At 40.0% G+C, this 72,089-nt stretch overlaps 3 protein-coding genes across 7 annotated transcripts; 2 read left to right on the forward strand and 1 right to left on the reverse strand.

Moving 5' to 3' along the window:
• The first annotated feature begins 7,062 nt into the window (after window positions 1-7,062).
• TRIM40 (tripartite motif containing 40) lies at window positions 7,063-14,317 on the forward strand. Its single transcript, XM_072638021.1, is given in 5 exon segments — window positions 7,063-7,462; window positions 8,959-9,051; window positions 10,532-10,744; window positions 11,512-11,534; window positions 14,110-14,317. Coding segments are annotated over 5 exon segments (891 nt in total). The 5' UTR covers window positions 7,063-7,108.
• A 15,478-nt stretch (window positions 14,318-29,795) lies between these two features.
• Window positions 29,796-44,489, reverse strand: LOC140525831 (tripartite motif-containing protein 10-like). Of its 5 annotated transcripts, none has more exons than XM_072641531.1 (9): window positions 44,271-44,489; window positions 43,426-43,919; window positions 39,806-39,901; window positions 39,239-39,469; window positions 36,455-36,477; window positions 34,850-34,965; window positions 33,654-33,686; window positions 32,725-32,769; window positions 29,796-31,744 (listed from the first exon to the last, which is right to left on the reverse strand). In XM_072641531.1, the coding sequence occupies exons 2-9, from the start codon at window positions 43,861-43,863 to the stop codon at window positions 31,227-31,229; spliced, it is 1,500 nt and encodes a 499-aa protein (XP_072497632.1). In that variant the 5' UTR covers window positions 43,864-43,919; window positions 44,271-44,489; the 3' UTR covers window positions 29,796-31,226. The 5 variants fall into 5 exon arrangements, with proteins under 5 accessions (XP_072497632.1, XP_072497635.1, XP_072497634.1 ...); XM_072641534.1 differs by lacking the exon at window positions 44,271-44,489 and adding an exon at window positions 44,112-44,264; XM_072641533.1 differs by lacking the exon at window positions 44,271-44,489 and adding an exon at window positions 44,079-44,264.
• Window positions 44,490-53,499: 9,010 nt separating this feature from the next.
• On the forward strand, window positions 53,500-68,951 carry LOC140525833 (E3 ubiquitin-protein ligase TRIM15-like). The gene is made up of 7 exons (XM_072641536.1): window positions 53,500-54,255; window positions 55,024-55,119; window positions 57,657-57,887; window positions 59,016-59,038; window positions 64,802-64,917; window positions 65,346-65,378; window positions 67,099-68,951. Exons 1-7 carry the CDS (start codon window positions 53,863-53,865, stop codon window positions 67,614-67,616), a joined length of 1,410 nt encoding a protein of 469 aa, XP_072497637.1. The 5' UTR covers window positions 53,500-53,862; the 3' UTR covers window positions 67,617-68,951.
• The last annotated feature ends 3,138 nt before the right edge of the window (window positions 68,952-72,089 follow it).

The raw sequence follows: 72,089 nt of genomic DNA on the forward strand, positions 1-72,089 counted from the left end.
CTCAATCTTTGTGGGAATAAAGGAGAAATGGGGAAATTGGGCTCACAACTTATCTCAGTTCCTACATACCATTGGTTCCATCAAGTTCAAGTCCACAACTGGCAATTCAACTTTCTGTTGGCCTGGCTGTTTCCAGCCTATTCTATTTGCTTCTGTCATTCTATAATTCCACCCAAAGATTCTATCCTATCTGGCAGCTAAGAGGAGGAGCCCTAGAGCTTTCTCTTCTCCAAAAATAAACACTGCCACACCCCTTGCCAGTCAAAGTCCATTTTTCCTTGCCCTTAAGAAAAAAAGAAAACCAGTGATAACAGGCTTCATGAGGAGTTTTACTTTCTTGTTGACTCAAAGTTTCCCCAAAAGGGTAGACATCATCTATGATGATGTTTATGATGTTCCCTTACTTCCCTTACTTATGGAACAAGAGTTCCATAGGCTTTTGAGCCTCTCTGTGAAGAGTCACTCTTTCAAGAGAGCTTGTCACCTAGGCACCAACTTCCTGAGACCTGGAGCCAAAGAAAATCACCTGAATTTGTAGCAGGAGAGTTCAAGGTAGGATGATAGTAGGTACTTCTAGAAGAGAAAAGGCTGGGTGATGCTACAATGGATAAATAAGCAAGGCTGGTAAATTTTGAAGTCAAGGAAGGAACCCCCTTCCTTATCAAATGAGATAATATTTGCAAAGTGCTTAGCACAGTACTTGGCACATAGTAGGTTCTTTAAAAATGGTTATTCCATTCCTCCCTTTCCCCATCTCTCATTAGTCCTTTGTAATCAAGGAATTGTGAAAGTTGACTTTGTAGGGTGATTCTAAGCTGTGAAGAGGTAGTGACCTCTTGCTTTCTCTGCTTTGGGCTCTGTATCTTTTCCTCTCTCTCACAAAATGAGCCAAGTAGTTTATCAGAAAGATAGCTTCTTTCTTTGTCCTTTTAACTCTGGAAATCTACTCACGAAATAGGCTGAAAGGCTGAAGAGGGAGTAAAGTTATGTGGGACAACAGTCAATTCTCACACCACCTGCTAATGGAAGAGACCCACAGCTTTGGTTATCTTCAAATAGTTGGTGATCCCAAGCTACAGAGAATCTAAACAAAGAGATAATAAAACCATTTCTAATTGACTTTAAAATTCAGTTTCAAATTATTATTTGAGGTAGCATCTTAAATGACTGAAAAAGCACTCAAGTGCCTACTATGTGTCATATAATGTGCTAAGTGCTGGTGATACAAATACAGAAAAAAACAAGATCGGTCCTTACTCTCAAGAAACTCACATTCTAAGAGGAGTGGGGATGTGGTTGGGGTCAGGAAGAGATGTAGAGGAATGAACACATAACAGAAAGTTTAGCTGCAGAGCAGATGACAAGTTCTGGAAATCCAAATGGTGTAGCTGTGGCAAAGTCCAGGTACCTTGGGTTGCATCAGAAGGTCAGATTACAGCACCAGGGTTCTTTGGTTTTGGCTAATGGTTCTAGGAAGTATATATATATATATATATTATATATATTTTATATAGGAGGTATATGTTTTATATATACATAGGAGGTGTACATTTTATATATACATAGGAAGTATATATTTTATATATACATAGGAAGTATATATTTATATATACATATATACACATATGCACACATATGTAAATGTATGCATGTATATATAATCCATTCTCTCTCAAAGTGACTGAAGTGGTATCCTCCTCAATACGAGGGAAGTGCAAAAGAGGAGTGAGTTTAGGGGCAAAGGGAGGATAATTATTTCAATTTTGGACATGTTGCTTGTGGAACATCCTAGTTAAAAATGTGTGGGGACAAAAATCACTTCTAACCACCAAAAGAGAAATTGAGACAAAGCTCTGAGCCAAAGCACTTTATTAAAGGGACCTGATCCCCTCCAATGAAGTGCACCTCAGACCTTCCTCACAATATGAGATGCTTCCTCCTTCCAGAGCCCTATTTTTATAGGGTTTGATACCTAGACATTTTAAAATGCTTATACAAAGAACATTGCTGATTGACATCTGACTCATAAGCTAAAATAAACAAACATGGTGTGCCAGCAGAGTTACCAACTGGGTGAAGCAAGAAATATTGCCAGTGACTCAAATCACTGTCACAAGATAGATGGGCTTTTTCTTAGGTTAGGCAGGTGCTATACATACATTTAAAAAACATATGGGGGGGTAACTTTCTATACCATGCTACCCCCCATGCTTGGTTTGGTCATGGCATTTAAGTAAAACAGGATGTCAGCATTCTTGTGGTTGTGCAAGTAAGCTCCATAGCTGGTAAACATTATGTTAATATTAGAGTTTGAGGCCTATTACAGGTCCCTCCTACTAGAATCCATATTCCTATGTAACTTATACAAAATATGGGATTAATACACTGCTTATTCTTATACCTATTATTAGATGGTTGACTAAATATGTATTTCTAGATGTATATATTAAAATAATTACTAATAATTATTACCCTTTATAGAGTTATAATGGACTAGAATTTGAGTAGGGATGCCCAATGAATCAAATTTCTCATTCCCCCTTTCAATCCACAAAAAGACCCCAGTCTTTCTTGGGATTGTTACATTCTAAATGCATGGAGGGCAGTGGATGACTCAAGACCAATAGGGGACCAATGACTACATGGATGACTCAAGACCAATAGGGGACAGTCCCCTCAATGATGTGCAAGGTTGACATTAGTAAAGAAGGAAATGAGCACAACTTATAACATACTGATTATGTTTCATCTGATTAGGCAATAACTCATAATATACTAAATGTAATAGCGAAGGTCTGAGGTGATTCTCTCACTATCCAGGAATCATGAGGGACAGTTACATTTTAGTAAAACATGCCCTACAAGATATGTAAATCAGAGAGTCATAGGGCATTTGTCAAAGGGCAGCAGTGCAAGCATTGTTTGCCCTATACACAGGTTCTAGAAATCTCTTGATTTTATGAAAATAATTCAAACAAATTTTGACAAACTCCATGATGGTGATAAGAGGCAACATTCCTACAGATACCATAAAGTCTTAGAGGGCTGTAACATAGAGAGAGGAGGAAAATAAGGAATAGGTTGAAGTCCATAAACAAAAGGAAGTATCAGTCACTACTGTTGGTGGTGGAGCAAAAGTCAGAGTAGGAGAATGAAAAGGAGGGTTCAAAGTTCCAGCCACTGCAGGTTCAGGAACAGGTAGATTCGAAGTCATTTGTGGAGAGGATGATGATAATGAAAGTGGCATGCTTACTTGAACAGACAAAAGAGTATGAGAGGGTGTTGATGGTAGATGATTAGAATCAAACACATATTTGTACTAGGTTTTGTTTTTATTACTTTCTCATTTGCAGGGAGAGGAGAAGAAAGAGGTGAAAAAGAAAGAATTTAGACCTGGAACTAAAATAAAAGTGAATTTAAAAATCCTAAGGACTCCAAGGTACATGCCCTCAAAGTGGCACTTTTTTTAAGTGACATGTAGCAAACTGAGGCAGTTAGAAAAAGTTATTGAACAATTATTGTTAAAGAGGTTCAACAGTTATTGTTAAAGTAGGCTTCCTTGAAGCAATCTTTAAAACGTGCCTGCCAACTATCACAATATAGGGTCCGATAGCAATGTCCCACAGTAAATCCACTACAAATTGCACAAAGAAAAAGCAATTTGTTGTGGAATCACTCACCTTGTCCCAGATGCAGATAAGGGAGGTAATAATGACTAATGAACATGAAATGAATCAGGGAGAATAGTGTGTTCATCCTTCATTGCTGAAGAAGACCATGCCATCAGAGAAATGATGACATGACTTGCACTTGACTTTGTTTTGAGTGAGGGAAGGCTGTGCAGATCACCAGCCCCATTTCTCCTCCATAGCCATCTGAATTCAGTGACCAATTATTCATCAGGATGACTTGAGATGACCCGGGATGAGGCCATTGGGGTTAAGTGACTTGCCCAAGGTCACACAGCTAGTGAGTGTCAAGTGTCTGAGGTGAGATTTGAACTCAGGTCCTCTTGACTCCTACACTGGTACTCTATCCACTGCACCACCTACCTGCCCCTTAAGAAGACAGTGGGTTCTCTTCAAAAGCAGGGACCAAATGTTTCTGATTTATCTAAAGCAACTGCTGAAAAGCAGTAAGATCGATTACATTAAAGTGAAAAGTTTTTGCAACCAAGATTAGGAGAGAAGCAGAAAAGTGGGAAAAATTTTTGAAACTACTGTCTGTGATAAAGGTCTCATTTCTAAAATATATAGAGAACTGAGTCAAATGTACAAGAATATAAGTCATTCCCCAATTGATAAATGGTCAAAGGATACGAACAGGCAGTTTTCAGAGAAACAGTCATATGAAAAAATGCTCTAAATCACTATTTATTAGAGAGATGCAAGTCAAAACAACTCAGAGGTACCACATCACACCTATCAGATTGGCTAACATGACAAAACAGGATGACGATAAATGTTGGAGAAGATGTGGGAGAGTTGGAACACTAATTCATTGTTGGTGGAGCTGTGAGCTGATCCAATCATTCTGGAGAGCAATTTGGAACTATGTCCAAAGGGCTACAAAAATGTGCATACTCACTGACCCAGCAATATTGCTTGAAGGACTGCATCCCCAAGAGATCATAAAAATGGGAAAGGGTCCCACATGTACAAAAATATTTATAACAGCACTCCTTGTGGTGGCCAAAAACTGGAAATCAAAGGGATGCCCATCAATTGGGGAATGACTGAATAAATTATGGTATATGAATGTAATGGAATACTATTGTGTTATAAGAAATGATAAACAGGAAGACTTCAGAGAGGGCTGGAAAGACTTATATGATCTGATGCTGAATGAAAGGAGCAGAACCAGGAGAATTTTGTACATAGCAACAACCACAGTGTGCAAGGATTTTTTCTGGTAGACTTAGAACTCTATTGCAATGCAAGGACTTAAAACATTCCCAATGGTCTCTTAAGGCAAAATGCCTTCCACATCCAGAGAAAGAACTATGGAATTCAATCGCAGAATGTAGCAGATCATTTTATCTTGTATTACGTTTTGGTTTGTTATATGATTTCTCCGATATATTTCAATTCTTGTATACTATATGACTATGGTGAAAATGTATTAAATAGGAATGTATGTGTAGAACATATATAAAATTGTATGCCATCTTGGGGAAGGAGGGGGGGATGGAGGGGGAAAGGAAAGGGAGGGAGGAGAAAAAATCTAAGTTATATGGAAGTGATTGTAGAGCACTGAAAATAAATTAAAGAATTAAAATTAAAAAAAAATAAAAGGGAGCTAGACTAGGGGGGGAACAAAAAAAGAAACACTATTCCCTATCTCTCCCCTACAGCTTCAAGCACAGAAAACTTCCTGTTGTTCATACCCTGTGACATTTTGTTCCTAGACTCCTCTGTGCCCATAATCACCTCAACTTGATTTAAAGGCTTGGAGCTCCTTTAAGGCTATGTTCCTTGGAGGAACATAATCTCGCCTCTAAGGCCAGTTAGGGTCTGGAAGGCCAGGTTAGGGTTGGAAGGATCAAATTAGGGTTGGGGGCGGGGGCAGAGTTGAGGATGAAGAAGATATGGCTATTTTATTTTTTCAGGTAGTAGGAAAGAAACCAGTAGATAGGGAGAAACTGAATATTAGGAAGAGAGTGGGAATGACAGTGGTAGAAATTTGCTACAGAAGACAGGAGGGGATAGGAATGAAAGTATACATAGAAAGATCAACCTGATCAAGGAGAAAGCCCACCTTTTCAGCAAGGAATGGAGTGAAGGAGGAAATGGAGGGAATTGTTGCCAGAGGAATGTGAAATGAGCAGAGAAGAGAGAGCTCTTGGAGAACGGCCTCAAATTTTTCAGTAAAGCCTATATGATGAGAAGTCCTTAGCTGGGAGGATGAGGGAGACTTGAAGAGAGAAAAAAAGAGCTGGAATAGTGCTTAGCACAGTGTCTAGAACACAGTAGGTACGTCACACAAATGTTTTTGTTACTTAGTTGTTTCAGTCCTGTCCAACTTTGTGACCTCATTTAGAGTTTTCTTGGCAAAGATACTGGAGTGGTTTGCTATTTCCTCCAGCTCACTTTACAGATGAGGAAACTGAGGCAAATAGGATTAAGTGACTTGTTGGGAGGGGGGGGTGCAGACAGATAGAAAGTATGTGAGGCTGGATTTGAACTCACAAAGAGGAGTCTTCCTGACTCCATGCCTGACATTCTATCCACTGCACCACGTAGCTACTCCTCATGTAATGCTTGTTGACTGAATAATCACTATGGTGAGAGAGACAGAGAATCTATTAGGGTGAAGTAATAACAACAGAGAAGTATTGTCTTGCAGCAGTGAGAAAACAAGTGAAATTATACAACAAATTTGGGGAGGAGCCAGTCAGCATTTTTTCATTACTCTCTCCTGCTCTGTTTCGTAGCACATGAACAAGAGCAAGGGCTAATCCAGAGGTGGGATTTGGCAAGGCACGATCATCAAAAAGACAATGGGGGAATGGATTTAAAAGAAGGAGATATTCACAAGTTGAACTGATTCACCAAGGAGTCAAGACTGGGAAGGGAAGAGAGGGATGGCATCATGTGGGCCTGGCCTCCAAGCTCTGTGGTAGCCATAAGCTGACCTCTCCCCTCCCTACCTGCAACACTAACAAACTCAGCACCATTTAGAAGATGGATAAAGAATGAATCCCAAAGCCAAGGAGGCATTTTTTAAATTATCTACTATTTTTAGATTATCTTTCCCACTATTTCTTCCTATCTATAGAGTTCTTATTGGCTGATATGGAAGAAAGAATGGTATGATGTGGTATCAGGGAAGGAGCCCTAGACCACAATTAAAAGACCTGGGTTTGGACATGAGCTCCATGTGTCTACTAACAGTTTGAGGCTGGGTTTTCAAAACCTCAATTTCCTTTACCACTTCTTACCACATGGGGTTATTCTAAGGAATGCATTTTGGATACCCAAAAACTTTCTACAAATGTTGTTTTAAAGCTCTATCTATATGTATACCAACATTATCCTTGTTAATTGAGCTTGCAGAGCTGGATTCTCGAGGAAACAGAGTAGACTAAGGGCAGAGAGACCACAACAGAATGACAGCCATGGATCCCCAGCTGGCAAGCAGTCCTGAGAAAGGATTCTGTCCCATCTGCCAAGAGCATCTGAGGGGGCCAGTGAGCACTGAGTGTGGGCATTTCTTCTGTCGAGATTGCCTCATCCAACAAGTTAAAAAGGCCTCAGATGGGGGCATTCTGAACTGTTCTGTTTGTCGGAAACCATGGTCTCCAAGCATTCTAGGGGCTGACTACTCCTGTAAGGACCACCAAAAATTGGTGGACTGGTTCTGCGAAGAAAAACAACTCTTCCTGTGTTCTCACTGCTGCATTTCTCCTGAACACCGAACCCACCATGAACTACACGTTACTACAGCCATCAACTACTATAAGGTAAAACCATAAGAGCCAATCATCTGACCCTCTGGGTCATTACTCTCCCCGGCACCATTTTTAGACCTTGAGGTATTCTTGGTTACCCAAGTCACTCTTACTTCTATCATATCTGTTATTAACTGGGATATTTTTCCTTGAGTCTAACTTAATCCCTTTATGCTGCACTGTCCACAAAGGAGAGAGAGGATGCTTGTTTCCCTCCTTCCCTTGAGTTCTGGTCCATTTTCACCTACATGTAAAGAGCTGGGAGATAATAATAGTTCAAATTTATATAGTGTCTTTCAGTTTTCACAAAGCCATTTCCTCATTAAGAGCTTCAGAGGTTTCCATCACTTCCCAATATATGATAATCATTCATTTATTCGTTCAGTTAGCATTTTCCCAGTACCTACCATGGGCCAGACTCATATTTCTAAAGCACCTTAAGATCTGAAAGATGCTTTCTCCATTAAAAAACCCCTGTGAGGGAAGTAGCAAAATAAATATATTGTACCCATTTGACAGATGAAGAAACAGCCCCAGGGAGGTTATGTGATTTGCCCATCCTCACACCACCAAGTAGAGACAAGAATGTAACCTAGGTTCCTAAGATAATAAGTTTAGAGCTAGAACTGATCACTAATCCAAGTTCCTCATTTTCAGATGTTGAAACTGAGACCCGGAAACATTAAATGTCTTGCCCAAGCTCACACAGGCAATAAGGAAGAGAACTGAGGTTAGAGTAAAGGATCTGTAACTCCCAATCCTATAATCTTTCCCCTCAACCACACTATTCCCAAGGAGCTCATGACCCGAGTGGGTCACAAGACAGGCACACAAATAACTATACTACAAGACAGAATGTGTTAAATAAAACATACATACAGTCCTTTTAAGGATTCAGAAGAGAGATCACTTCCAAGCGAGGCAATTAGGGAAGCCTTCCTGGAAGATATGGCATTTGAGCTAGGCCAAGGAGGATGGAGAAGATTTCAACAGCAGAGATTAGATTGAAGGAATGGGAACTGCAGTCAGAGAAAATAGGGATGTACTTGCCAAAGGAAGCATATTGTCTTGTCTCTTATCCCAGTGAGAGATAACCTGGAAAAAGTCGAATAGAGCCAGATCACAAAGGGATCTGGGTTTGGAGTCAGAGCAGTGTATTTGGAATCAGAAAGTCTAGGTTGAAACATCAATTTGATATTTATTATCTATGTGACCTTGGTCAAATCACTCTCTCCCTCTCTTCTAGGGATCATGTTTCCTCCTCTTAAAATGAAAGGACTGGATTAGATGACCTCAAGGTTTCTTCTAGGTCTAACATTCCATAATACAATGAGATAATTCCATGAGTAAAAAGCTAAAAGTGTTTTCTTCTTCTTGAATGGATGTCCAAGAGGTGACAGAGACTAAAAAACTGAGAGGTCAGGATTCAGAAGGTTGACACCAAACTCTCTCTTTTGAGTAGATGTACCATTCCCCTAATAATTACAAAGAAGTGTCTGTCTCCTCAGGGACGGATCCGTAAAAAACGGCAAAAGCTCCAGAAGTTATTAGGGAAACCTGGGCACCTTCCTGAGGAAAAGCAAAAACTCCACACTCTGCTGGTAGGTCCTTAAAGCTTTAACAAGAATCATCTCTTATATAAATGATTTTCCTTCTTAGGGCATGACTTTGAATGCAAATGTATTTCTTTGAACATGAGAGTATATGTTTTTGTGTAGGGATAGAGGAAATCTGTGCCTGTGTTCATTTGTGATTTCCATGCGTCTATCTCCCATCAGCCAATAACCACTTATGAGGCATCTACTATATGCCAGAAGGCAAAAGATAGTCTCTGCTTTGAGGACCTCATAAGAAAATAAGAAACAACACACATAATCAGGAGCTGAAAAGCAGGAAGGGGGTACCTTGTGAGGGAGTAAGTACAACCAGGTAGGAAATGATGATGGGAAAGAGAAGGATATATAGTACTTGCATAGGGGTAATATCCTGTTTTACAGATAAAGAACTTGAGACCCAGAGAATTAAGCTACTTGCTAATATTTTTAGAAAGGAAATCAAAGAGAGGTGGCATGGGTTCAGTCCATGGGTTCCATGTCTCTTGGCAACAAATATAAGGTAATTAGAGTCAACATTATATATGGAATAGGGATTAGACCTGGGATTTCATTGATATTGGAAACTTTCAAATAGGGAAAACCTCCACTAATGCAGATGAGCACCTTTTCTCAAATGAACACGCACTTATAAAGTGCCTACTCTGTGCCAAACACTATGCCAAGCACTAAAGACGCAAAAGAAAAAGAAAAAAGATAGTTATTGTCCTCAAGCAGCTCATAGTTTAAAGGAAGAGACAACATGCAAACTATGTTCAAATGAGACATGTACAGGACAAACTAGAGACAAAGGAAAGCACTAACATTAAGGGGGATGGGAAAAGTGTTTCCTGTAGAAGACAAGAATGTAGTTGGTACTTAAAGGACCCAGGGCATCGTTCCAGGCATGGGGACAGCCAGTGAAAATGCTAAGAACTGGGAGACAGAGTGCCTTGTGCAAAAAAGAGGAAGGAAGTCAGCGTTGCTGGATTGTAATGTATATGGTGGGAAGTAATATATAAAAGATGGGAAAGGTTGGTGGAGGCAGACCTGCTAAGAGTTGCCAGTCAGGATTTGGTGTCAGACCAGGAGTGGGACCCAAGTCTCCTTTTGTTCTTCAAACACAATGACATACTGCATCACTAACGTTTATGTAGCATTCTATTCAAGTTGTCTTATTTGATTCTCAGAGTAACCCTGTGAGACCAGCAGGGCTGGTTCCCCCATTTCATACAAATGAGGAAGATGCAAGTCAGAGATAGAAGTGACCACACAAGGACACTTCACTGATTCCAAACCCATTGTTTTTGGCAGTGAACAACTGCCTGATGCAACTGTCCCAGAAGAGTAATGGTGAGGCTGGGGGAGCTATCCTCTTCCATGGTTCTCCATTACCAATTCAGATTCTTCATAGTCATTTTGTCTCCTCCCCTCCAAGTGTGAAAGATGAGCTTATTTTGCTCTTCTTAGAAATTTTCTTTTTCTGCAGAAACAGATAGACTCAGAAAAGGATAGACTGAAGGCTATATTGGAGAAACAACAAACTGGGGGACAGGTGGACTCTCTCCTTCATCAGTGGCTAGACAAGCTGAATCACATCTCAAAAGAGGTGAAAGAACTCCATGACAAAATCTCTGAGGCAGAGACTCATCTGAATGAATTGGAGGAGGCATCTAAGGCACTGGACATCTCCATGCTAAAGGTCAATAGCTTGCCCTGAAATTGGAAACCTCCAAAGCACTATGTCCATCTCCTTTGTGTTTCTAAGAAGTGGGTGATTCTCCCCAGTTACACAGAGTGAAACTGGAACTCGGAAGTGGCTCTGTGACTTGCCCAAGATCACACAACTTACCTGTGGTATAAGAGTAGAATGGAACAAGAAGGAAGAAAGAAAACAGGGAAAAGGCATTTAGCAAGCACCTGCTGTGTACCAGGTTCTGTGCTAAGGAAGAGAAAGGAAGCCAGTGTCACTGGATTGAAAAGTATATGACATAAAGTAGAATACAAGAGATGGGAAAGGTTAGTGGGGGCAGAACTAGCAAGAGTTACACAGCCAGGACTTTATAAATATTGGCTCTTTTGATCCTCTCAACAAGCTGGGAAGTAGTTATCACTGTCCTCATTATACAGTTGAAGAAACTGAGGCAGTTAGAGGTTACATGATTTCCCAAAAGCATGTAGCTAGTAGCTGTCTGAGGTCCAATTTCAGCTCAGGTCTTCCTGATTCTAGACCTATCACTCTCCCCACAGTGCCACTTACCTTCCTCTACTCCTCATAGTCCAATGAGGAGCCTGACCATGTCCTGAATACCTCAGCTTGTAGAGGTAACCCCTGAGCCAGACAGCATGGAGATAGAAATGACCACATCCTGCGTTCCTAAGGGTGTAGAGGTAACCCTTGGGTGGGATGGTAGAATGGATGTAATTTCTGCAACTGACTTCCTGTTTGGTTTCTCTTTTGTCTCCTAGAGTGTCAGAGATTTATTGAGCAGGTATGCAACTTCATCTTCTCTATATCCTCCCTTTTCCTTTGGACATATGCACAATCATTCATTACACACATGCAGAAAAACATACAAATATATGGACAGATACACAAGCATATAATAATACACATACTGACACACAATTCAGACATAATTTGCTTGTGGATCACCAAGACCTCACAAGCACCCACCTCTACTAGTCAGTCAAAGGATGCAGTTTAAAGCAATGACATTTAATGAAACAGCATGGTAAAACAAGTATCAATCAAATATAAACCTGGAGCACATTCTCCTACAAATAAATATATCATCAATGGGAAGACTGGATACACACAAGGGACTTGCCTAGCAGGGTACACAAATACATACTGAACATATTTTACCAAAATGCAAGTATGGAGAGGGATGATTCATGTCTCTTACACATTAAGACCACTGATGTCTTCTGGTGATGCCAATGATTCTCTCTGACAAATCCTCTCTCCCCCTCCCCAAATTTTTCATGTAGCATGCATTATCTTCCAAGTGCGTCATCTCTGCCAGATTTCTAGTTTCCATGGGCATTGCTTCCTCCTGGTCTCATATGGCTACTGATCAGTCCCTTGGCTGTCATTGGTTGCTGCCAGGCACAGCTCCATTGGCATGAATGAGTTGGTGGAGTTCCTCTGCTCCTAGCTTCTAAGTTCAGCTCACTATCTTAGCTGGGATTCTATCTCTTCCTTAACAGGATAGTGACCTCCGCCATTGCTTCTTTAATTTTAAGTCCATAGATTTTGCAAGGAATGGGGAGATGTTAATGCCCTTTCAGAAATGCAAAACTCTTACCTAACCAGTCATTAGACAGGAACAGAGTGATGGGGACGGGAATCTTCCCAGAGTAAGGGGAAATAAACTTTCCCTACTATCTTTTTTTCTGAAGCGGTGATCTGTCTTTCTTAGAGACTTGTCTATAAGAAGCTTTCCTCTCCAGGATTTTCCTTACCCCAGGATCCAAAATCTCTAAAAGATACAGCAGGGCTTTACCCAACTCCCTAGTGATCTCAGACTTAATTCTTTTGGGAAATAAAGCACTATATTTTCTAGCCACTGTGGTTTGAATCTCTGCCATAAATCCTAGCTGAACATAGTTGCATGTGCCTGTAATCCCAGCTACTAGGGAGGTTGAGGCTGGTTAGAACCCTTAAGCTCAGGCATTTTGAATGCAGTCAACTATACTGATCAAGGGTCCACATGAAGTTCACACTGATGTAGTGACTCCCTCTGAGAGGGGGAAGTGGCATGGCACAGGGTTGCCTAAGGAGGGACAAAAACAGAGCAGGTTAACTCTCCTGTGCTGATCACTAATTGGATCAGACCCATGAATACCACCTTCATTTCTACTCTTGTAGAGATGGAGAGATCCAGTCTTTCAAATAAAAAATAAAATGCTCTCTAATTTAGAGCTAGAAAGTCTGTATGATTCCCTGGCTAATTTCTTGTGGTTAAATTAAGCTAGCCAGTATTTATATAAATCTAGATTCTTCTAGTGAACTGCCTAGAGGTCTGGGGTTCAGGGTCACCCCTATTTCTCAATGCTAAAACTTTTTCTAAGCCACAAAAATTAGTAGGAAGGGGGAAAGCATGGAAACAAAGTTAAACTGAGGGGAAAAGATCATTACTTATCCCGTATCTAGCTGCGTTTATGGATGAGCACCAACAGAGCTTTTTCAGACTTTGAGATAGATACTCTTACTCACATTCACGAACAATTTGCTCCCATATGCTTCTCCTCTAACAATGGACTATCATGGTGCATGCAATTTATTCTTTTTTTTTAAGTGGTAAAGATTTTATTCTCCAATCCTAGGAGTTACATCACTTTTGTGGGTTTATTTAAATAGCTACCATTAGAGCTGTTTCCTCAGTTTCAAAATTCAAACTTGATAGAAAAAATTTAACCCTGTTCTGTATTTTTGTTTTTTACCAAAGCTGACCATAAAAGGGAATCAAGACTGCAAAGCTTTGCCTGAATACAACTAGAGCTAACGACTCACTGAGGAAAGGGCTCTCCATCCAGTTCTCCCTCTCCATCTGGGGCCGCTGAAATCCTCTCAGATTCTCCAAGCTGGAGACAAGAGGAAGGAGCTGAAGGGAGTGGCATCTCTGTCAAGAAGCCAAGAGTAGAGACCCCCTCACCAGTCTACAGTGGAGATATGTAGTTTATTCTTTATCCACATTACACTACTAGAGTACTAAAGATGGGGTTTCTTGTTGTAATTCAGTTGTTTCAGCTGTGTCAGACTCTTTGTGACCCCATTTGGGGTTTTCTTGGCAAAGATACTGAAATGCCATTTCCTTCTCCAGCTTATTTTACAGATGAAGAAACTGAGGGTGAAGTGACTTGCCCAGGGTCATAAAGCTAGTGTCTGAGATTGGTTTTTAATTCAGGTCTTCCTGACTCCAGGTTCAGCATTTTATCCACTATCCAAGAAGTAGGGAAGCCATCTATAAATTGTGTAACCCAACACACAGTCACACACACACACACACACACACACAAAACACAACAAAAAAATAAAACAAGAATTTTCTCTCTTTCCAGGAGTGATCTAAAAAAACTACAGTACCTAAAGGCCAACTCTCCTGTGTTAGAGCAGGAAGTACGAAAGCTGCTTCAGCAGACATCTTCCATACAAGCACCCTGCCCATCTGTGAACACCCCTACTTCAGAATTATGTGGCTCTCCTCTCTCTCCTCCATCCTCCCCTGCCAACGAACTTCCAGACTGAACTGATTCTTCTTTACACTAGCCAAAGGGCCTGCCCCTACTTCCCTCCCTGATTCCTGACCCACTTACACTTGACTTATGGCAATAACTTCCTCCTTAGACTCCTTTCTCCTTACTCTGTGGCTCCCACCTACAGAGACCAAAATCACACACATCTTCAAGGTGATCTTAACTATCTCTCCTGCTGCTGAGAAAATAATAGTGGTTTCCAGTTACTCCCACTCCCCCCACCCCACTACCACCTTGGAAATGGGGAGGTCCTGGATGCTTAAGAACATATACAGCAGACAGTGATATTTAATGCAGAGAAAGGAGCACTAAATTTGTAGTTGGGGACCTCAGTTATAACAGAGGTAATCATGAAAACCTTTGATTGATTTGGTTGATCTCACCCTGGTCCCACCAAATAAAATTATGACAGTAGAGCCTTGGTAATTGGACAGAAGCACCCCCCATGGAGCGCAACCTGCATACTTGGCACCTTTCTGGGAAGGCATAATAAATTCCTTATTGGTCCTCAGTGGCTGGAGCTCTCTCCTGAGAATTGACAGAAGCTCAGGAGAATACATATATGTGGAAAGAGCCCTTCTCTGTCTGAGACCTGTGAAAGATCCAAGGAAAAATTGCTCCAATTCATCCTTAAGAAACTCTTTTCTAGCACTTTCTCTACCTTCTAGCAAGGGAGAAAGGGATTTCTCTCCTCTACCTGAATTGGCCTTGGCATCATTCTCCATAAATTCATGACAGTGACTAGTGATCCCCAAAGAGAGACATTTCCAGCCTCGATGGTCACCTTGTGAATTAAGAGCTCTTGATTCATGCATCAGATCATCAGAGAGAGTCTCTATCAGTTCATTGTTCAGGGAAGAACGTCATTTCCAGGATGATCGTGTCCCTGAAGAACTACCAAAAACCATGTCTGACCTGGCCAGAAATCTGAACTTTGACAACCCTCCACAAAAGCTGTTGTAAGTTGCTAGGACAGTGCAGGTTTGTGATTACTGTGAAATATCTGTTCAGCCATCCCACAAAGGGTCTTTCCCTTCCCAAAGTAGTATATGAGCACTATGGACTATTTGTTATGGCTTGGGCTTGTTTGCTGTTTTTGTATTTGTGTGTGCCTGTGAGTTCTTTGAATTTCATGTAACTTCTGTGGTAGAGGAAATAAACCATTGTTCTATACCTGATACCTGCACTGTCTATTGAGTGTTTTTGTGGGAGAGGACCTTGTTACCAGTGATTGGGGAAACCTTATACATGTTTTTGAAATTTCTCTGGACTTTGATTCTCTGTGAGATTCAGCTTTCTCATCTATAAGGGTTTTTACCTTATTTAGCTCACAGAGTTATGAAGATTCAATGAAGGTATATGTGTAAAGTTCTGTCAAGTTCAGAACTTATATTTATACATATATTTATATGAAAATATAAGGTATGCTTATTAATTCATTTCAATTCATCAAAAATGTACAAACCTTATACTTTGTGGGAGGCACTGGGCTGAGCAAGGAAAATACAGACACAGATCCTGCTCTCAGAGAGCTGCCCACATAATTGTGAGAGGGTGGAAGGAGACAGTACAGATCCTGGCAAAGTACAACAAAAAACTAAGGAGAAAGATATCATTTTGAAATAAAAAGGTAAATGATGGAAAATATGGCAACTGAATTAGGTCTTGTTAGAAAGGAAGGAGTTCAGTGGATGGAGATTTGGGGAGTTGGGGTTCCATTCTAAGGCACAGAGATCAATATAAGCAAATGCACAGAGAAGAGAGAAGATAGGGTAAGGAGGGATATAACAGAGAATAATTCAGTTTAGCCAGAACATAGAATATGCAGCATAGTATGAGATAAGACTAGAAAGGTTGACCAGGTTATAGAAGCCCTTGAATTCTAGAATCAAGAGAGGAATGAAATAATGTTATCACAAGAATACTTGAGCAGTAAATCCTGTAAACAATGTGGAAGCAAGGGCAGAGACCAAAGAAAGATCAAGGAGGAGTTTCTTAGAATAAGCTAGGTAAGAAGAAATAATCTAGAACATTTAAAGTTGCAGTAGAGGAAAAGATAGAATAGAAATTCTGTGAAGTAGAATTGCTTATTTGTGTACAAGATATCTTCTCAGAAGGGAAGCTTCTTGAGGGAAGGGATTATTTCATTATTTTTTTCTGGGCATCCCTACCACCTCACTCAGTGCTGGTACGTAGTAGGCATTTAGTAAACACTTATCAATTGATTGATTTTTTAAATCAACAAGTGCCTACTGAACCTTCTATAAGAGCAGTTCACTTTTTCGACTTAAACTTTTGGCCCCTTTACAATGGTAAAAATTCTTAAGGACCTCAGTACCCATATAAACAAAAATTTTTTTATATAGGTTATATCTCTTAATATTTACCATATTAGAAATTAAAACACACATTTTAAAATATGTGCCAATTAATTTTTAAACAATTGTTACATATTGACATAGATAACTATATTTTCCAAAAAAAGGATGAAAAATAGCAGCATTTTGCATGTTTTTGCAAATCTCTTTAATGTATAGCTTAAGAGAATACAGCTGAATTCCCATATCTACTTCTGCAGTCAATCTCTTGTGATATATTGCTTTAGTTGAAGTCATGTAGAAAAGTGGGCCTAGACCCACTGAAAGTAAAAAGATTCTAGGCCCACAAAGAGTTTGATGAAATTGTTTTACAATTTGATGGAGACAGTGGTTTTGGCAATGCCTTGAATAAAAAAATGTTTCATCAGTAAAATTACCTTTTTTGTACTCTACCATTAATTAGAGAAATGAAAATTAAAACAACTCTGAGATACCACCTCCCATCTATCAGATTGGCTAATATGACAGAAACGGAAAATGATAAATGCTGGGGAAGATGTGGGAAAATTGGAACACATATTTTGCTGGTGAAGTTGTGAACTTATTCAACCATTCTGGAGAGAAATCAGGAAATATTAGGATTTGCTCTGTAAAATTTGGATTCAGTCAAAAGTCCTTGAGAATCTAGATAGAAGGTCGCATATAGCCTTGAGACTTCAGGTTCCCCACCCCTGCCCAAAGAGATCATAAAAAAGAGAAAAGGACCTACATGTACAAAAATATTTATAGCAGCTTTCTTTGTGGCGGCAAAGAATTGGAAATTGAGGAGATGTCCATCCATTAGACAATGGCTGAACAAGTTGTGGTATGTGAATTGTAATGGAATACTATTGTGCTATAAGAATTGGTGAGCAGATTTCAGAAAAGTCTGAAAAGACTTACATGAATTAATGCTAAGCGAAGTGAGTAGAACCAGACTAACATTGCATACAGCAAAAGCAACATTGTACAATCATCAGCTATGATAGATTTTGCTTTTCACGGCAGTACAAAGATCTAAGACAATTTCAAAGGACTAGTGATAGAAAATGCCAACCACATCCAGAGAAAGAACTGTGGAGTCTGAATGCAGATCAAAGCACACTATGTTCACTTTTTTTGTTTTTTCCTTCTTATGGTTTTCACCTTTTGTTCTGATTCTTCTTTCACAGCTTGACTAATGTGGAAATAGGGGCAGCTAGGTGGTACAGTGGATAGAGCACCAGTGCAGGAGTCAGGAGGACCTGAGTTCAAATCTCACCTCAGACACTTGACACTCACTAGCTGTGTGACCTTGGGCAAGTCACTTAACCCGAATTGCCTTATCCTGGTCAACCTGATGAATATATCTGATCACTGAATTCAGATGGCTCTGGAGGAGAAGTGAGGCTGGTGACCTGCACAGCCCTCCCTCACTCAAAACAAAGTCAAGTGCAAGTCATGTCATCATTTCTCTTATGGCATGGTCTTCTTCAGCAATGAAGGATGAACACGCTTTAATGTGGAAACATGTTTAACATGATTGTACATGTATAACCTATATCCAATTGATTTCTCTTTTAGGGAGGGGGGAGGAAAGGAAGGGAGGGAGAAAAATTTGGAACTCAAAATTTCACAAAAAATGAATGTTTAAACCTATCTTTACATGTAATTGGGGGGAATAAAATTCTATTAAGAAAAAAATACCTTTTCTGAATCTTCAAGATTCTGATCTGAACTGTCTTGCCCATGACAAGGATTTCTCTTCGTAATAATAGCAGCTGGGTTGTTTACTGTTGATGTTGTGGCTTTTCGTTCATTTGTTCTTGCTGGCCTCCTCATTCTTATCCCAACTTCAAAAATCCCTGTAGAGGAATTAATAACAAGTTTTCATCCACTTGCAGGTCCCTCCAGAGATCTTTGCTTGTTTTCCAGGGATTGATTACACTGTTTTACAGCAATAGTTTGTCAGTTCCTGACATTTTTTTGTTTTCGACCACACTTTCCTTTGCGCTTTAATGCAATTGATCTTTCCTAGTGACGTTGGATTGACGCTATCTTTTATATCACTCAACCTCTCCTCGGTCTTTTTTTTCTGCTTCTTTTTGCTCCACTGGTTTTCTGAGCAATTCTTATGCCATTTCATGTTTATTTTGGTCTGCTCATTTTTGGAATAGTGATTGCAATAGCACTTGTAGGAGTGACAGAGAAATTGATTGTTTTTTCCTTGAAAAATCTTGCATTATCCTTAGAAAGTATGTCTACCAAGCCACTCAGCATTCAAGTGCCTCCCTTCCTCCAAGAACCAAATTTTAAACTTCTCCAGCCAAATGAAAACATTCCAGAGGTTATTGATTGCTCGATAATAGAAGACTTTGGCATAAATTAGTTGTACACAAGAACAACAACAAAAAAGAAACCTCAGGTTTCTTGAGGCTGGATAGAGGTCTACAGAGGTTTTATACATGTTATCTTATAATCTCACTTTTAGAAAGTCTCCATTTCAATTCTATCCAGATATAATTTTTTTTGTTCAATTCCAGTTCCCATTGAGTTTTCTTGTTTTCATCAAATGCATTAAGTAGTATTGTTGAAAGATTTCATGATGTGGTTAAGGACCTGAACTGATCTGAATGGAAAAGAACATGATCAATCTAAATAAAATCATATTTTTATTTTTTCTAATATATCTTCACTTTTTCCAAGAACAAAAGGCCCATCTAGATAGACTATAAATTCCTTTATAATTTCCACTTCTATATCTCTTTGCATCTCCCAGTGCCCAGAAGAGTGTCTTGCACAGATTATGTGTTTAACAAACTTTTAAATAAAAAGAAATAACCTCACTACACCAAGAGCTTCTATAGTATTTCTAACAGTCATTAAAGTGTGCTCTTAAAGAGCTACTATTTTTGCACATTTCCAGTGAGTCACATTTATTCTTAAAAACCACAAAACCCAACATAGCAAAAGATTAACAATCAAGTATGTATGTGGTCAAAAAAAAAAATACAGGATTCAACTGAGAAATGAATAACAGAGCATGAGAAACCTGCTCCAACCAAGTAATTAAACAGTCAGCTTATTGTCAGCTTTTTCTTGTTGAGTCATTTCAGTGGTGTTCGACTCTTCCTGGCCACATTTGGGGTTTCTTGGCAAAGATGCTGGAATGGTTTGCCATTTCCTTCTCCAGCTCATTTTACAGATGAGGAAACGGAGGCAAACAGGGTTATGGGACTTGCCCAGGTTCACAAAGCTAGAAAATGTCTGAGACTGGATTTAAATTCAAGTCCTCCTAACTCTAAGACCAATGCTCTATCCACTGAGCCACCAAGTTGTCCCCTATAGAGAAGTACACATAGGTGATGAATGCTATCACAAGATGAAACCCTATCAAAATTATTGTTTATCTCAATATCAAGTAATTATCTCACATACCACTCTATAGTTTTTACTTATCTTTATTTTATAACATCGAAGTATCCCATTCTATTACAGTATAGTAATTTAATTAGTAATATTATAATCCTTAAATGTGTTTCTGTTTTTGCTATTACAAATAAAATAACTATTAATGTTTACAAGAAAAGGTTCATTTTTCTCTTTTTAAATGATTTTTGAGATAGAATTATAGCAAAAGTTGCTGAGTCCAAAGGTCTGATCATTTTTGTGATTCATTGCACGTTGCTCTTCAGAATGTTTACATCTGCAATCCCAGGAACAATGTGTGGCGAGGGATGGAACAGGGCATTCCCTGAGTTGCCCTGCCAGTTTTTGGCCATCCATATTTGTTAACTCACTACTTGGGTACTTTGGGAATGACAAACTCCCTAGTTACTTCTAACTAGTCATGTGTAACTCAATATTTGGACATTTGGGAATGATGGAACAATGCCTCTATTGAACAGAAAGAGCCAGTGTCTCAATGGACCATTAAAAAGGAAGCTCCACCCTTGGCTCTCTCTTCTTTCCACTCTCCAGGGAGCATCATGGAACTGTGGAAGTTCTTTGGGGATGAGGAAGTTCTGGTCCTTCTTCACTCTATATGCAGGTCAGCTAGTCCTATATGATAGGTAGAGAAGCAAAGTTCAGCCAGTCAAGCTTGAGAATAGACCTTTGATGACCTCTTTAATTTGGGGTTTCTTTTCCTAATCCTGGGTGACTGAAATCAAGCTTTAGCTGTACTTGCCTCCAGACTGGAAGACAGAGATATGAGTTTGAAAAGTCCAGAGATTCTGAATCCCTAATCTGGTTGTACTTCAGAATGAGTCTCCAGCAACTATGCCAGTGGTCTGGGAGAGGATGGATGATTGTCAGCCAACTGATTAACCTAATCCCTGGCCTGACTTGCTAGAGAACAAGGGCCATACGTAGGATAGAGTCAAAATGAAATACACAATGCTTAGTTGGAAGTCCTTCCAAATATTTTATGCCTTGATGGCTTTAAGTCTCAACTTTCTCAGCAGTATTAACAATAGCTATTCCTGTTGCTTACGTAGTTAGCTTAAGTAATCTATCAAAATTTGCTTGAGTTCTGTTTTAAATATTTCTCTTGCATGTAAAATAATTGACTGAAAAGGGGGATTAGGGTTAGGCTGTAAGACACCCACAAGTAGTCTTAAAAAAACACCATGACTGAAAGAATCAACAATTATGAAGAGTAGGGGAAAGTCTGCAGAGATCTGTATTGTATAAAATGCTTACATTTCTAGCAAAGTCTTTTTTCTCTCTTCCAGATGTGAATTGAGGCAGCTAGGTGGTATAGGGATAGGATGCTAGCTCATCTTCCTTAATTCAAATCTGGCCTCAGACACTTCCTGAGCATGTATGAGTATGACCCTGAGCAAGTCACTTAACATTCTTTGCCTCAGTTTCTTCATCTGTAAAATGAGCTGGAAAAGTAAATGGCAGACTACTCTAGGATCTTTGCCAAGAGAATCCCAAATTGGGTCACAAAGACTTAGACATGACTGGAAATGACTGAACAAGAAGATGAAACTTGTTTCATCTGTTAACAGTTTCTATTATCTTCTTCTAAGAGAATGCCTTTCCACACTTCAAGTTTTGAGGGAGAATAAGTCTGAGACTTCAACTGGGGGAGGGGAGGAAAGGGAAAGAGGAGATAAGGAGAGAGAGAAATGAGGTTGAAGAGAGAAGATGATTCTTGCTTGTCAAGGTATCAAGAGTGGAAGAGCATTACACAGAAGAAAAGAAAGGAAGACAATTGTATAGAGATTAAAAAGAATTGAGGCTTCCTGAAGAGGAAGGAAATGGAGGTTCTTCGAAGAAAGAAGTTGCTTGTCCTCCAAAGGGCACAGAAAGTAGAGTAACTGAAACCCTCAAATAAAAGATCATAAAGTAAACATCCAAGAGGAAGAGAAGAATAGTAGTAGTAGATGATTCCCTACTCAGGAACACTGAGGCAGCTATTTGAATACCTTAGAATAGTAATAAAGAAGTCTGCTGTCTTCCCAGAGCATGTATCAAAGTCATAACAGGGAACCACCCAAGACTTATCAAATTTAGATGTTAATTACCCATTTCTGGTGATTTACATGGGCACCAATGACACTTCCAAAAGGAACATAAAAAATATTGCCAACAGCTATGAAGTCTTGGACAAGAAGCTGAAGGCCATAGGGGCATAGGCTGTATTTTCCCCCACTGTTATCCACTGAAGGAAAGGGATTCAGAAGAGAAAAATTCATTTTAAACTGGGAAGTGAATAGCTGGCTAAGTGGTGGCTAAAACTGGATTTGGATTTCTGGACTATAGCTTAAAAAATTGAGATTCCTTACCTGAAACCATGGCTGATAAGAATGTGTTTTCCAAATGCCTCAGAAATCTAAGCAAAAGAATTTTAAACTAAAAGAACTGAGAAAAGGAGAAGACTACATGTGTATATGTTCCAAGTTATATACCATAGAAAGAAGCAACAAAGCAAAAATAGTTGAAATGCTCCAAAATTTACAAGACACAAAATCTAAAAAAGTCAATAACAAAACACATAACCTCAATTGCCTGTACATGCATATCCAAATCTAAGTAATAAACAAAAAGAATTAGAGGTTCTAATGCAAGGAGGAAAATTTAACCCCATAAGTATCACTGAGTCTTGGTGGTCTGTAACACATGACTGGACTAACACTCTAAAGGAGTATACATTATTCAAAATAAAGGATAGGAAAAGGGGGGGAGGGGTAGGAAGATACTATATATGAAGAAGGGTCTAATTATATGAGGAAATATAGGAGCCAGAGAGGAGAATATCAATACAGGAAGAAACTGAAGTAATTTTGTCATTAGAATTGGACAGAAAGAGGGAAAAGATGAGTTACAAGAAGGTATCAGGAGACATGTGGAGCCAAGATGGCAGAGTAAAATCAGGGACTTGCTTGAGCTCTCCCCCAAACCCTTCCACATACCTACAAAAAATGACTCTAAACAAATTCTAGCACAGCAGAACCCTCAAAATGACAAAGTGAAACAAATTTCCAGCCCAAGACAACCTGGAAGGTTGACAAGAAAGGTCTATTGCCCTGGGCTGGGAGAGAAATACAGTCCAGCACTAAATAGGCCAGCAAGACCAGGCCCCAGCAAACCCAGAGCAGGCCTTAGGGGACTGAATCATTGGCAGCTGTGGTGGTTTCCAGACTTTTCAACCTATAAATGCCAAAGACAACTTAGAAGGTCAGAAGAAAAGTCTCTTGGACCTGACTGTGAGAGGAGCATGGTCTGGCCCCAACCTCAGTTCAGCAGCAGCATTGGAAGTGGCTGCTTCCAGAGCTCTCTGCCAACAGACACAGGAGGGATTGAGTGACTGATGAGGGGAGGGGGGGATTGCAGGGATCTCTTTGCTGGTGCTGAGGCAAGATTCTTTTGCTTTGCCTATGCTTTGATCTGGGTCACAGTTGTGGGTGGTGGTCCTGCAGCAATAAAGAACATTGGCATGGCAGAACTTGTAGCAATGGTGGAAAAGGAATAGTCCTCACAGTTCCAAGGCAGAAAAGAGTATTTTTGGTCACTCACAGATCAGAACACAAGCCAGGAGAGGAGTAAACACCTCTCCTTTGATCATACCACCTTGGAAAAACTGAAAATTTATAGGTCCCTAGAAGTATCTCTGAAAATAGCTACACAAAATTCCTGAAGCTTGGGACAGTACACCCTCCACACTGGAAGCAGAGCCTTATCTTAACAAAGAGTTTAAAAGTGAAACAATTGGCTGGGGAAATGAGCCAACTGTGGAAAAAGACCAGAAGAAGACAACAAAGTCAAAGCTCCTACATCCAAAGTCTCTAAGAAAAACATGAATTAGTCTCAGGCCATGGAAGAGCTCAAAAAGGATTTTGAAAATCAGGTAAAAGAAGTAGAGGGAAATGGGAAAAGAAAGGAGAGTGATTCAAGAAAATCATGAAAAACAAGTCAACAACTTGAAAAAGAAGACCCAAAAAATAGTAAAGAAAATAACATATTAAAAATAGACTAACCCAAATGGCAAAAGAGGTCCCAAAAGCCAATAAGGAGAAGAATGCCTAAAAAGAAGAATTGTCCAAATGGAAAAGGAGGCCCAAAGCTCACTGAAGAAAATAATTCCTTAAAAATTAGAATGGAGCAAATGGAAGCTAATGACTCTATGAGAAATCAAGAAATTATAAGACAAAACCAAAAGAATGAAAAAATAGAAGACAATGTGAAATATCTCATTGGAAAAACAACTGACCTGGAAAATAGATGCAGAAGAGATAGTTTTAAAAGTATTGGATTACCTGAAAGCTATGATTAAAAAAAGAGCCTAGACATCATCTTTCAAGAAATTATCAAGGAAAATTGCCCTGATAGTCTAGAACCAGAAGAGAAAATAGAAATTGAAAGAATCCACCAATCACTTCAAGAAAGAGATCCCAAAAGGAAAACTCCTAGGAATATTGTAGTCAAATTCCAGAGTTCCCAGGTCAAGGAGAAAATATTGCCAGGAGCTAGAAAGAAACAATTCAAATACTGTGGAAACACAATCAAGATAACACAAGATTTAGCAGCTTCTACATTAAGGGATCAGAGGACTTGGAATATAATATTCTGGAGATCAAAGGAGCTAGCATTAAAACCAAGAATCACCTACCCAGCAAAACTGAGAATAATACTGGGGGGAATAGTCATTCAGTGAAATAGAGGGCTTTCTAACATTCTTGATGAAAAGAACAGAACTGAATAGAAAATCTGACTTTCAAATACAAGACTTAAGGGAAGCATGAAAAGGTAAACAGAAAAGAGAAATCATAAGGGACTTAATCAAGTGGAACTGTTTACATTCCTATATGGAAACATGATATTTGTAACTCATGAGACCTTTCTCAGTATTGGGATAGTTGGAGGGAATATGCGTATGTACATGTATATATGTATATATGTATGTATGTGTATATATACATATATATGTATATATATGCACACACATATATGTATATATACAGACAGAGAGCACAGTTGAATATGAAGGGAGGATATCTAAAAAATAAAATTAAGGGGTGAGAAAAGAATATACTGGGAGAAGGAGGAAGGGAGATGTAGAATGGAATAAGTCATCTATACAAAAAAGCAAGAGGAGGGGAAGAGGGGGGAGGTGAGAGGGAATGAGTGAACCTTACTCTCATCATATTTGGCTTAAGGAAAGAATAACATACATACTCAGATGGATATGAAAATGCATCTTACCTTACAGGAAAGTAGGGGGAAGGAGACAAAGTGGAGAATGATAGAAGGGAGGGCAGATTGGGAGAGGGGATAATTAGAGTGCACCCTGTCTTGGGGTGGAGGAAGGGGATAGATGGGAAAATTTGGAACTCAAAATCTTTTAGAAGTGAGTGTTGAAAACTAAAAATAAATAATTAATTTTAAAATTACCCAGAAAAGAAGCTACCACAAACCTGACACAGAAACATGATTTAGTGTTAATGTAGGACTTCAATTATCCAGCTAACTTTTGGATTCCCCTCTCCTCCCTTTTACTTTCCCTTTCCCATCCCCTCCTCCCAGTTTTCCTCTCCATTCTCCTCCCATTATCCTCCTTCCCCTTTTCCCTTTCCTTTAGACTGTGTCATATGAGGATCAGTCGGAGAAGAGAAAACCCAGGAGAAATATAATAGCTGTCTTCAAGTATCTAAAAGATTGTCATGTTGAAGGGAAATGAGGCTTGTTCTTTGTGACTCCGGAGGGAAGACCCTAAAGCAATGGGTCACAATTAAAATAAAAGTAGAATGGACTGCCGTGAGATGTGATGGGATCCCTCTCCTGGGAGGCATTCAAGCAGAAGTTGCATAAATGTAGTAACAGGGGTTCCTTGCATGTATGGGTTTTATTGGATGGCCACCGAGGACCCTGTAAACTCTCAGATTGTGGGATTCTGGGATTCACATTGCCCACTGAGTACTTTTCTACCAGCTACTTTAAGTAAATCCTAGATGTCATCCCAAATCTAATCTTTTCATAAATCTTCTCTTAGGCACCAGAATGGAGGTATAAGGAGCCAAGGAGTTTGAGACAAGGAGCATAACTCTTGTTATCAGAGTCCAGGCTTCCCCACAACTGAGCCCGGTCACTGCCACAATCAATAGAAATGTACTAGACTTAGTAGCTATTTCAATCCTTCTTTAGAAGTAATGAGGAGAACTGATGTTCTCCATCTGACAAGGAGATCAAGATCCAAAAAGATCTTGATTTGAGCTGAATCTAACAAGATGAAATTCAGTAGAGACAAATGTAAATTCCTACACTTGAGTATGAAAATCAGCTTCACAAGTACAAGGTGGAGGAAGTACGATTAGACAGCAGTTATTCTAAAAAAGGTTGTGACCTGCAAGCTCAGTGTGAGTCAACTGTGTGACATATCTGCCAAAAAAAAAAAAAAACTAAAGGAATCTTGGATTACATTGAGAGGTGCTGATGTTGCTAATATAAAAATGTTGGGAGCCTAAGGTGGACGTGATCAGTGCATATGAGAATTTATCATGAAGATAAGAAGGAGAGCCTGGAACAGGCTGGTGTGTACCTTAAATTTGGAGGAAGCAGATTTAAAAGGGTTCAGGATAAAAAAGGTAGCTACTCTCCTGAACTTACTGAAGAAACCCATCATCCTGCAAGAGGAAATTAACTCTAATTCTCACCTCCTCAGATCATAGCCCTAAATGTAGCACTTCATCATGCTCCCCACACCAACTGCCCTCTTTATCCCCCCTTTTTAGTTGTTGTTTCCTTCCATTAGATTATAAACATTTGAAGGCAGAAATTGCCTTATACTTTTCTTTGTATCCCTAGTACTTAGCACAGTTCCTGGCACATAATGAGCCCATAATGAATACTTATTGACTCTGACTCTGGATGCCTTGCACTAAAACCCTCTGTTAAAGCAAAATGGCAAAATGGATGGAGGAATGAATTTGGGATCAGAAAGATCTAAGTTCTAATCCTGCCTCTACACTTACTTGCTGTAAAACCATGGGAGAGTCATTTTAAATGGTCTGGGCCTCAGTTTTCATAGTTGCAAGATGGGAATGTTGCTTTTGCTTCAAGTATTTCTTGTCCTTATCAGAGGTCATCTTTGTGATTAGTGTAAATTCATTTGCCACAACTTGATCATGCCTAATTGAACTAATTAGAACAAGAAACTGCACAGCTAAGAATGAAACTATAAATAGCAGTTATTCCTTCATGGTATAGTCCCTTAAAAGGACCAGTCTGAAAGTCTGCCAACTTTATCCCTATTCTTCATAGAAAGATGGAGATTTGAGTCCTAGATTCAGCCCTTACTAGCTATATGACCCTAAGCCAGTCACTTTACCTTCTTTAGGTTTCTGTTTCCTAATCTGTAAAATGATTATAATATTTGTTTCATACCTATATGTGTGTGTGTTGGTTGGTTGTTGCCCATCATTCTCGAAGAGGACCAAAATAATATCACCATGATAAAGTGAAGTTTCAGTGTGTATGACTGTGGCTGATCAGACCAATATGAGCTCGGAATTCTCCACAAGTTGGGCATGGATAGTCTGTGTGAATATTTGGGTGATTACTCCAAATGTGCACATCCTACATTTCCTTTGTGCTGTTTCAATTCTGCTTTGCTCATAGAGTACAATACCTTTTCTGATGTGGGCATGCCATACTGAGCAGTTCTGTGCCAGTGTTTTCCATGTCCCACAATCAAATCCAAAGTTCTTGAGAGAGACCTTGAGAGTGTCCTTGTATTGCTTCTTCTGATCACCATGTGATCAGAAAAAAAGAAAAAAAGTGTGCATATGTTTTATATATATGTATACATATTTATATACATATATATGTAATATAGCCATATATTATCTACTTCACAAGGGTGTTGTCAAGAAAGTGCTTTCCAAACCTCAAAGTGCTACATAAATCTGTTATTTTTTAAATTACTATTATCTCATTCTCTTCTTCAGTGAGAATCCATATAGAATGATAAGTTGCTTTCTATTTTTCTTTTATATTTAATGTTCCAAACACTGGTACAGTTAGATAGTCTTGCATCATCACAGTCATTATTATTATTAAATATTATCATTACACAAAGAAAGCCCCCAAGGGAGAACTGACTCACAAAGAACTGGAAAGTCACCAATTTCTCTACCTCACCCCCCTCTGACTTCACCTCTCTTTAATCTTGCTTGGAATGGACAGCATTCCCTTAGATGGAGTCAAAGTCCCAGCCAGAACACTACTTGCACATTGACAGCTCATTTGTTCCCTGCCTGTTAGAGGAAGAGAGATTGAGGTCTTTTTGTTTAGATCTGGTCTGGAGGAAATAGCATTATACCTGAAAATCATTTACGACTCCACCCTCCTCCCACCTCCACCTCTGTGCTCATTCAATTAGTTTCAAGTCAGGTCAATTCCATCTTCCCCATGTCTCTTCAACACTTGCCCTCTTTTCTATTTCTACCAACACCAACCTTGTTGTTTAGTCTTGTTTCCTCTTTCCTAGACTATAATATGCAGTGTCTGACTGCTCCATCTCTAGCCTTCACCAGGTCCCTCCCATCCCAATCCAGATTGGTTCAATAAATTGAGCACCAGACCTGCAGTCAGGGAGACCTGAGTCTGAATCTGACTTCTGATATTTACTGGGCAAGTCAGCTCAGTTTCTTCATCTGTAAAAGGGTGCTAATAATAGCTTCTACCTTCCAGGGTTATTGGAGAATAAAATGAGAATATTTGTAAAGTAGTTTATAAACCTAAAAGGCCATGCAAATGCTAGCTATTTATTATTCTGCTCCTAAATTAATTTTATTTCTGCACAATTTTGATTACATCACTCCTCCACTCAAAAGACTTCAATGCTTTCCCCCTACCTATTGAACACAGTCCAGACTCCTCAGCCTCACATTCAAGGCCCTCCACAACCTATTCTCAATTTCTTGGGTGTACTTAGTTTCATTGTCTCCTCCCATTAGTCTGCGACTTCCTTGAAGACAGGGACTGTTTTTGGCCTTCTTTGTATCCCCAATGTTTAGCACAGCAGCTAGTTTTTATTTGAATGACTGACTGATTCCAACCTGCTTATCTATTGCCATTCCCTTCACGGATTCCATACTCTAGCAAAATTGCACTATGCATCAGTCCCCAAACATGATCCATATGATCTCTGTGATTTATTAATGACATTAAATATAATTTAATATTAATGTCATTAATTAATATTGGAACTGCATCTGCACCAACTCCAACTGTTGGCATTCTACTGATCCTTTAAGGCCCAATTCAAATTTCTATCTCTTTCATGAAGACTTCCTTGATTTAGATAATCAGTAACAAGCTTTCCTCCCCAATCCTGTGAAAACTTTATATAACAATCTATATCCCTTCAGTGTGTTTAAGTTAACATTCTAATTTGTACTCTAGTTCTTTGAGTACACATGATTGCCCTTACTACCCCCTATGAGGGTAGGGACCAAGCCCTAACTAAATTTGGAACCTCCCTCAAAGACTAGCAATTAGGGTTAAGTGACTTGCCCAAGGTCACACAACTAGTGAGTGTCAAGTGTCTGAAGTGAGATTTGAACACAGGTCCTCCTGACTCCTGCACTGGTGCTCTATCCACTGCACCACCTAGCTGCCCCAACGACAATTCATAAAAGCTTGTGAAATGATTGAATGCTTTAATAAGGAAGGCAGTTAAACAAACAATGTCAATAAGATTTATGACAAGTAAACCACAACTCTGAATAATTGTGAACTGACTGTAAACAGAAAGAAGGAACTGAGGGGACTGGCTATCTGTGGACTCCAGAGAGGCAAGATTAATTAGAATCTATCTTTGCTATCAATAAAGGTGAATTCTGTTATTGGTGAGTCATCTCATCTAAATCCATCTCTAAGTAAGAGCCCAGTGAAATCACTGTAAATGGACATACTTAAAGAGAGATATCACTTTCCTCCTTTAGTCCCCTTCTCCAGTGCCCCATATCCCTTCTCACTGGGAAGTTCTTTATGCCATAGAATGCAAGTCCCTCTTGCAATCAAGATGATGTTCTATTGTTTGCAGAATTTAAGATTTAACAATGGATCAAACAAAGCTAATGTATCATCCTATCTCCTATTCACCCATTCTATTCTATTCAATATACCCGCAGTAAAATGTTAGGTCATATACTAAGTCCCAGGAACAGTGCAGCACATCTCTGGGAATCACTATTACTCAGCACACATCACACATGTAGCTGTAGCCCCCTTTCCAGAATGCCATAGGAAAGACCACCTCTTAAAGACTTCACTTAACACTTCAATTCAACCCCATTCTCACTGCTGATCTTCTTCTAGTTTAAATTTTTCCACCTCCCTTCCTCCCATCCCCTTGGATAACCCTTACTGTCCAGTGCTGGAAGAGAATGTTGAATTAATTTGCCATTCATTGGGCTGGAGATGATAGGTTATGAAACACAAAACCCTTGCCTGCATTCAGGACACCACAAATGGCTTCACTATCTTTATCCTACCATTTGATCATTTTTTGTTCATTCCCTTCTTCTCACTATTTCCCTCCATTAGCATTAGATGGTAAGTAGATTAGAGGTGGGAAGAGAGCCAGAGAGAGACAAATGTCCCACTACAGCATGATCCTGGTACAGAGGCAAAAGAGTAAGATAGACAAGGGCATTTGGTTTCATATTCTCAGTCCATCAGTCTTTGGCAAAGTTCTTTTCTCTTCTTCTCAGGCTGGTAGACAGAGGGGTCTGTAGACTGTCTGGCACAAAGGATGGCACCACTGAACACCTTACTCCCCTTTGCCCAAGGGTAGGCTTGGAGGAATCATTTAAAATTCTCTAGGATGGTTTAGGAAGGATATGACCTGAGCCTCTCTGGGGAGGAGAGGGACAGTGGAAAGTCGCTGGGAGTCACTTGTAGATTTGGAAGGTAGAGAATAGGGGTATGAATTCTTCTTTTGATTCTCACTAATGTGTAACCCTGGACACAATCTCTCCCAGTTTCTCAGGTGACTAGGATCAAGCTTATATGTGACACACCCTTGACCCCTCTCATCCCTACCTCGCCCAGAAGAGGGTCTCTTCTCTCTCAAGAGCTCAAGGAGAAACTGGATCCTCTGCCCCAGAGTCCAAAGAAGGGAAAGATCTTTCCAGTGAAAGATGCAGTGAAGGTATAAATGGGCTCTTGAGTGGCAGCATTGCTAAATGTCACCCAGCCTACTTCATAATCAAGGGAGACACGGATTTGCCTGGGATTCTCTTCCAGAGACAGCCTGGTAGGGAAGGAGCCCAAGGCTGAAACAAAACCCCAGGCCAGTCGCACTGCCCATATCCCTTCCTCTGGCCTAAGCCTGAGTTCTCCTTTCCGTCGGACATCCTGGTTCACCACACCCACAGTGCAGCTGCCCCCATGGGCCAGGTCCACAGTTATCACCCACGTGTGCCTCCCTCCCACAAAGCCATCCTGGGCTAGGACACAGATGGCCCGATCAAAACGTTGTGGACTGTCTGGTGAGGTCTGCCATTTGTAGGAGAACTGGACCCGCTGGTAATCTTCCGATAGGAGGAGTTTGGGGTGAGCTGTCTGGGGGTCTAAGAAGATATGAGCTGGAAGAAAGAGAATAATGCACATAGTTAACATCGATCATAACTGCACAGGGGAAGGTGTAAAAATTGCATTTGGCATCAATTTCTCACTTCAGCTTAGGCTGAAGTCGCTTCCCTCTTATATTACCCTAAATAAATTACTAACTTCCAACCCACTCTGTGGGACCAAGATATCCTCTTCCTTTATTCAAGCAGTCTGCCCCTCTTGGAAAGAAAACTTGATCTGGAAATCACAGACCTGAAGTCTAATCTTAATTTTCCCACTAACTTGCCCTGAGACATTGCACACACCACTTTAGCTCGGACAGAAGGCATCACAGGTCTTAGTCCAATCCTCTTATTTTCCAAAAGAAAATGAATCCCAGCATGGCAAAATGATTTGCCCAAGACACACATATAATAAGCAGCAGAGTTGGAATTCAAACCCAGGTCCTTTGATTCTAAATCCAGTACTCTTCATCTGGGAACAGTAGTGCCATCTCCTCATTTTCCATGTCACTGCACTCGTTTTGGATTTGTTTGACTTCTCCACTATGCCAGGTACTTCCCCATCCCCTTTTCAGCTTTTTTTTATGTGATTTCTCTCATTAGATTGTAAACTCCTTGAAAGGAAGACCTGTATTTTTCATACTTTCGTTCCCAGCACTCTGCACAATGCTTTGTACAGAGTAGGAATTTAATATATATTTATCAACTATTGACAACTGATCCTTAGTTCTTTCTGTAAATTAAGGGTGTTGGACTGGATCAGGAGTGGGGAACCTGTAGCCTCAAGAGACCTGGGATAGATAGTCAACGCATCCTTTCAAACCAGAGGTGAGATATAGTCAGCCTATTCAGCTCTGGAGAATCAATTGTTAGAATTTTCAATACGAGCATTAACACCTTGAGTGGTGTCATGGATAGAGTGTCAGGCCTGCAGTTACAACGACTCCTATTCATAAATTCATAAAATCAAATCCAGCCTTAGACCCACTAACCTTGTGAATCTGGGCAAGTCTCCTTATTTGCCTCAGTTTCCTCATCTGTAAAATGAGTTAGAAAAGGAAATGGTAATCCATTCCAGTATAGAAAGTTATGAAGAGTCAGACATGACTGAAATGACTCAACAACAAAAATTTACACCTTGGAAATTGGCAAACACTACAAATCATGGCTTAATGTATTATCCTGTTGACTGTAGATTTAAGAAAGTGATAAAAGTATGTCATAACTTTTTTTTTTCTCCACAAAGCCAGTTATCAAACACTAACCAACACATCCCCATTTTAAGGTCTGATCTTCTGCAATTCCATGATCTACTTCCATGGACTCTATTCCTAGCAGACTGATGAGGGTATATTCTGAGTCCTAGTATGTGTCTTTTCTAATTTATAGTGCCCTATACCCATCTGCCTACCCAATTAAAGCCAGTCCCATCTTCCAAATTTGGCTTAAAGATCTCCTCTAGGAAGCCATCCCTAAGACACATCCATACCACTTGGATTCACCATTCAGTTCAACCAATGGTGTTGTTCAGTGGTTTCAGACTCTCCATGATCCCATTTGGAGTTTTCTTGGCAAAGATAATTGGAGTAGTATGACTCCAATTTCTTTCTCCAGCTCATTTTACAGTTGAGGAGACTAAGGCAAACAGGGCTTAAGTGACTCACCTAAGGTCACATAGTAAATTTCTGAGGTCAAATTTGAACTCAAGACTTCCTGAATTCAAGCTAAGGACTATATCTACTATTTCATATATGTAGCCCACCAATGAAAGTTCACAATGGCAAATACTGTCTTTTCTTCTTTTGATATATCCTTAAAGTATATCCCATACAGATCTCCTGCACAAGTCTTACTCTTTGTTTGGGGAAACTGGGATATCCCTAAAACACATCCACATTTTTCTCAGCCCCAAGACACTCACCTGGCTCATAGTCCAGTTCAAAGAGCAGTTTTTCTGTGGGAAGAGGAGGGGAAATTTAGCAGATGGGATTTATGTCAGATCTAAGTAAGAACTCAGAAAGAGTTCAACCCCTCTCTTGACAGATGCTGAGAAGCAGAGTAGGGGAAATAGGCTCACAAAGGTCCGTGCAGGGTGTATTGGAGTAACCTCTAACTTTCTAATTTTCAGTGTGAGCATGTACACCTCAGACGTCAGTAACTGCTACAAATGAGGACTGATTTTGTTGACTGTCTAGATTAAGAAAATGATGAAGAAAATGTTAATAACGCAGACTAAACTTAAAAGTGTATATGCCTACATTTCAGGCACCCCTCCTCCCCACTTACCCCCAGAATGCTGTTAAACATTTACCAGCATGTACACACTATAAGCTGATAATAATTATCACTGGTATTTATATGATGCTTTAAGATGTGGAGAGTGTTTTACATTCATAATCTTATTTGAAGCTCCCAATACCCCCAGGCTTATGTCAGGAACTAGGAGAAGACAGGAAGAAATAAAGAAGAGGTAGGTTAACATTACTGGAGGCAGAGAGATATAATCAAAACAGCCCTGGACTAGAAGTCAAGAAACTTACATCCAAGTCTTGGCTCTGTTACTTAAGGGCTGTGCAACCTTGGGAAAACCATTTCCCTTCTCTGACTTCGAGTCACCCCATCTGTAAAATGAGGCAGTTGGACTAGATGTTGTCTAAGGTCTCTTCCAGACCTAGCACTCTTGATTCTTGATTATGAATTACCAATATTTACTATAAATGCTGTTGATTCTTCCTATTATTGAAGATTACTTTTGTTAATAATTTTCATTGTTATTTTGCTATTGATAATCATATCAATCTATTTTTGCTAGCACTTTAAATACATTTTCCCCCTCAGAAATGTTAACTATCATTTCATATTCCCTTCATATCATCCCTGTGAAAGGGAACAGAGATTATCCTCCTAGTCTTATCAAATCTCTAGATAGGAAACTCAGACACGTACTGGCAAAGCAATTTGCCAAAATTCACACAGCAAATCAGCAGTGGACCTAGGAAGCAAATCCAGATGTTGTCTTTAAAGAAAGAACTTTGCATCACTTTAGGACTACAACATCTGGAATCTGGAACAACCTTTCAAACCCCCAGGGATCTGAGCATAGGTGGATCCTCTTACCCAGAAACATTTTCATTTCTCTCTGCAGTTGAAAAGCCTGTTGAGGGAAGTCCCTGATCCTCTCACCCAGGTCGGGAGAAACAGCTTCTGGTTTTCGGCACTTCCTGGTTTCACACCTAGAAACACACATGCACAAAAAGAAAAATGACGAGATCCTAGGGATTATCCTGCTTGAAGGTTCTTTGGGAATTCTGAGCTGGTCACTAGTTTCTTTTAGCTCTGGACTCCAAGTCTCACAGCCCAGGGAGAATTTCTCCTAAAGGTCTTCCATGATTGAGGCCAAACTAATTTTCCCTTTGAGGTGTTTTTAAAGTTGGGGATGCATGTGTGCATACATATACATACAATAAATACAGGGATTGGACTTATGATTTCATAGGTATATGATTTCACTCCCCAGTGAATAAAGGCCATCTATCAAGACAGATCAACACCATTTTTGCAACTTATAGTCTTAGAAAGTTGTCTAAACAGGGAGAGGTTAAGTGACTTGCCCAGGGAGATACAGCCAGTATGTATGTCAGAGGCAGAACATGAATCCAGGTTTTCCTGGCTCCAAGGCCAGATTTCTATCCACTGTATGCTGATTCTCTTCTTATATAGGTATGCAATATTACTAATAACTCAAATTTAAATAGCACTTTAAAAATTACAACATACTTTCCTCACAACAACACCATGCAAGTATTATTATTCACTGAGCCTCAGAGAGGGGAAGTCACTTACCTAAGGTGACATAGCTAATGAGAATCAGAGTTGGAACTCAAACCCCCAGGATTCTTTCCACTACACTTAGCACTGTGTGTGTGTGGGTGTGTGGGAACTTGTATATATCTGTTTATGTATATATAGGTGTGAGCTTACTTGCCTTCTGAGACATCATATAGCCCTTTCCTTATACCCCTCTCATTGTTGTTCAGTCGTTTTCAGTTGTATATGACTTTTTGTGACCCCATTTGGGGTTTTCTTGGCAAAGATATTAGAGTGGTTCTCCATTTCCTTCTCCAGCTCATTTAATGAACCAAGAAACTGAGACAAAAAAGGGTCACAAAGTTAGTAAGTGCCTGAGGCCAGATTTGAACTCATAAAGACTGAGACTTCCTGCCTCCAGGTCCCACACTCTATCCACTGTGCTGCCTCATCCCTCTCTTCTCATATTTTAGTTTATATGTTAGTAACTGTGTAGGTCCTTTATTGCATCCATTAGACTGTAAGCAGCCTGAGGGCAAGAGCCTTCCCATTACTTCCCAAAAGTAGGCATTTACTCTGTTTTGTTTGGTTGGTTGGTTTTTGGTTAGGGCAAGCCCACTTCACCACTCAGTGCCTCCATGCAACTCTCAAAACTCAAAGTTACAGAATAGTTGCATTGGTAGACAGTTTCCTCATTTGGGAAATCCCTACACCAGTGAAATCACAGATCTGAACCAGATGAGGAGGAGGAGGAGGAGGATAATGATAAATTATTACATTAAAATTTCCTGTGCTTATGTACATATGTGTAACACATGTATAACAATGTACACAATTCATTGTGTAACGTGTGCATATTTGTATGTATTTGTGTGAGAGACAGAAAGAAAGGAAGAGTAAGAAGGAATCACTTGCCTGATTAGGGTGCTCCTGATGTCCTAAAAAAAAGAGAAATACCAAGCATTCAGTTCCCATGCTTCCCATCTTTCCTGAAGGTTACTAGAAACTCTTAAGCACTATAGTCATGGGCAACTGCCCTGGGACTCAGTATCATAGGATCCCATCACTGGAAGAGACTCCAGAAGTCACATCGAATTCAGGGTTTCTCTGAAACATAAATCTCATCTACAACATTCCTGGCTGGTGCTCAGCAATTATCCAACCTCTGATTCCCAAGAGACTGGGAACTCATTACAATCCGTTTCACTTTGGACAACTAATTATTAGGAAGTTGTTTTTCTTCATCTTAAGTAGAAATCTGTTTCTCTTTACTAACCTTTTTCCCATTTTCTTTTCTTTTTATTTTGAACTTAAACAACAAATAAAGATAACATTCCACATCCAATGTGGAACAGAAGGAAAGCATCATATGTCAAACGTGAATCTCCGCTATGTTGAGTTTGCTTTTCCTTTTATATAAAAAATTAAATATATAACTTTCTAAGTTGTCTTATGATTCTTTCTGTTCTTTTTTTTGTTATTTTCTCTTCGAGGTAGGGACCAGGGGAAGGGCTGGGATAGGAAGGGGGTGGGGGATTCATATTCCTAATCTCTCTCTGGGTATAAATATCTAACAACCAGTTCTCCAGAAGAAGACAAAAATATATACATAACATACTTTTAAGTTTAATGTGCATTATAAGCATTTTTCCATCTCTTTATTAAATCTGCACAATGAACGAAACAATAAATTAAGCCCTTTTTTTGGTTGTTCTGTCAGTTTTATCTGACTCTTTGTGACCCCATTTGGGGTTTTCTTGGCAAAGATACTGGAGTGGTTTGCCATTTCCTTCTTCAGCCCATTTTACATATAGGAACTGAGGCAAACAGGGTTAAGCGATTTGCCCAGGATCCTCAGAATTTGAATTCGAGTCCTCCAGACTCCACAGTCAGCACCTTATCCACTGCACCACCTAGCAGTCCAAAATTAAGCCCTAATTTGTAGCATTTGTTAATTTTTGAGGCATATAATGCTCACCCTGAAAATTTAGCAGTTGGCTCCTGTGCACAACTAGCTGTCTCCCTCTCACTTCCTTCCTCCATAACTTCCACCTATTATTTTTACTAGGTCTTCCTAGCTCTTGGGGAGGCAGGAATTGACCTCCATGATACTGCCCATGCTCCTGCTGCCTCCTTGCAAGTCCAAAACATCTTCACTGCAGCAAGGAGTGAGGCCCTTTTGAGCTCTGAAATCCTGAATATTTATAAAATGACCACTTCACAAGATGTATACCACTTTGTTATTTCTCTCTAATTGTTACCAGGCAGGTAGGTGGTGCATTGCAAAAAGTACTGGGTCTCATGTTAGGAAGACTCATCTTCCCAAGTTCAAATCTGGTTTCAGACACTACCTACCTGTGTGATCCTAGGCAAGTCACTTCGATGGAGTCCTGATAGATCTGCCCCCAGCCCCAATAGTCTAACTTCATTACTGGCCCATTGTATCTACCTAGCCTCCTCCTCTCCCCCCACCCCATCCCCCATCCCCGCCAATGCCCTAATTTATTCATATATGCCTCACTTATCACTAGAACAACAGGTGTGTCCCTAAAACTCATAGTTATCAAAGAAACAGCAAGCATGAGAACCTAGCCACCACCTCTACCCATTCCTACAGAAACGGATGTGTTCCTGTAGTCAATCACAATTTCATCGCCCATCTAACCTAAAATAGAACTACAATACTTTACTATCTATCTGGACCAGAGAGGACCACAACAGCTAGCCAGTTGGAGGGTAGCACGGCCAGAATTTAGCCACCAAACCATAGATGGGACCTCTCCTCAATTACCTAATCCCTTAACAAACTCCTCCTGCCTTTTTAATATTAATCATATTCCTATATTCTATGAAAATTTCTGTTATGTAATTGCATCTTTACCCTATAAAAATCCATCTGATTTCCTCCAAAGTTGCTAGTTCTTCTTGGAACTTAGCCTGCTTCATGAGAGGCATCAATCTCAATAAATGCAGGTGGTCTGACTGAATTCTTTGAGACAGTTCTTTGAGATATTCCAAAACCTCAACAATCTTTGGCATCCCTGGGTTTCAGCGTCAACAGCTTTACCCTGTTTACTTCAGTTTCCTCAACTATAAAATGAGATAGAGAAGGAAATGGCTAATCACTCTAGGATCTCTGCCAAGAAAATCCCAAATAGGGCCATGAAGAGTCAGACATAACTGAACAGCAAATTGTTACTCAGTTCCTTCATGATACTGAGCTGAAATTTGCCTTTCTGAACTCATTGGTCCTACCTCTGTCCTACAAAAGAGAGAAGGGAAGTACTGGAAGTACTGGAAGGGCAGGGGAAGAAGAGGTAGTAATAACATTTTTAGAGTTCTTTACAAAGCACTTGCCACAGTGCCTGGCACATAGTAGGCATTTAATAAATGTTTATTAATGGATTGACTGTGAGGTAGGTATTTAATAAATGCTTGTTCACTGATTATTTAAAGATTCCCAGAAAAGGGGATTCCATAGACTCTCTCAGTCATCTGTTCCCATTTACCTCAACAAATAATATTGTACCCATCTTACAGAAGAGGAAACTGAGGCTCAAGATTAAGGGACTTGCCCTTGGTCACATAGTAAGTGCTGTAGTCTTGAAATACCAAATATAATGCCTGTTGCAGTGTGCTCCAATGCGTATCCAAATGTCTTAGAAGGAAAAAAAGTGGGTCTGTCTCCATACTGCTCACCTTCAGCAGTTCTCTTGCTGGGCGCTCCAGTTTTTCTTCCAGTTCTGATATCAAAGCATTAAAACGGCAGATCTCACTCTGGACAAGGGACTCAAACTCATTCTTCTGCTTCAAAATATCTCCATCCAACTTTTCAAGCTGAGTCAAAAGTAAGTACTGCTGCCTCTCCAGAAACTGGCACATATGCTCAAATTCTGAGATGACCTTCTCTCTCTTGGAGGCCACCTGAGACTGGGGGAACAGGGAAAAGGAACAAAGAGATGCCCACAAAATGATCCCTACCTCCTCCTTCTCCTCTTGCTCTTCCTTTTCCCCATTTCTCTCCTTTCACTTCCATTTCCTCCATCTCTACCATCCCATCTCCCTCAGCTTAATGACACTGATATTTCCCTGTACCAGACACACTCAGAAGTCCCAGAGAAACCATCTCCATTCTCCCTCATATTCATATGGTCTAGAGGTAGAAAGAAGGCATAAAATGACCTCCCAGGCCCTGTCCAGATTGAGAAGCAATCTGTAGTAGGAGATAACCAGAGGAAAGAAGAGGATGGCACGTGAGTGACTTACCAATAAGACCTGGATCCTCTGATCTTCTCTGGACTGGATTCCTTGAATGTCCTCTCTCTCACTCTTCAGAGATTCTAGACACCTATGGATTTGTTCCTGAGAAGAAGAGGGAAGGAATTCTTAGGATGGAAAATCAGAGGAATCTTTTGAGGGTTAGGGAAGTTATCTTTTTCAACCACTTGCCTCCAGGCAGGCCCCACCAACCAGACACTAGTCTTCATTGATTCTCTCCCTAGGAGTAGCTAGGTGATTCAGTGGCTACAGTATGGAACTGGAGTTCAAATCCTGCCTCAGATACTTACTACTTATGTGACCCTGGACACAAGTCACTTAATCTCTGCCTCAGTTTCCTCATCTGAAAAATGGAGATAATAACAGCACTTACCTTCCAAGGTTGTTATGAAGATCAAAAGGGGCAATATATACAAAGTGCTTAGCAAAACTTAAAGTGCTAGGTAAATGCTAGCTAACTCTATGCCCCATTGAACTACTCTCCCTCAAGCTCCTTTGATGGATATAACATTATTCATAAATGTGGGTATTCTCAAACACTATATTCTGGATCCTCCCTTCTCTACACTCTTACCCTTGGTGATGTCACGAGCTCACATGAGTTTAATTATCATTTCTGTGAGGATGACTCCCCATTCTATAGCCACAAATCTGTTCTGGGAAGTTTGGATTCAGTCAAACAGCAGCACTTGAGGACCTAGAGGGCCACGTGTGGCTCCAAGGCTGCAGGGTTCCTACCCCTGCATGTCTCTCCACTGTGTTCCAGTCCCACTTCACTAACTTCTTACAGGACATTCCAAACAGGATGACCCATAAGCGCCACAAAGTCAACACATCCAAAACAGAACTCATTATCTTTTCCCAAAACTCACTTGTCTTCTGAACTTCTCTATTTCTGTTATAGGCACCACCCTCCTTCCAGTCACCCAGGTGCACAATCTCAGTGTCATCTCTGATTCCTCATTAACACTCACCCCACATATAAAATCAGTTGCCAAATCTCATCGTTTCTATCTCCACAACATCTCTCATGTTTGTCTCCTTCTCTAAATAGTAACTGTTTCTCTTTTACTCAGGAACCTTGAGGGTCTTCCCCTCCCAGTTTGATTTTTTTTCTTTTTTATTAATAGGGGCCATCCACTGTGTAACTACTTAAAGAGGTCTATTCATTGAATGGGTGAATGTCACTCAAAGTGAGAATGTGATAAGACCTTAACCTAAAATGGCCAGGGTCTCCCATTGCATCCTGGACCATCTCCAGTCACCCTGATTGATATCCGGCCACAGGACCCAGATGGTTCAGGAGGAGAAAGTGAGGCTGGTGACGTGCACAACCCTCCCTCACTCAAATCAAAGTCAACTGCAAGTCATGTCATCATCTTGAAATCATGGTCCTCTTTGAGAATAACGTTTGTCCTCTTCTCTCCACACATACACACAGTCACTATGCTGCTTCAGGTTCTTATCACCTCTCACCTAGGCTATTACACTAGATTCCTAGTTGGAAACCCTGTCTTCAATTTCTCTCCACTTCAGTCCAACCTCTGCACAGTCGCCCAAGTGACATTCCTAAACCATAGTTCTCACCATGTTACTCCCATAGTTAATAGATCCTAGTGGCTTCCATTTACATCAGGCTTCAAATAGAAACTCTTCTGTATGCCATCTAAAGCCCTTGACAGAATAGGCATATTACCCCTTGAGTGTCTACTGCAGTCCAGTCAAACTGACCTTTTCACTGTTCTTCTTACATAGACGCCCCTCTCTGGTCTTAGCACTGACTGTTCGCCATGCATAGAATGCTCTTCTCTTTGCCTCAATCTCATAGAATGCTTAGTTTCCTACAAGACTCCACTTGGGCATCACTTTCACATGAGGTTTTTCCTGATGTCCCCAGTGGCTAGTGCCCTCCCTTTAAAATGATTTTGTGTCTGTTTTGTATATAATTCTCTCTCTCTCTCTCTCTCTCTCTCTCTCTCTCTCTCTCTCTCTCTCTCTCTCTCTCTCTCTCTCCACACATGCACAACTATATCTTACATATAACATATTATATATAAAATTACATGTGTGATACATGACTATATGTAGTCATATATAAAATATGTATATATGCACTATCTCTCTCAGCTAGGTTGTAAGTTCCTTGAGGACAAGGACTTTTTTTTTATGTTTGTATTCCCAGGTCCTAGAACATGTTGTTGTTCAGTCATTCTATCATACATACATTTCCTCCTCTGTACAATGAGGAGGCTGGCCTAGATAATCTCTAAATCCCTTTCCACGAAATGTCTCAAAATCCATGATCAAGAACAGGAAAAATATTGATAATATTTTTAAATAGATAATTTGGAGAAAAATTCATTTGACTTTAGAGAGAGTCAGAGATATAGGATTATAGAATCTCAGAATTAGAAAAGAGCACAAGGATTGTTTAACCCAATCCTTCCCTGAGCAGGAATTCTATCCCTCCCACCCCATTAAAAAGGAAGTCTCACACACACACACACACACACACACACACACACACACACACACACACACACACACCCCAGAAAAAAATCATTTGGAATGGTAGAGTGAAAAGAGCAATGCATTTGGAGACAGGGTACCTGAGTTCAATTATCACCAGTTTTTAATTTACAATCTGTATGACTTTTAGCAAATCACTTAGGCTTCAATTTCCTCATCTGTAAAATGAAGGAATCTATGATCCTATGGGCATGATGTAATTGAAAAAGCACTAAAATCAGATTCAAAAGACTGGGTTTGAATCCTGGCTTAGCCATTCTAGCTGTGTGAACTTGTGAGATTCATTCAATCTGTCCAACCCCCTATTTCTTCATCCTTAAAATAAGGATAATAATCCTCAGCAGTCAGAAAAATCAAATGAGATCACAGAATTATAGGGTGAGAACTAGAAAAGGGACCTTAGAGAACATCTTGTCCAACTCTCTTATTTTACAAATGAACAATGAAGGCCAAGAGATTAAGTTACTTCCCAGGCCACACAGTAAGTAACAAAGCCAAGGACATGAATCCAGGCCCTCTGACTCCAGAGCCCATGCTCTTTCCAATCAATGTACAGGGAATCCCAAAATCTTCTCTAAGGCATTTGGGACACTTCAACTATGCTACCTCCACATAATAATGATAAGGAATGTAAAAATGTTTTATAACCATTGAGGGTTATACAAACCTTAAGTTCTATAAATATTACTCAACAAAAATATATTTACTCAACCTCAGACTCATATACTTTTCTGCACTCAGCTGTGCACTCAGATATATACACACATTAACACATGTGCCAAAATATATACCTAGCAAACACTCATTCATGTAAACATTGACATGTAATCTCTGTACTCCATGACCAATTCTTCTTCTGTGAGAATAATATCCAAATGGATGGGAGGTGGTAGGGCAGAAGGGGGGGAAAGTGGCCATAGATCATTATAGATAATCCACAAAGCAGAAATGAAGAAATGATTGCATCCACAGGTATCAGATATTGTCTATCTCTAGTCCCAGGCTTATTTACTTGAAGCCCAGAGATCTGGTCCTGGGGAGTTTGGGACATGGTAACACCCTTCCCACACTGTTCTTACCCGGTAGGGATCTGCTGCATCCTCTAGGAAACGCACAGTGTGACTCCGGTGCTCCAGGGCTTCCCGGCATTTCACACACAACTGCTTTTCATCATCCTCACAGAAGAAGTAAATCTTTTCCTTATGTTCCTCACAGAGGTCCTGTCCCAGGCCTGGAGGAGGTGCTGACTTTAGCCTCTCGATGTTTTCCACAACACTAGCCAGCTGCCAATTAGGCCGGAGCCCCTCAGGATGGAAGGGATCCTTGCAAAGTGGACAGATGGGTTGCCCATCAGGATCAGGACCAGGGATTTCACAGTAGCGAGTGAGACATCCCCTACAGAAGTTGTGGCCGCAGTCAATGGTAACAGGTTCTCTCAGGATGCCTTGGCAGATGGGGCAATTGACTTCATCTTCCAGGATGGTCAGGGAAGTAGCTGAGGCCATAGTGTTCTCCATAACTTCTTGCTGTCCTCAGAACTAGTCCTTTGTCTCACTTTTTTCTGTTTGTCTGGCTGGGATAGAAACAAGGAGAGGAAAGGACAAAACAAATACACATATACTCAGATATGCATACAGTCAAAAACACATTCAGACAAACACATACTCAAGTATACATTTATACGTGAACATTGATGTGCACAAATACATTTATACACACAGTCACATAGGACCTTCTTTCTCCCAGAGAACAGATGTGGTCATACACAGAAGTAGCTGAACACCTCTCATCTGGAGCCTCAGCATGACAGGTTTCTTTGTCTCCTTCTCCAACCCAAGCCAACACGCCATACCAGTCAACAGTGAGAAGGGGGAGTGGTAGAAGACAGACTTGCAGAGACTCCAGAGATGACCTTAATAGCTACCTGCTTTGTGTTCCATAATCTGGTGCTCCCTACCCCCTCTGTCAGTCTGGACAACCATGACTGGAGAGACTATGCGCAAGTTCAACTCAGCAAGGTAACTAGATAATCCACTGCAAAAATAGCATCTCCTCTTCTGTACGTGGGGCAACCAACAGGAAAGATGAGAGGACTGGGTCACACAGGGGTAAATGGCAAACATGACCTCTCCCAACCCCAGCCCCCATCAAGAGGGCCAGATGTCTCCACGAAGATTGGTTATATCAACTACCTCAGGCTTCTGACAGCTGTTTGGGAGGGGTGTGAAGGAACTCTGATAAGGGAACTAGTCCCTGGTGTTTTCAAGGGATTATACTCTGGCTTCCCTCTATGCTCTGAGGTCAAGCAAATTAGGATGGGAAATAAGGTGAGAAATGGGGCCAAGTAGCACAAACAGTGCTTGGAACAGGGGAAAGGAAAGTAAGATGATTTGAGGATTTGTTTTTGAGGGGAGAAGAGACAGTGAGATGTTTACTGGAACCTTGGTCTTGGCCTTGGAGTTGGAAGACCTGGTCACTGATTAGCTGAGTGAGCACAGCCAATTTTTTAACCTTGCTCAGCCTCAATTTCCTCATATGTAAAATGGGAATGAAAATCACTGTAATTACCTACATTGCAACAATAATGTGAAGATCAAATAGGAAAATGGATTTATACCTAGAAGTCAGGTGTTCCTAACCTTTTTTTGTATCATGGACCTTTTCGGCAGTCTGGTGAGGCCAATGGACCTCTCTTGGAATGATGCTCTTATATGGATAAAATCAAATTGCCGCTGCTGCTGTTTGTCCTTCATTCTTAAAGAGGACCATCACATCAGGGAGGTGATGTCATGACATGCAACTGAACTGGATTTAAGTGAGGGAGGGTTGTGCAAAGTCATCATCCTCATTTTCTCCTCTGGAGCCATCTGGGTCCAGTGGCAAGATATGGACCAAGCTGATTGGAGATGGCCCAGGATGCAGTGGAGGATGTTGGCCTTTTCAAGCTAAGGTCTTTAACAGGTTTCAGTTTGACTGAGGCAGTGCCCGTTCAGTGACTAAGGCTTAACAAAAATGAGGCAAAGAATGGTCTCAAAAATAAAAAAATAAAATAAAAATAGATCTGGGAGGGGAGGGCCTTCAGCATTCCTGGAGAAAACAGAAACAATTGTTATTTACATTCATTCTAAACCAATCAGCTCCCAATCAGTGACCAAGTAGGGTTTGGTCTGAGACCAGAGGGATTTGGGGTTAAAACTGGTCTTTAAGAGAAAAAAATGAAGACAAGAAAAAAATGTTTCAGAGATTAAAATTTACATTCCCCTTGGGCAGATCACCTGCAGGTAGCAGTGTGATACCCTATGTGGAGAGAGAGAAGAAAAGGAGAGAGAGAGGCAGAGACAGAGAGAGAGACTGAGAGAGAGAAAAAAAGGAAGGAAGGAAGGAAGGAAGGAAGGAAGGAAGGAAGGAAGGAAGGAAGGAAGGAAGAAAGAAAGAAAGAAAGAAAGAAAGAAAGAAAGAAAGAAAGAAAGAAAGAAAGAAAGAAAGAAAGAAAGAAAGAAAGAAAGAAAGAAAGAAAAAGAAAGGGAGAGAGAGAGAAAGAAAGAAAGAGAGAAAGGAAGGAAGGAAGAAAAGAGAACGTTGCCCAACTGGAGTTTGGTCCCTAATGGGCAACTCCTGTACTCACAGAGGTTGCTGTTTATCCTTCGTTCTCAGAGGACCATGAAATCAGGGAGGTGATGCCATAACATGCAAGTGAGTTGGATTTAAGTGAGGGAGGACTGTAGAGTCACCAGACTCACTTTCTCCTAGGGAGCCATCTGGGACCAGTGGCAATATATGGATCAGGACAACTGGAGATGGTCCAGGATACAGTAGAGGACCTTGGCCTTTTCAAACTAAGGCAAGGATAAAATTAAATACAAAAATTAGAAAAGAAACTAATAATATTTCAATATAGGTATTAACATTTTTTAAAAGCATAGAGTCATGGTCCCTAGGTTAAGAACCCTTGCTATAAAGTGCCATACAAAAGTAAATAATTCTTGTTATTATCAGGATATTGTCATCAATATTTACCACACCTAAATATAGGCTATGCCCGTAAAATGAGATTTATTTGGGGAAAAAAATAAGAGAGAGAGGAAGAAAGAAAAAAAGAAATATTTGCTGAAAAAAAAAAAGATACAGTTTTAGGCTTCACTTAGATCTTCTACCTGCCAGATTTGAGGGAGAATACAACCTATATTCAGACTAATATGGCATTATCATCATTTCTGCAGACATGGTCTTTCTAGTGGTTGACTTTTATGCAACATATGAAGACTTACAAAGTGCTTTCCTCACAATTCTCTTTAAAAGAGGTAATAAAAGTGTGAGGATAAAGCGTGATAAGATAAGAGGGCTGTTTTGAGTCACAGTACTTGAGTTCAAATGCTAATTTTGCCAATTACTATCTTTAATAAGAATAAGTCCCACATATAGAGAGGAGCCTGCCTACAACAAGACTCATCCTTGTGTGGCTCAAAGGGAGGCAGAATACACAGCTATATGTCTTTTCCCTTCACCCTCTCCAAGAAAATCTTTCATTCCTGTCAGCACAAGAGGCAGGAAGTTGGGCCCGGAGGCCATCACTCTGTTCTCCTCAGAGAAAGGGGATGCTGGCCTAGAAGAACATTCATCCATTCCTTTAAATATTTATGTTAACAGGACTTTTAGTGAGCCAGTCGCTAACCTTGGAATGATGAAATAGCAGGCCAGAGACAAAGTGCCAGTGATCAGGTGGCCATTTAATTAATTAGATTCATTATGAGGAACAGATCTGAAAATACAGAATTCTCCTGATCAGAATTCCACCTTGCTGTAGTGAAAGCAGAGATTGTATACACAAATCACAAGCTGATGGGGGGAGAAGGGGAGGTGGATTAGAAACAATCATTTCTCAGGGCCTAACTGGCTTCCCATGACAGGCCCACAATATAGATGTTCTAGCGTTCTATGAGAACAGTATTTTTTCATATCCTTGGGGGTTGCTACTTGGTGGGTCACAGCACCAGAGTTTTGTGATGGGAACAGGTTCTACAGTCTTTGATTCACTTCACTTAAGATACACAGACACAAGAATGCAGTGATTGTGAAAGTATTGCCAAGGGTTTGATTGATCATTTCAAGATGTTTTGTAAGCTTCTGACTTGCAAGTTAGAAGAGGCAATTCTGAAAAATCCGAATTATTAGTATGTTCATTACACATATCATATTGGTTAAGATGAAAATTATAATTCCCTTCACATTATTCATATAGGGGATATGATCTGATTTGATTTAACTTTTGATCACTTTGTCCTTTGCGGGGGAAAGGGAACCTCAAGTTCTATATCGAAGGTTTGATCCTTAGTTCTACAATGAACACAGGTAACAAATAACAAAGAAACTCATTTATCTAAGTCTTTGATTTATTTATTTAAAATAGAAACTAGAGAAGGTATACATAGGAGGATCTCTACAATATAGAATGTATAAACAATATAAGTATAGAGTGAAGGAGCGCTCCCATTGAAAGCAAGTTTATTCAACTCAAACAAGAGAGATGGTCCTTGATCTCACCCAACGGGAAACCCACTGAAGATTCTATTAAACCAACTGGGGATAGAGACATGATAAAGACTGCCAGCTCCTTTCATGTCTTCCTAAAGTATTTTCCTTCAGCAACCTGAAATGGGGTTGGTTTCTTCCATCTTCTTTCTTGTAGCTCAGAACCAGAAGTGCCTAAAGGGACTTGAAGCTTGATGAGTCTCAAAGAGGGGCTGGCCTTGAACTGATCTCTCTTGACTCTTATGAACTCTATCCCACCCCTCACACATGGCAGAAACTTCATCTCCATCACTGGACTTTGGAACAGCTTATCTTCTCTGAAGTTTATCTATAAAATGAAGCAGTTGGACTAAAGGAACTCTATTGTTTCTCTCAGCTCTTAATCTAAGACCTAGCATTTATACTTTACAAATGAGGAAACTAACGATCAGAGAAGTAAGGTGACTAGCGATAAGTCCAATGGTTACTAAGTGTTGGAGATAGGACTCAGACCAAGGTTTTCTGGTTTGTTTTTGTTTTTGTTTTTTAATTTGAAAAGACTAAAACTGGCCTCAGAACCTGCCTCACATCCATTCGTCCCATTCATCCTCAGTTACCTTGCCATCTGTCCTGCCATCCTCCTGTGCTTCTCTCTTTAACTTCTGGAAACAACAAACAAATCAATACTACCATTGTTTCTGGAAAAGACATGACAATGAGTTGTCCCTTAGCTCCACCCATCATTCCTGTGATTCCCCAGACAAAAACCCCTTTCCTCGGCTACTATTTCTCTATATGTGTTATTTCTCCTATTAGAACCAATAACTGCTAACTTATATACCAATTTTCTTGCCTATGTGAAAGCTTTATAAAAATAATTTACATATGCTTTGAGGTTATCCTTGATGAGGGAATTAGATGGGAACAGACCAGCAATATTCCACAATGAGGCCTTCACATATGTCCTGTGAACTCAGATGGAGACACCAAGAACTTTCTTCTGGGAGGAGACATCCTGCATTGTCCTACCACTTGAATGGGAATAGCCTTGTTCCCCTGGCTATTCTGTGTCCACAGAGAAAACAATTCTCTCTCTCCCTCTCTCTCTCTCTCTCTCTCTTTCTCTCTCTCTCTCTCTCTCTCTCTTTCTCTCTCTCTCTCTCTCTCTCTCTCTCTTTTTCTCATAATGTAGTAAACTGGATGGAAGGAAAGGCCACCTTCCCCCTCCCCCCTTAAGAAATGGGCTTTGGCCACCAAATGGGGAATGGCTGAACAAGTTGTGGTATATGAATGTAATGGAATACTATTGTGCTATAAGAAATGACAAACAGTCAAACTTCAGAAAAACGTGGAAAGACTTATATGAACTGACGCTGAGTGAAATGAGCAGAACCAGGAGAACATTATACACAGTAATAGCCACAGGGTATGAGGACTATTTCTGATAGACTTAGCCCTTCACAGCAATGCAAGGGCCTAAAACATTCCCAAAGGACTCTTAAGGCAAAATGGCTTCCACATCCAGAGAAAGAACTATGGAATGGGAATGCAGAAGGAAGCAGGCTATTTTCTCTTGTGTTACATTTGTTTTGTTTGAGTTTTTCTCCTGGTTTCTCCCATTCATTTTAATTCTTCTAAACAACATGACTAATGTGAAAATGTGTTTAATAAGAATGTATGTGTAGAACCCATATAAGATTTCAAGTCATCTTGGGGAGTGAGAGAAGAGGGAAGGGAAAAGAATTTAAGACTTATCTAGTGATTGTTGAAAACTGAAAAAAAATAAATTAACTAAATTTAAAAAAAAATAAATGAGCTTTGGATTTAGGTCTTGTTGCATTTGTTCTTTTTAGTTTGAAGCACAGGGAATGGAATGACAGACCCAGGACTTCAAGCCATGGGGACTTTAGAGTACAGGATTTCAGGACAGATATTGCAACCAAACAGGGAAACCCTGGGAAGCCAGGGTGCAGGGAAGCAAGCCCAGGACTTTGTACTTGGAACTAATGTTTTATGTGAACAAAGATAAACTGTGAACCTAATCCCTCTTCCTTCCTCAGAGGCTTCACTCCCTAAGTAGTGTAATGGGGATTATGTCCCCTGAGTCAGTCCGTCGGTCAATAAACATTTATTAAGCACCATATTATACGCCAGACAGGGTGCTAAATGCTGAAGATACAAAGAACGGTAAAAAACAGTTCCAGTACTCTGAGGTGTTGACAGGGGAGAACATTTGTATATTCTTGATTTATTTTTGAAGCTAATATTCCTTTGGAAAAGCTAATCTGATTGTTAAGTGGTTAAATGGAACTGGGGGACTAGAGCACTGGAGTCCGAAAATTAGGAGAATGCAAGTGGTAAAGGCTTGATCCAAATGGTAGAGAGAAGAAACCCTTCAGCCCCCTTAGGGTACTGGAGAGCCATGGAGAAGGGTTGAAAATGTAATATACCCGGCATTCAGGCACTGGAGGCCAAAGCAGTCAATGCTACATATAAAACCAACAGTCCTCAATGAGGGTCACATCCTCTTCTGACTTCCATTTCTCTAGTAACTAAATAGCCATAGTGACTATTCAGTCCAATACTAACATGTACTATGTATTAATGACAGTTTCATAATTTCATTTGAGCAATAATCAACAAAATTTAAAGACTGACACACACAACAGTATAATAGTAACTTATCTGGCCTTTTAGAATTATGTTGAAAATTTTGTTTTCCACTTATTAATGTAGACCAAAAAAAGACAAAGAAAAAAATTTTAATAAGTGTCTACAGTGGTAAATAGTAGCCCTAGTTTGATTGAAAACAGCCTTATTCAAATTTTCTAAAAATAGATTCTTGATAAGCCTCTAAATGGACCAGAGGCCTTGCTCAGTTCCCCACATAACAATGAGATCCCTCAGAGTTCCCATATGCTACATGGGGTCAGCATCCATTCAAATCCATAAGCCCAAGCCCCAAGCAGTCATTCTGTGCCAAAATATGTCAGATACTTCATTAAATCAGAGCAGGAGATATTTAATTAAAATGGAATGCAAGGAAAATAATGTGAAATTCAATTAGGTCATAAACATTCCCCAATTAATCCCTCTAGATCCCCAACACAGCATCATAGAAGCGCAGAGGTACAGTGGGTAGGGAGCAGTGGGTCCAAAATCAGGAAGACTTGAGTTCAAATCTGTTCTCCCACACTTACTGACTGTGTGACCTTGGGCAAGTCATAACCTTGGTTGGCCTCAATTTCTTCATCTGTAACATAAGATTAATAACAGCACCTTTTTTCCATGGTTGTAGAGAGGATCAAATGATATAATAATCATAAAGCACTTAGCACAGTGCCTGACACCTACTGAGCGCTATTTAAATGGAAGCTCTTTTTATTATAGGATTATAGATTCAGAGCTAGAAGGAAACAAGTATCTATTAAGTGCCTACTGTATGCCAGGCACTGTGATACCTAATCTGATCCTCACAACAACCCTGAGAAGTATGTGTTATTATTATCCTCATTTCTTAGTTGAAGATATGGGCTGAGTAAGGTTAAGTAAACATCTGAGGCAGGATTTGAACTCAGGTCTTCTGATCTCCAGGCCTAGTACTCTATCTGCTGGAAAGTACATAGTAAATAGTGCTTTCCAACTGGATGCAACCACAGAGCCCACCTGGTCTAAACCTCTTATTTTACAGGTAAAGACATCAAGGTCTAGAGAATTTATGTGATTTGCTTGAGGTAAGTTAACATGTTAACTCCATGTCTAGCACTCTCTCCACTCTCCAGTGGTTCTCAAAGTGAAGTCTGACAACTGCTAGTGGTCCCCAAGACCCCAGGGGAATCCTCAAGGTCAAAATTATTTTCATAGTAACATTAAGATATTATTTGCCTATTAAAACAATGTGTCCTTTCCCAACATATCTGTGTAAGGCTGAACTTTCTTCATATATTTCAACCAAAATAATTGTGATATTTTAAAAAATTCAAGAAACATAATTTCTGGATAATTTAATAATTTTATTAATAATATCAGCATTTTTATTAATAAAAGGATGATCATTTGTGCCTCTCTCTTGGACCAAAGACAGTAATGGAGGTGGGCTCACAGCTTAAATACCCATTAGAAGAGGGGTCTTCTCGAAGGTGGCAATCAACTCTGATTGGTTAACAATTAATGAAAGAATGGATCTTACAATGAGGGGTTGAACCTATTCAAATGAACTTTGATTATCTGTTATTTACTTCTAAATTACCCCCACAGTGCGATCTATTCAAAGAATTTATCCCTATCCAAACTTGGATAGAGCACAATGGCTTCCCCACCTGTGTAGGTCTAACCAAGACTGTTTAAATTAGTCCAATCTCCTTATCAGTAATGTTCTTCAAGAGACTGAACTTTTGAAATCAGGACTTTAGAAAAAGGGGGAACTCTGGATCTCCCCAAATCATTGGTTATTAATAATTATTTTTCTCACAATGTATCACAACAGACTGAATGAAGAAGCAGATATGAGAATCTAACTATCCTCACGTAGTAGGCCAGACATTAAAGTGATTTGCAAAAATGCATAAAGCAATGCCACTAATTCACTATTTTTTTCTTTGAAAAATGTTTTTAATTGAAATATATTATTTATATTAACATGTAATGGATTTATGATTATTTTAATGAATAAATATTTTTAAATGTTATCAACTTTAATTTTTAACGTAGTAAATAGCAATAGATAATAACCCACATAAACACAAGCCCTTTAGGTTCCCTGACAATTTTTAACAGAGTAAAGGAGACCAAAATATTTGGAAACTGCTGACCTAGATCATGGTGTCTCTCAGCAACTTCCTTTTCACTGTTGGTGAAATAGTCAAGTGTTGCTTTCTCAGGAATTAAAGCTCCATGGTGTCTGGACCAGGACCTTGCCAATGATGGACCTCTCCATATTTCTGTCACCTTTCCCCTTTGGAAACTTTGCTAATGATAATTCATGTTCACATAGGACTTTGTGATCTCTAGGGTCATTTATTTCATTTGAGCTTCACACCTGCCAATAACTTACTAGAAGAATTATTATCTTTATTTTACAAATAAAGAAACTGAGGGTCAGACAGTTAATGGAGCAGAGCCCCGACTGGAACCCAATTCTTCTGACACCCTGCCCTGTGGTTTTAAATGTTAAAGCACCCTATACATGGAAGCCATGACCACTACCACTCTTCCCACTGCACTTGCCATCTTCTATAAAGTATTGCAGAAACTGTAGGGGTGGGGTAAAGGAAGGGGATTTGAGGCAGCAGATGAGTACATTGGAAGGGGGTGGTGATCTCTCCCTATACCTTTACAATTTGCAAAGAGCTACAGTGAAGCCCTCCCCCAATGCCGGAAGCAAATCACCATCTCTTGGACTTTGCAGTGCAAGCCACTCCCTACTGCCTTAGGTTTATGGCCTCTCATCAGTTTATTTAACAAAAAATCTCTCCTCCCTTTTCCTGTCCTACCTTAGATCTCCTCCCCTGCCGCACTCCCTCCCACCCCCAATACACACACCAGCCACAGGGAGGCATTCCAGAAAACGACGTCTCCCTAGCATCTCTCATCACCTTCCCCTCCCCATTCCCTCAGGAAGACCTTACAATAAAACTTTAATAAGAGCTTGACTCACTTGGCAAAGACTTTCAGTTCTGGAACCTGGGGAATGCTGGGTAAAGAAAGATTGATTCCCTGGAGTTTGAACTTTCTCAGCTGACTGTTGGAGGCTAGGGGTGTGGGGAAGGGTGGAAGGACAGAGTTAGTTTTCTTTACAGAAATCTGTAGGATCATAGGACTTAGATCTGGAAGGCACCTTAAGGATCATCTCTGGACCAACCCCTTCATTTTACAGATGAAGAAACAGAGGCTCAGACCTCTTCTTATTCCTTTCCTTCACTGACTTATCTGAAGGTCAACTGAGGGCAGAGGAAGTTTGTGGAAAAGGTCGCAGAGCCCCAGAGGAGCTCAAGCTGGGATACACCGTGATGCCCTCAACCCCCTCCCTGCAGACAGCCCATAAGGGGGTATACTGCCCCATCTGTACTGGTCTCCCTGAGGATCCAATAACTTCCCCCTGCGGACATATCTTCTGCAGATCCTGCCTCACACCACCCTCACCGATGGGTGTCCATCCCTCGAGGCTGTGTCCAATCTGCAAGGAGAAGAGGCAGCCAGAGGTCCCCCAGCCCCGGGTCTGGGCCCCAGAAAACATTAAGATGCTGGGCCAAATAGGAGAGACTCACTGTGATGAGCATGGTGAGAAAATTTACTTCTTCTGTGAGAATGATGGAGAGTTCCTTTGCGTGCTCTGCCGGGAGAGCTCCAATCATCAGACTCATGCTGTGGTACTCCTGGATGAAGCCACTCAACCCTACAGGGTAGGAAGCTTTCTATTATCCCTGCTTGGGTAGGGGTGGTTTGATAGTCTCAGGTCTACCCTAAAGTCCCCCATTTTTACAGTCAGTGAGGCCTGAGTAAAGATGTTGGGAGGAATCCAAAGGAAAAGGACATTTTCCCCAGTCTGAAAGAGCTCCCAGTCAGATGAGGGAGGCAAGATATAGGAGAGAAAAGAGGGGGAGACACGCCCCTCTCATAGGAAAGTTCCAGTCAAATAGGGGCACCACAATTACTAACTTCTGGTATCTTGGGAGAATTTAGAGATCCTTCTTCAGAACAGAGACTTCCCAGAGGGAAAAAAAGTTCAGGGGTCGGAGAGAAGAGAGGAAAAGGACCAGATGAGTGCGGCGGGGGGGAAGCCTATGTACATAAAGGAATAAATCATTCAGTTTGATTGAGAGAACATCTCAAGGTCCCAGTTCTTTGACTGATGATTTTATAATGCCCCTGGACAGTTCTGAGAATAGCTTGAAATGGTCACACTTATTTGGGGGAAAGGAGTTGATAGATTCATAAAAGTTAAAGTTGGAAGGAATCTTAGAGATTAGTTCAGCCCCCTCATTTTTCTGATGAGAAAAGTGAAGTACAGAGAAAGCATCTTACCCAAGGTCACAGAGTACGGTTGACCCCCAGGTCTTCTACAAATTTTCACTATTTGCTTTGAGGAGATTATCCCACTATACCTATCTCTTAGATATACAAGAGTTATCACTAATTCAAGAACCCCTCTACATACTTTCTTCCACCAGGAAAGACTCCGGAGTAGATTAGAGGCCCTTCGAGTAGAGAAAGAAGAAATGGAGACCATGAAATGTCGGGAAGACCAGAAGCTCCAGATGCTATTGGTAAGGAAGCATTGCCAGCCAGTTGCTTCTCCTGGAGGTTGCCTCACAAACTTTAGGGAAGCCTGTGCTCTGGTAGTGTACTGGAGCTGAAGTCAGGATGATCTTCGGATTCCACCTCTGCCTCTTATTAGCTGTATAAATTAGCAAATGACTTAATTTCTTCAAACTTCATTTTCCTCATTTGTAAATCTGGTTCAACCTCTTCATTTTATATATGAGGAAATTGAGGCCTAGAGAGGGAGAGAGATTTGTCCAAGGCCACAAATCTAATAAGTAGCAGATCTGAGATTCAAACCCAAGTCTCCCGATTTTAAATCCAATAATCTAACTAAACCAATTGATTTGGATGAGAGGCAACAGTCCTGGTCAATGTCAGTCTATAAAAGTAGTCTAGTGGAAAGTTCTCTGGGATGATATCCAGGAAGTCTATTGAAAATCCCATGGATTTGGAACCAAGACACCTGGGTTCAAATCACAGCTCTGACAGCTGTTTCTTGTTGACCATTGGTAGGTCACTCAATCCATCTGAGCTTCTTTTTCCTCTTCTGTAAAATGTGAATGATACCTACCCTTCCAAGCTTTACATCTTTCATCATTTGAGCCTCTGTTCTCTGCTGTCTATATATTAGGGTATTAGTATTCTAATAAGGGAGTTTTGACAGGAGGTGTGACATAATGGATGGAAAGCTAACCTTATTGTCAGCAAGTTCTGGATTCAAGTCCTGCTTCTGATACATACTAGCTGTATGACCATGGACAAATAACTTTTCTGCACTCCAGGCATCTCTATACATTTCTATATTCCATGAAGCCAAGTGGTACGGAGGATAAAATGCTGGGCCTGCAGTCAGGAAGACCTGAGTTCAAACCCAGCCTTGGATTAGCTGTGTGACCTTAGGCAAGTCATTTAACCTCTGCCTTAGTTTCCTCAACTGTAAAATGGAGAAAACAGCACCTACCCCCAGGGTTGTTGTGAGGATCAAATGAGATAAAAATTAGCACATAGTAAGTGCTAAATAAATATTAGCTACAGTCATTAAGGTGACATGTAAGTTACAGACGAGCTACTGATCTGCATTGCCAGAGAAACTTTCCACAGTTTCTTCTATTCTTTAAATCATGTCTAAACTCTGTGGGTTATTCAAATACTGAATTTTTTTTAAAAAAAAATTTGGAGAGGCTTCCAAACTAAAAGAAATTATCTACTTACCATAGAATATCAGGTATAAAAGTTACTGGGGTTGGGAGAAAATTCTTTGGTACAAGAGATCCTGGTAAGCATTCTTCTTATTGCAATATGTTTGTAACTACGTACTTCATCTATTGGCCTATTCTATCACTGTAACAGCAGAGTTACTTAAATCAAACAATGGATAAAACACTGGAATTGGAGTCAGGAAGACTTGAATTCAAATCTGACCTGAGATACTTACTAGTTACGTGATTTGGGCAAGTTGCTTAACCTCCTTCTGCTTCCACTTTCCCATCTGTAAAATGGGTAATAGTAGGACTGACCTCACAGAGTTGGTGTGAGGATCAAATGAGATTATATCTGTAAAGCACTCAGTACAGTGCCTGGTACACAGTAGGTATTTAATAAATGTTTATTCCCTTCTCATTGAAGCAGTTTGTGACAAACTGTGATCTTGGCTAAATCATTTGACTTCAGTTTCCTCAACTGTGAAATAGAGTCATCTCAGTATGTCACACAAAGGTGTTATAAGGACATTAATAGATTGTACATACAAAAGCATTAAAAATTCAAAAGGACCATTAAAATTACAAAGGGATATTATTAAGAACCTTTAAAGATTTCTAGAATAGATGAGCAGATGATGCCAATCCCTGACCATTAATTAACAAGTCCTTCCTGGGATCTAACTTAAGTATACCCTACTGTTCTAGTACACACACTTAGCTGCTGTTCAGCCTTCTTTTATGAAGAGGACCAGTGGCATCATGAGTGATGTCTTGGCTTGTGTGTGAATTGGATTTAAGTGAGGCAAAGTTGCACAGTCTTCAACCTCACTCTCTTTTCCACAGTCATCAAAGTCCAAGGCAGGACAAAAGTCAAGATAACTAGCAATGGCCCAGGATGCAGTGGATGACCTTGCCATCTTCAATGTCTGACCAAGCTCTAAGCACTCCACAGTGCCTGCTTCAACTGCCTTCATGGCTATTGAAACAAATTGTTCTCATCTTCTTATTCCACTAGGGGAAGTCTTTACATGCTTGGGGTAGATACTTTCCTACCTCACCGATGGGTTTGAGCCCTGTTGATTACCCTCAACCCGGTTTAGCCCATCTGCTGAGATGGTTTTACTAGGGCACGGCTGCTGTGCATGCTACAGCTTTTTGGAGTCAGGGGTGAGTTAGTGCTTTGGAGAATCAGCCTTAGAAATGGTTACCTTATATCATTCTCATCCACTCCCAAAGATGAACCTTTCTGGGACAGAGGATGTAAGGGTTTATGACTCCTCTCAATGCTTTTCCCAACTACCTGCCTCTCTCCCCTATTCCTGTTCTTTCTGCTGCAGAACCAGATTGAATCCAAGAAGCAGCAGGTAGAAAAGGCATTTGAACAGTTACAGCAAGTACTTGAGGGGCAACAGCGCCTTCTCCTGGATCAGCTGGGGAAACTAGAAAAAGAGATCTGGAAGGAGAGAGATCATTACATTGCCACCATCTCTGAAGAGACTGCCCAGCTAGGTGCTCACGTAAAGGAGTTAGAGGGGAAGTGTCAACAGTCAGCAAATGAACTCCTAAAGGTAAGCAATATTTCCTCTCATTCACATAAATATGAATGTGGATCAGCCCATCTATCAGCATTTTGGACAGAGCCTTCCTTAAGTATATCAAATCTTGTACCTCATCCTAAGTGAAGAAGGAATTGCTGGTAGGAAGGAAATAATTATGGAATATAAGAAATGGAAGGGATCTCCTAGATCATTTAGTCTAGAGTTCTTGTTTTACAGAGAAGAATATTGAGGATTAGATTAAGATGGTCACACAGTCAGTTAGTGGCAGATCCAAAACATGTATTCAGATAGAGCACTGGACTTAGAGTCTGGAAGATCGGAATTTGAATTCTGCCTCAGACACTTATTAGCTGTGTGATTTTGGGGAAGTCATTTAACCTCTCTGTGCCTCAGTTTCTTTGTCTTTAAAAATAAGTTGGATTCAATGGCCTTTCTGGTCCCTTCCAGTTCTAAATATATGATTCGATGTCCTGCCTTCAGGGAGTTCCCAGATTGATGAAGTCATGACACGCACACCCAAAGAACATGTATAAAACACAGAAAACATGAAACAAGTACAAAAGGATAAGTAGATATAATTAAAGAAGGGTGGTATTAAATTAGGACGTGGCAATATGTTATAGTAGAAGGGCCATGGTCTCCAGGGGAAAAAAAGACTGCATGGCATACTTTAACGTTTAGTTTGCATTATTAACACTTTCTCCATCATTTCTTAAGTCTAGACAATCAATCAAACAATAAATCAAGTTATGATTTTTAATGTTTGCCAGTTTCCGAAGTGTAAATGCTCACGCTGAAAGTCTAACAACTGGTTCCCAGGTACTGGTCCAAACTGGCTCCAGCATATCTTTTACTAGACCAAATGCCAGCTTTAGTCCTAAGTCAGCCATTCATTTTCAGTGAGACCTGAAAGTGAATTTCCCCTAATTTGGACTTCAGTATCCTCTTTGTAAAATGAGGAGGTTGGATTATGTGATATCTAAGGTCCCTCTCAATTCCTATATTCTGTGATTTTATGTTTCCCTGAAGAAGAGGATTTGCAGGTGGATTTGGAAGGACAGAACAGTATTTAAGGTGGATGGGAGCTCCTGCGGAGGAAGGACACTGAGTACATGTTCTTATTTTATTTCTTTCTAGGATGTCAGAATGACCCTAAACAGGTAAGTCCTCCTTCCTCAGTCCTACTTCTTTCATACCGAGCACTGAACCTTGTATAAATACAAACCTATACTAGCATGCACATTGACAAGTTGACATTCTCATAGTCATAGGAGGTATTTATATAGCATTTTAAAGTTTAAAAAGGAGTTTCATGACAAACAACCTTGGGAGGTAGGTAACACAAGTATTATCGTCCCCATTTTATAAATGAGAAAAATATTTATAGTTAAATTCGAAGCAGGTGTGTGACTGCCTTACAATTGCAAAGAACTCTGTCAAACATTCTTCATAATGCAGTATGTAGTGTTCATGCTAAGATAGGCAAACAAATACACACAAACACACACATACAAAGTCTTCCTAATCGACCAACTAGTTGTATTCCAAAGTCTGTTGTTTGGCATTCAAACACGTTTCCCCACAGAAACAATGGTATCTATGGTGGTTAGGTTTCCAGGACAACCCAAAGAAGTCATATGGTCATGGACTGAGAGTTGAAAGGAAAATTAAAGGACACTGGGTCATCCAAGTCCTTCATTTTAAAGTTGAAGAAACTGAGGCACAGAGAGGTTAAACTGACTTGCCCAGAGTCATGCAGTAAATATCTGAAGCAGGATGTGAGCTCAGGTTTTGCTGACTACAAGTCCGGTACCCTATCTGTTACATGAGTAGTATCAAACTCAAATAAAAATGGATCCCTGCAGGTCACATACTGATTTGGAAAACCATAAATTATCGTTTCATTGTATTGTATTTTTACTTACTTTGTTAAACAATTACATTTTAATCTGGTTTGGTGGTGTGGGGGCTGAGTTTGACATCTCTGCACTATACCACATTATTACTAATACAATAATTAAGCCACAAGAAAGAGTGGCAGTGAGGAAGGAGAACCAGTCATGAGTCAGCAAGACCTCAGTTCAAGCAGGTACTGTTTCCGGAACATACTGGCTGCATGACCTGGCCAATTTACTTCATTTTTCAGCATACCAGGCTACTGACACTCTAATTTGCAAACAGATGGTGATCTGCACTGGTAGTGGAAATTTCCTCACCAGGAGTTCTCTATGCCATTGAAATCATAAATCTGTTCAAAAAAAGATTTTTTAAAGCTACAATGAGATTTTTGTGAACTTCCCCAGGGAATCTAACTTCCATGTATAAAGTTGTTTCTGTTGAAGGAAAGCTTTCTGTGATAAGAGTAAAAGGAACTCTGAAATGCCAGGACCCATCTACCTCCTCCTTTTCTTTACTTCATAGGTAAGTGAAGTGAATATGTCTTTCTCTTTAGCAAAATGAACTCTTCATAACACACTGTATAACATATTTTATTTCATTAGAGCCCCACATCGTGTGAAATGAGCAGACTGAGTCACAGAAAGTATATGTGACTTGCCCAAGATCAAAAAGAATTAAAAAGTGAGACCATGGTCTACCTCCAGACAGTAAAGCTTACAAATTCATTCCTCATTCTGGTACAACATGGCTGTTTTCAATCAATAAACATTTACTGGGCATCTATTAGGTGTCAGGCACTGTGCAAAGTGCTGGGGATACAAAAAAAGGTAAAAGAAAGTCTCTGTCTTCAAGAGCACATATATTGTCTTCTACGTACACATCCCTGCCCTGACACAGTCCCATGAAGTCTCAAGTCCATTGACATGCATATTCTGTCTCATATAAATATGCACACCCCTACAATGACAAACACAGTTATAATGTCAAATATCCCTGTGGCAAACTGATACACATACACACACACACACACACACACACACACACATCCATATACACACCCATATACACAGTCTTCCTAATTGACCAACTAATTGTATTCCAAATCTAATGGAGGAAAACAATATGCAAACAACTACATACAAACAAGCTATATACAAGTTAAACTGGAAACAAGTCCAATTCTTTCAGCATGGATCCTAAAGTGCATAGATTTAATAAATATGTAGTCTCTAGGGATCTGTGGGGAACCCACCTCAGTTTCCCAAGGTGTCCTTTAAGAAGACTTTCCTGACCTATTCCACCGAATTGGGAATCACATCAGTCACTCCAATTTCTCCTCAGCTCCCCAATTCCACAATACAGTAGGAATTCTAGTGTTTCCTCCCTCTAGATCTCCATGCTGTGCTTAGAAAGACCCATGCCCAATCTGAGCCTCCAATACATGATGCCAGTAAGCTGATGAGATGCTGGTATGAACTGCATAGGTGATCTCAAGGGAAGGATGGGAGAGCAGCTGTTCAGCATGGGTTGAGGTGGGATTCTCCTGACTCAATTTCCCACTGACACCTGGTAGACTTTAAGCCTGACTGAGTGCAAGTGGATAGTCTAATCCTGCCTGGGGTTGACATGAAGTTGGGGAGATACTGTATCCCTGCAATGTCCTGACTATTGGTAGCAATTTCCTATAGTCAAAAGGTTTGTAAGCTTAATGCTAGATCTATTCAATTATAGATTATGGGTAGGGGAACATTCAAGGTTGTCTAAAATTAAGCTATTAGACATAGGACTTTAGACCAACAACATTAAGTTAGGGTCTTAATTCTTAGTAATATTGTGGAGACAAATAGGTCAAGAGCTTGTGAAGTTAGCAACATAAATATTATTTGTGTCTCAGTTGGTTAATGTTTAAAAAACAAAATTCTTTTGTGGTCCATATTGTAAATGCTCTAAAAAGATGTATCACCCAACCAAAAGTTTGAATTGCTTTATCTATTACAAACAGTGCTAAAAATAAATTTAAAAATAATTAATTAATTAATTAATTTTAAAAAAAAAAGAAAGAAAGAAAGACCCATGACCATATTAGGCACTCATTAAGATGAGGTTGGGGAGCAGTGACCAGCAGTACAATAAACCAGCTGTTCCCATATACAGGAATCTCATAAATAGGCCTTTGTAAGCTGGGATGTTTACCTCTATAGATTCTCATCCACACCCATGTTATCTCCCTCCATCTCCTTACCTCCCCACACCACCCCTACCCCATCAACATTCTTTCTTACCCAAAGGACAGAAAAGGATGTCTTTTCAATATTATTTTAGGCCATCAAATAGCCAACAGTAGATAACAACAGACGTGGAACTGACCTAAAACCATCACTTAGACCATTCCATTTCACCCCTGATCTTGGAATAACACTGGTCTTAGAATCCCAATAGTACAAGGTCAACCATAGGTCCCCAGGGGTACTCCACGCGAGATCTCCTATTATGTTGACTTACCAATATTGTGATGGGTCTGTGATCTCATCGGTTTGGGTGTTCTCACTAATGGTGTATACACACTCTCTAATCCTGTGCAACTTTTGGAAATGGCTTGACAATTTGCCCTGTGGTTCTATACTCACAATGTTTATGACTACCTAGACCAAAGCTCCCTTCTTGATCACCACTAGTTGATATGTGTTGTATCTTCCTAATAGAATATATGCTCCCTGAGGGCAAGAACTGCCTCATTCTTAGATTTATATCCCCAGTTCCTACAACAGTGCCTGGAATCAAGTAGGCTTAGTGATGAAAAGTTAGACTGATCCTGCTATAAAATATTCACATGGGATCCATCTAAGAGTCTCCCTTAAGTGACATTGTATGGATATTAATAGACCATGAGTGGTATAATTGGTTAACACTTGCTCTTACCATATACCTGCCCCACCTTCTTTTCCAGTCATGCATCTCTCTGATGACGCCTTTATGCCACTTCCCTCCAACAATTCTGAACTGGTAATATGTTGTAGCCCACTCACACCCACCAAGCGTTTCTAATGAGGGGACTTTCAACTTCAGTTCTTCAAAGACCGTAGTATTTCATGACTCAGAGCAGCACTGGGATAATAATGTTATTTTTTAAAAGACATGCCTTTATTACAGAGAGAAGCTTGAGGTCATTAAAATTATTGCACAATTTCCCAAATTGCTCTTCTCCTCTTCCTATACAACTCTGGGTCCAGGCTCATTGTTCATGTTTAATGTCTTTCTAAGATTGACATGCTAGTGAATGGGTTTTTCATCCAATTTTATATCATACAGTCTGCACAACAGGCATTGTTCATCCACTTGGTTCTTTTAGTGTAGATAGTTATAAAGGACTCTTTTGAGCATTTATGTAGGTGATGCCTCATTTTGGATATGTTGTCAGCAAATATCACATGCAAATAGAAACATCTGGAGAAACTCACTTCTGATTTAGATTGTGCATGTGTCATGATAATGACAAAAACCTTTAGCAAGCATATGTCCATCTATTTCATGCCTCACTGGCCATCAATAATCAGAGGGACTCTGAATAAAGTTATCTCTGTTGTTACATCTTTCAAAGAGTGAAATATTACAAGAATGGGAAATGCTTATTGGAGAAATAAGGTGGCATAGTCCTCAATAAAGTAAAAAATATATATATTCTAGTAATTAAATTAAAAATATATACTCTATTAGTAATCTACCAATAAACAAGGTAGGATCTTGTGTTTGCTATGCCTTTCAATTATGTGACTGCAAAGGTATGGTCTACTGTAGAGTAACAATATGATATACTAGAAAGGGTGATGGATTTGGAGTCAAAGGGCCTGGATTTAAATTCCCGTTCTGCCACTTACTACTTGGGTCACCTTTGGCAAGTTACTATTGCTTTCTGGGATTCAGTTTCATTTGTAAATGAAATGGTTAGGCTCAATGAGATCTCTAAGGCCCCTTCCAGCTCTAAAACTATGATCCTATAAATTTCATCTGCAAAAACCTGCCTGTTTGTTTCTCATACCTTCATCAAGGATGCCCATAATGCCTGTGTATGATATTCTCATAAAAATTTTGTGGAAATAAGAAAGAAGGTCAGTAGTTATTAATGTAATCTAGTTCATCTTTTTGGGGTAATAATAAGGTCTGAAATTTTTGGAAACTTTTGCAAGCCTCTTCTCTTTAAGATACATTAAGAACTGATTTCCAAACATCCTCAAAACCATGTTGCCTCCAATGCCTGACTCTTCTGTATGTATATACTTGGTTTAGAACAGTTTCTCTTTGCAGCTTTGTTTTCTTTATTGACATTTCTTCTTCCTTTTGTAGTCTACGTTGACATCAAACCACTTAACGACTACTTTTGGGTCTAGCCATTCAACCAGTTCCAAAGCAATCTAATTATTTAGCCTACATGTTCCCCACAAGATTAACATAAGTGATTATCAAATAGTTTGCTGCAATCTAAGGGAACTGTATCTGCAACACTCTCTTGACTTAGTAGATTAATATTCCTGTCAAAAGAGAAATAGTTAGCCCTAGATTAATCTGTTTTGGGCAAAGTCATGCAAACTCTTTGTGATCAGCCATTTCTTTTCTTGATATTCAACAACCATCTTGGCTGAAATGAAGCCTTAAGTCACACTTCCTTTATAGCCTGTGCAGACTCCACTCTCTCTTCTCTTTTAGAAACTGAGACATTGTCCTTTCTCCAATCCTGTGAGACCTCTCCCATTTTCCACTTTCTATTTTATTTTAATAAGTTTTAATTGTTATAAGTTTTAATAAGTTTAATAAGTTTTAATTTAATTTAAGTTTTAATTAATAAGTTTTTATTGTTGTATTTTGTTTTTAAATCATCATAGTTTTCCCCAGCATCTTTCCCAGAGAACCATTCCATATAAATACAAAACAAAAAAAGAAAAAGAAGAAAAATCAGCACAATCAGGGGTTGTGTCACCCTCATCTTTCAGTGATCTTAAAAATAATTTATTAGTAAACTCTGTCTGCAGGTATGAGAAGGGGACATATATCAATCCAGAACCTATTTCTCCTGGCCTGGTGAGAAGGATCCGTGATCTCCACCAAAAGATATGTGTTCTCCCAGAGATGATGCAGAAATTCTCAGGTAAAGAATAAGAGAACTGGAGTTTTCCCAGATTTCCACCTGCACAACTCTGGGGGAAGAGAGAATTCAGGACTCTCTCCTCTCCACCAAGCCCTTTTCCTCTCTGCCTTTAGAACTAAAACTCCATTCTTCCAAAAGCCTTCCCTAATTGACCCCAGTATATGCCAATCATTCTATTTATTCAGTAATCTCCTAAATTCCCAGTGCTTCTCACTAAAATTTCCTCTTCCTCATTAGACTAGGAGTTTCCTGAAGAGAAGACTCATTTCTCTTCCATGAAACCAAGAGCTTTTCAAACCTCTTGATTTCCCCACAGTGCCTAGGACAGAAAGAGCTCTGTCCACAATAGGCCCTCAGTACAGAGGGGGTACCTGACTGATGCACTAGACTGGATCCAATCTCATCTCTCTATTTCTGCTCTTTCCCAGAAAACTTGCTGCTTCATCTGGAGACCAATACAGGTAGACATATGGGGGTGAAGGGGTGGGTGAATTTTGTTACCTCAAACTTCCTTTCATTTCTTAACTATCTAAATTGCAACCAATCCCTCCCTCCCCCACCAAATTTCATCTTTATCTTCTGGTTGATGATAACCACATAATGTAACAAACAAAACACTGGACTCAGAATTAGAAAATCTAGTTTTTTCTGGTTGGTTCTGCTATTGATTACCTATGTGATCTTGAGAAAGTCCTTTTACCATAGGATCACAGATGTAGAACCTCTGGGGAATCTTCAGAGTCGATCTAGTCTACCTCTTCATTTTACAGATGAGGCCTCTCAGACCATGGGATGTTAACATAGGGTCACATAGGTAATGTCAGAGAAAGGATTTGAACCCAGGTCCTCTAACTTCAGAGTAAGTGCTTAACACACAGTAAACACTTAATAAATGCATTTGATTGATTGACTGATTGATTTACCCTGTAGTTCTTGGCCTCAGTTTCTTTGAAAACTGTACAATAAGAGAGGGAAGGGGATGTTGGGCTAGATGATCTCAATCATCTCTTCCAACTATAAGTCCTATAATTCTATGCTGCCATTAACTAACTGTCGAACCTTAAACAAACAACTTGCCCTCTCTGGACCTCTGTAAACTCATCTATAAGATAAGAAAGATGATGATAACAACTCACATTTTCATAGAAGTTGAAGTTTACAAAGTGCTTTCCTCCCAACAACTCTGTGACTACCCACTTTACGGATGAAGACACTGAAATTCAGTGAGGTTAAAGGATTTAACTATGACAGTGCAGAGTTAGAGCTGAGATTTGAAATGTCTCCTTACTCCCAACTTCCATGACTAGGAGTATTCAGCCCCAAGACTGAATGCTTATTAAATCCCTTTGTTGATAGCATCACCACCTCTGCCTTCAAGTCAAATCAAGTTCAGAAGCTTTTATTAAGTGCCTCCTATGTGCCAGGCACTATGATAAGTACTGGTGAATACAAGAAGTAAAAATAGTTCCTGCTCTCAAGTAGCTCACAGGCCTTGGACAGACATCATATAAGCAACTATATGTAAACAAGATATATACAGGATAAGGCACTAAGACTAAGGAAGCTGGGAAAAATCTTCTTGTAGAAGGTGGGTCATTAGCTGAAACTAAAGGAAGTCAGAGAAGCCAAGAGATGGAGATGGGGAGGGAGAGAGTGCCAGACACATGGGACAGCCAGTGAAGATGGCCCAAGTCAGGAGATGTGTCTTGTGTGAAGGACAAGCCAAGAGACTAGGGTCACAGAGTACAGGGTAGGGTAGAGAGGTGTAAGAAGACTGGAAAGACAAGAACAGACCTAGTTAGAAAGGGCTTTAAAAGCCAAAGATGGGATTTTATATTTAATCCTGGCTGCTTAAGAGAGCAAGCTATTAGAGTGGATTAAATAGGGAGGCAACATGGTGAGGCCTGCATTTTAGGAGGATCAACTTCACAATTGAGCAGAAGATGGACTGGAGTAGGGAGAGACTTGAGGCAAAGAGACCTGTCAGGAGGCTATTGTAGCAGTCTAGGATTAAGGCAAGATAAGGCCCTGTGACAGGCTGGTAGCCACTTCAAGAGCAGAGAAGGGAGCATATCAAGAAATATTGTAATAGTAGAATGATCCTGGATCCATCAGGAGCTGAAAGAAAATTACTGGCTTAGGTTAAGATCAGTCTTTAATATTCTGCTGCTCTCTCTGTAGGAGATATCACTCTGGATCCCCAGACTGCTAGCTGGAACCTGATTCTCTCTGAAGACAGAAAGTCAGTGAGATACACCAGACAGAAGCAAAACTTGCCAGAGAATCCCCAGCGTTTTGATAAGTTACCTGCTGTATTGGGCACTCAAGGTTTCTCTTCGGGAAAACATTCCTGGGAAATCGAGGTGGTGCTGGGTGATGGAGGTGGTTGTACTGTGGGTGTAGCCCAAGAAGACATGAAGAGGAAAGGAGAGATGGGTCTTAGCACTGAGGAGGGTGTCTGGGCTGTGATTTTCTCCTATCACCAGTGCTGGGCCAGCACCTCCCCAGGTACTGATCTACCATTAAGTGAAATTCCTCACAGGGTTCAGGTGACTCTAGACTACAATGGGGGACATGTGACTTTCTCTGATGCTGAGACCCAGACCACAATCTTTACATTTCCTGCCTCCTTCTCAGGCAAAATCTTTCCTTTCTTTGCTATTTGGAAAAAGGGTTCCCGACTCACTCTGAAACCCTGAAGGAGATGATCTCCCCTGTTCTGTTTGCCCGGACTCTTGCATTCACTGGACTCTAGTATGGCACGGACTTCAACTTCCTCCTTTACCAGCTCATTTCTAGTCAAATCTCTAGATTTATAGAAATTGTTCCTAGTGTTTCACTTGCAATACTGAAGCCAAATTAACCTTCTTTATATAATGTCAGTGGTGTTAGAATTGAATGAAAGTTTATTGAATGCCTATTCAATTAAATTGTTATTCCTGGCAGTACTGGGAGGAGGAGGTGCAGGGTGGGGAAAAGGATGGTATCAGAAAGGAATACATCCTGAGTCACATAATGGGGAAGAAGAAGAGAAGTTATTTCCTCATTCTGGGCTTCAGTTTCATCAACTATAAAGTGAGGGGGTTCAACTAGCTGCTCTCTTAGGTCTTGACAGTTCTAACGTCCTATCTATCCCTAGCAGATATCATCTTATGACCATCTATTCCCCGCTATCCTAAGTAAAACATGGCCCTGTCCTCCAAGGTATAGGCTTACATGGACCAGTACAATCTTTTAGACAACACCTCCCAAATCGTAGGTATTTGGCTCATATTGCTCTCACCCAGGATTTCCTCTACAAAATCTCCAAATGTGGTTCAAATGTGGCTCATGTCTAGATCTCCACATATGGGTAAAAGGGTCAATAGCTCCTGTATGAGTCCTCAAATAACAATGCTTATATTGAGTTCAGGACAGCCTTAATTCTATCCCCACAAAAGGGGCAGAAAACACATAAAACCCTCCCAGTAGCCTATAAACAATCGCTCCAATTCTGCCACTCTAGGGAGTCCCTGCTCTGAGCCTAGAGACCCAGAGAGACACCCATCTTTAAAATATCCTGAAGCCTTGGGTCCCTTTCATAAGGGAAACAAACCAGTTGAAATCACAACTACTTTGACCTTCTGAAAAGTCCTGCATTACTGCAGAGATACTTGTAGGCATCCGGTTTTATGGCACTATGAGGAGAGTCTAGTCCCTCCTGGAAATGAAACGAATTTGCGATTATTGGACAGGAAAACTTCTTTCCCATCAGACCTTCCTGTTCAAACAACCCAGAGTAATAACAGAGAACAAAGTCCGGACCTTGTGCTCCCCTACGTCATGGATGTGGTACCTCATGACTCTCCAGCTCTGCAAACACTTCAAACAATCTTGTTTTCTCTCCAAGAGGACAATGCTACTGTGGAACTCCTCTTATCCTCCCTCCCCTGCCATAGTGTTCAGGTACACTCAACTCTGTAACTCTCTGGTCTGTGCTCAACTCTCTTAGATTCTTACAAACGAAAAAATAAAAAATAAAAAGGATGACTACAATTGTTATTCTTTTTTTTTAACAGAGCCAGCACAAAGAGGTGGCTCACACTCTACAACAGTTCAAGCCAGATAATGCACCCCCTCTCAATGAAATTCAGCCTCCACGAGGTGCCAAGGGGTATGTCTCTATGGCCTAGTAAATAAACAGATACAAAACTCACAGAGTTCTTCTGGAAATGCTGCTGATTAGTTAGCCTCCAGCATTCCTGATGACATGGGCATGACTAATTGGATCATAAGATTTAGAACCATAAGCTTGGAGATCATCTAGTCTGAGCCCTTCTTTTTTCAGACAAGGAAACTAAGATGAAATTAAGATCCAGATAATGAGAGAACTATGATTTGGTCCCAGATCTCCTGACTCTCTGACCCCTTTCCATAATATAACTGGAGTCCTAGAAGTAGATTTTGGACTTAGAAGGATCCTTTTGGCTCATTTAGTCCAACCTTTACCCAAACAATAGAATGTAAGGTCATTGAGGGGAAGAAACATTTCATTTTTGTCTCTGTAGTCCCAGCACCTAGCATGGCATCTGGCACAAAGAAGGCACTTAATGCAACCTACTATGCCTATTTTGTTGAACAATATTCCAACAAGTGATCATTCAGCCTCTGCTTGAAGCCTTCCAGGAACGGGAAACTCATTATTATCCAGAGCAGCATGATTTATTTCCAGACAGTTCTTCATTATGAGCAGAGATCTAGCTACTTCTAATTTCTGCTCCATCATTCTGTAGACTGGGGCCTCACAGAACCATTCTAATTCTAACAAACAAAATAAAAATAGTGATGATGGTAATAATAACCAGCATTTATATAATACTACAGGATTTGCAATGAGCTTTGCAAATATTGTCATTTTTATCCTTATAACTACCCTGGGGAAGTAGGTGCTATTATTATTCCCATTTTACAGATGAGGAAACTAGGGCTGAGTAGGCTTAAGCAACTTGCTCAGGGCATACAGATAGTGTCTGAGGTTGAGTCCTCTACCCACTGATCAACCTAGTTGCATTATTGGTAGATCGCCACCAAAATTCAGGTAAGTGGAACAATTCAAAAGATCATGTTTACAGAATCATAGATCTAAGGCTAGAACAGAACTTAGAGGGCATCTAGTGCAAGCCAGTAATTCAAATGAAGAAACTGAGAATCAGGGACATTAAGAATTGCACCTGTTGTCACAAGGATTTGAATCTAGTCCTCTGACTTCAGAACCAGTACTCATTCACTCCCTTATTCCTGCTTTATTATTTTCACATGGTGACACGTTGCACTTGAAAATCATTTCCCAAGTCAGGACATCACTATAACTAAGACCAACCACCTCTCCTCTTCCCCCTTCAGCTCAAAGGCTAAAGCTTGGTGCTAGCTCCCTGCCCTACCAATCTTGGAACACAGAAAAATATCCTAGGTATAATTTAATAATGATAATTGGCATTATAAAGTGCTTTAAGGTTTACAGAGAGCTTCACATACATTATTCCAGTTGAGCCTTACAACAACACTATGAATACTAAAAATTCCCCATTTTACAGTTGAGGAAACTGAGTCTCAAAGGAGTATTGCATGATTTGTACATGGTCGTGCACTAGTAAATGCTAGGTTGGAACCCAGGTCTTCCTGACTCCAGGATCAACACTTATCGACCACAGTATGGTGATTATACCCTGCTGCCTTGGAGAGATAGGATTAAGTAGTAATAGTAATAGCAGTAGTAGTAGTAGTAATAGCAGTAGTAGTAGTAGTAATAGCAGTAGTAGTAGTAGTAGTAGTAGTAGTACCAGTAGTAATAGTACTAGTAGTAACAGTAGTAGTAGCAGTAGTTGTAGTAGTACTAGTAGTAGCAGTAGTAGCAGTAGTAGTAGTAGTAGTAGTAGTAGTAGTAGTAGTAGTAGTAATAGTAGTAGTAGTAGTAGTAGCAGCAGCAGCAGCAACACCTACATTATTAGGTAAAAATGCTAATATTTCTTTGTTTTTTGAATATTGTATTTTCCCCAATTACATGTAAAAACAAGTTTTAACATTCTTTTTATTTTTTAATTTTTGAGTTCCAAATTTTCTCCATCCTTCTTTCCCATCTCCTCCCTAAAATGGTAAGCAACTGAATTTAGGTTATACATATGTAATCATGCAAAACATATTTCCATATTAGTTAGACACACCCCCCAAAAAAAAGCATGCCACAAAAAAATGAAGTGAAAAACAGTTTGTTTCAATATGTGTTCAACCTCCTGGATAAAAATGCTAATATTTCAATACCTTAATGGATTCATAATGTTAGCTTTGGTTTTGATGAATGATCTTATTGATCTAAGTATTTCCTCCAATAGTGCAAATCACAACACTTCCTCATCTCACCCAGCGTGGTTCTTGTTCATATCTTCCATCTGGTAGGGTAAAGATCTATTCTTTCTCTAGCTTCCTCGGCTGAGGCCTGGTATCCATAGGCACTTTAACATAATCTGCTGCTTTATTACTCAAACATTTTTGGCAACCTGAATCTTGCCTCAAATACAAATAAGCCAGGGGTTAAACGGAGAGAAATATAAAGGTAAATTAAGGCAAAGAGCCAAACTTCTGCCTAAATGTTAAGAATTTTTTTTTACTGGGGTCTTAGAGTAATTAAGATTGTACTCATAACTTTCTGTCTAAAATAAACTCCCGAAAGCTACAGAGGATCCACAAGGACCTTAGGAACCATTATATTGCCCCCAGGCTTCAAACAAGCTAATTCTTGTAACAGGATATTACAAAGATAAAATATAAACTCCTTTGTTTAGTTTTTAAAGCCTTTCACAACCTTGCTGCCCACTCCTGCCAACTTCAATCCAGTCAGACTTGCTCTCTCTGTCCCTTACACCCAGCACTCCATTTCTTTCATCTCCCATTAACCATCCTCCGTGCTAGTGTCCTCCCTGCCTAATTACCTAATTACCTACTACTGTGCATGTCCTTGTATTTATTCTCTTTATAATTATTCCATATGTACTTCTATGTGTACTTCTTGTCTACCCTGATAGAGTAAGCTCCTAGAGCGGAGGGAGTGTTCCTTTCTTTGCTTTAGCATCCCTAGAACCTAGGATAGGGTCTGGCATATGGACACAATAGCTTAATTAGTGCTTGTTGGTTCACTG

The sequence above is a fragment of the Notamacropus eugenii genome, chromosome 2 (assembly GCF_028372415.1).
Source record: "Notamacropus eugenii isolate mMacEug1 chromosome 2, mMacEug1.pri_v2, whole genome shotgun sequence".
NCBI classification, from domain to species: domain Eukaryota; kingdom Metazoa; phylum Chordata; class Mammalia; order Diprotodontia; family Macropodidae; genus Notamacropus; species Notamacropus eugenii.

What these genes read in the sequence shown, in the direction of transcription:
- LOC140525833 (XM_072641536.1), top strand. Translation starts at nt 53,863, where the DNA reads ATGCCCTCAACCCCCTCCCTGCAGACAGCCCATAAGGGGGTATACTGC. An exon ending in AGAAGCTCCAGATGCTATTG is followed by an intron (nt 55,120 to 57,656) that starts GTAAGGAAGCAT and finishes TTTCTGCTGCAG; the next exon opens with AACCAGATTGAATCCAAGAA. An exon ending in GTCAGAATGACCCTAAACAG is followed by an intron (nt 59,039 to 64,801) that starts GTAAGTCCTCCT and finishes CTCTGTCTGCAG; the next exon opens with GTATGAGAAGGGGACATATA.
- LOC140525831 (XM_072641531.1), bottom strand. Translation starts at nt 43,863, where the DNA reads ATGGAGAACACTATGGCCTCAGCTACTTCCCTGACCATCCTGGAAGAT. An exon ending in ATCAGGAGCACCCTAATCAG is followed by an intron (nt 34,966 to 36,454) that starts GCAAGTGATTCC and finishes GTGTGTTTCTAG; the next exon opens with GTGTGAAACCAGGAAGTGCC. An exon ending in AGAAATGAAAATGTTTCTGG is followed by an intron (nt 33,687 to 34,849) that starts GTAAGAGGATCC and finishes CTCTTCCCACAG; the next exon opens with AAAAACTGCTCTTTGAACTG.